General features: G+C 47.7%; 6 protein-coding genes across 10 annotated transcripts in view; 3 read left to right on the top strand and 3 right to left on the bottom strand.

The window, feature by feature from the left end:
* The window catches only part of LOC124099556 (major vault protein-like), an 18,967-nt gene extending 17,109 nt beyond the window's left edge, over positions 1–1,858 (top strand). For both annotated transcript variants that reach the window (XM_058582658.1, XM_058582659.1), the window contains 4 exons: positions 1–58; positions 216–342; positions 1,030–1,218; positions 1,607–1,858. The exon at positions 1–58 is cut by the window's left edge and continues 59 nt beyond it. In XM_058582658.1, the coding sequence (XP_058438641.1) occupies positions 1–58; positions 216–342; positions 1,030–1,218; positions 1,607–1,825 (593 nt within the window). In that variant the 3' untranslated portion in view covers positions 1,826–1,858. The remainder of the gene's footprint in view (positions 59–215; positions 343–1,029; positions 1,219–1,606) is intronic.
* A 6,547-nt stretch (positions 1,859–8,405) lies between these two features.
* On the bottom strand, positions 8,406–11,800 carry Cdipt (CDP-diacylglycerol--inositol 3-phosphatidyltransferase). The gene is made up of 6 exons (XM_046454701.2): positions 11,362–11,800; positions 11,132–11,266; positions 10,336–10,489; positions 9,725–9,806; positions 9,227–9,308; positions 8,406–9,076 (listed from the first exon to the last, which is right to left on the bottom strand). The coding sequence occupies exons 1-6, from the start codon at positions 11,402–11,404 to the stop codon at positions 8,931–8,933; spliced, it is 642 nt and encodes a 213-aa protein (XP_046310657.1). The 5' UTR covers positions 11,405–11,800; the 3' UTR covers positions 8,406–8,930.
* Positions 11,574–16,863, top strand: LOC124099544 (putative protein T-ENOL). The gene is made up of 6 exons (XM_058582687.1): positions 11,574–11,657; positions 12,911–12,955; positions 13,259–13,409; positions 13,687–13,720; positions 13,916–13,970; positions 15,920–16,863. Exons 1-6 carry the CDS (start codon positions 11,574–11,576, stop codon positions 15,983–15,985), a joined length of 435 nt encoding a protein of 144 aa, XP_058438670.1. The 3' UTR covers positions 15,986–16,863.
* Positions 16,864–18,827: 1,964 nt separating this feature from the next.
* On the bottom strand, positions 18,828–38,244 carry Sez6l2 (seizure related 6 homolog like 2). 3 transcript variants are annotated; one of them, XM_046454540.2, is made up of 18 exons: positions 37,664–38,243; positions 36,596–36,727; positions 35,580–35,879; positions 35,064–35,203; positions 34,574–34,775; positions 29,323–29,508; positions 28,454–28,622; positions 27,321–27,484; positions 25,095–25,295; positions 24,508–24,646; positions 23,511–23,707; positions 23,173–23,367; positions 20,899–21,090; positions 20,592–20,783; positions 20,068–20,106; positions 19,771–19,888; positions 19,556–19,652; positions 18,828–19,049 (listed from the first exon to the last, which is right to left on the bottom strand). In XM_046454540.2, exons 1-18 carry the CDS (start codon positions 37,740–37,742, stop codon positions 19,020–19,022), a joined length of 2,772 nt encoding a protein of 923 aa, XP_046310496.1. In that variant the 5' UTR covers positions 37,743–38,243; the 3' UTR covers positions 18,828–19,019. The 3 variants fall into 3 exon arrangements, with proteins under 3 accessions (XP_046310496.1, XP_058438640.1, XP_058438639.1); XM_058582657.1 differs by lacking the exon at positions 36,596–36,727 and having other exon boundaries at positions 37,664–38,244; XM_058582656.1 differs by lacking the exon at positions 20,068–20,106.
* A 1,021-nt stretch (positions 38,245–39,265) lies between these two features.
* Positions 39,266–43,418, top strand: Asphd1 (aspartate beta-hydroxylase domain containing 1). 2 transcript variants are annotated; one of them, XM_058582655.1, is made up of 4 exons: positions 39,266–39,425; positions 40,477–40,653; positions 42,301–42,414; positions 43,084–43,409. In XM_058582655.1, the coding sequence occupies exons 2-4, from the start codon at positions 40,548–40,550 to the stop codon at positions 43,191–43,193; spliced, it is 330 nt and encodes a 109-aa protein (XP_058438638.1). In that variant the 5' UTR covers positions 39,266–39,425; positions 40,477–40,547; the 3' UTR covers positions 43,194–43,409. The 2 variants fall into 2 exon arrangements, with proteins under 2 accessions (XP_058438638.1, XP_046310495.1); XM_046454539.2 differs by lacking the exon at positions 39,266–39,425 and having other exon boundaries at positions 39,509–40,653; positions 43,084–43,418.
* A 57-nt stretch (positions 43,419–43,475) lies between these two features.
* Positions 43,476–56,259, bottom strand: Kctd13 (potassium channel tetramerization domain containing 13). The gene is made up of 6 exons (XM_046454538.1): positions 55,831–56,259; positions 54,427–54,596; positions 46,911–47,000; positions 46,773–46,825; positions 45,922–46,117; positions 43,476–44,243 (listed from the first exon to the last, which is right to left on the bottom strand). Exons 1-6 carry the CDS (start codon positions 56,072–56,074, stop codon positions 44,007–44,009), a joined length of 990 nt encoding a protein of 329 aa, XP_046310494.1. The 5' UTR covers positions 56,075–56,259; the 3' UTR covers positions 43,476–44,006.
* Between the last annotated feature and the right edge of the window lie 11,310 nt (positions 56,260–67,569).

The following is a 67,569-nucleotide window of genomic DNA, read 5'->3' as shown; positions in this document are numbered from 1 at the left end:
TGGACCAATCAGAAGCTGAAAAAGCTCGCAAAGAACTCCTGGAGCTTGAAGCTTTGAGGTGGGTGGAGAACCAGAGGAGGATGGTCTTGGGAAATGGTGGGTGGGGGGCACCAGGGTGTGTGTGAGATGGAACAGCATGTTGCATGGCCTAAATCAAGGCCCCAAGTGGTCAGGGCCTTCTTTTGAGTTTTATGGGACTCTGCCTCCCCCTCCAGCACAGCGGTAAAGAGCACCGGGACTGCCAAGGCCGAAGCTGAGTCCCGTGCAGAGGCTGCGCGGATTGAGGGCGAAGGCTCCGTGCTGCAGGCCAAGCTGAAGGCACAGGCTTTGGCCATTGAGACGGTGAGTTGGGGACTGCTTGTGAAAGGGTGTGGCCTTGGAACCTGGAAGAGACCCATTCATTATGGTCCCTGAAGCCAAGCAGGATACCAAGCACCCTAATATAAAGCCCTCTTCAAGTACTTTGTGTTTTACAAAGACCTTTGCCCTATAGCAATGCATTTAATCCATTCCTTGAAAGTAAAGATTATTATACCCATTTTGCAGATGAGTACTCAAACACTGACACCTTTGTGCCAGTTATGTGAAGCATGTGCTTTACATTCATGTTCTTATTTTGTGCTTGAAATCCCCTTGAGGTAGGTCTTATCTTTTTTGTGTGTCTGTGTGGTACCAGAGATTGAACCCAGCGGTGTTTTACCACTGAGCTACATCCCAGCCCTTTTTTATTTTCATACAGGATCTTGTTATGTGGCCCCGGTTGGCCTCAAACTGGCAATCCTCCTGTGTCAGCCTCCTAAGTAGCTGGGATCACAGGCATGAGCACCACTGCACTGATGCTCAGATTAAGGAGCGCCTGTGCGTCACTAGCTAAGCAGTGGCATAGCGAGGATTCACACCCTGCTGACTAAAAGATTAGAGCGGTGTTCCCTCTGCCTCAGTTCCTTCAGGCTCGCTGGCTAGGGTGACTTTCTGGACAGTTCCCAGGGACCACATGATCTTAAGCCAGCCACGTTTCTTCCCTTGCAGGAGGCTGAGCTCCAGCGGGTCCAGAAAGTACGAGAGCTGGAACTGGTCTATGCCCGGGCTCAGCTGGAGCTGGAAGTGAGCAAGGCCCAGCAACTGGCTGAGGTGGAGGCAAAGAAGTTCAAGCAGATGACAGAGGCCCTGGGCCCCAGCACCATCAGGGACCTGGCTGTGGCCGGGCCAGAGATGCAGGTGAGGGTTAGGGGAGGTTGGTGAGGCGTGTTTGTCTTGGGACCAGCCTTGGAACTAAGAAGGCAGAAGAGAAATGACATCTAGAATGTCAGGGAGAGGGAGTGAGCAGACGTCCTTTTATCATTTGTCACTTGAGCACAGTGTCATGTGTGTCAACATCAGGCTCTGTATTAGACTCAGCAGAGAGCTGGAACTCTTGGGGGAGACAGTGAATACCTGGGGTGTCAGTCTGTGACCGATGCTTCCAAGGAAGGCTGGCCGGGTGATGGGATGAAGGGGAGCTGACACTTCAAATCAGTTGGTTTCAGGAGGGTCACTTGGAAGTGCAAGAAGTGACCAACTTCTAACCCTGTCTTCTTTCCTTCCCCCTCCTCCTCTTCACCTCCAGGTCAAACTGCTCCAGTCCCTTGGTCTGAAATCCACCTTGATCACTGATGGCTCCTCTCCCATCAACCTCTTCAACACAGCCTTTGGGCTGCTGGGGCTAGGGTCTGATGGTCAGCCCCAGGCCCAAAAGTCGGCTGGTGGGCTCAGCCCCCAGGATGGTTTACATATTCAGGGTCCTCCCGCCCCTCAGACTGCTGGAGGCAACCAAATTGTGCCTTAGCTCTTACTCACAACTGAACAATAAAGTGGACATTTCCGGGCCTTAAAGAAAGAATTTAATCTCAAGCCTGGGTTATGAGGGAGCTTACTGGTGGAGGGAAGTGTACCCCTGACATCTGGAAGATAATTACTAGAGACTATGCACATCTGTAAGGTGGAGAGGAAACGGAGTCAGAGATGAGCCAAAAGTTGCCCTGATCACTATGGGATCCCCAAAGCCTTAGCAAGCTGTCTGTCCTTTAAGGAGTCAACTTTCCTAGATCCCAGGTCAGGAAGATGATGTCACCTGTGGGAGAAGGCAGTCTGCCTGCCAAGCCCTCTGGGATGGCTGGGACTGGCAACCTCTCCGTCCATTCATGCCTCTAAGAACCCAGGGTGGCCTGGCAGTTCTGGAATCTACCCCCAGCCACCATGGAGCCCACCCCCCCAGCCTATTTAGGCAACTCCCCTTTGGCGCCACCTGCTGGTCATACCAGCAGTCCACAGCACCCATAGGTGTGCCAGGCCAGTACCAGCACCTGTATACTTTTCCCTTCTCAGATGGGGATGTTGCACTGAGGAAGAGGACTATGCCCAAGGGTTGTAGGAACTATTTTCTGGTCTGGGATAATCAGGAGCACCAAGGGTACCCTTTTCCCAACCTCCCCCACAACCAGTAAGGGCCCATTATTTGGGAGGATCCAGGCACAGTCAGTCTAAGCACACCAGCTCTTTGGGGCGGGCTTGGCACCTACAGCTCGACCTGCCACATCTTCACTGAGGAAGTTAAAAGATCCTAGGGATGGAGAGGAAAGCTTGGGCTGTGTGGCTGGAGTAGGCTGCACAACCTCTCTATTCTCTTCCCATCTGTGCAGTGGGCCAGCAAATCCCCCACTGAAAAGGGGTTGACGCAAATATAAGAATGATTCCTTTTCAAGGTCTTCTTCCTATTTCCTCTCTGTGGCCTGACCCCCTGAGCCTCATTTCTTTCCAAGTTGAGTTGTGTTTGTAGGGTCAGTGGCTCCACTCAAGTCTGAGGTGCTGAGTCCAAGGGAGTACATCCTCGGCTCACAGCAAGGTGAAGCTGGCTATGTCTGTGGAATAGGGAAGTGACTCAGCACCCCCCCCCCACTCTCACTTCTTCCCTCAAGGAATAATTAAGGTTCTTCATCTGGTACCTGGCACGTATTAGGTGCTGCTGTGTTAGGGCTGTACATTACCAAGGGCCTCTGGGGAGAAGTGACAGAAGCAAATAAGATTATACATGGTGGGTATGTTCCTTTCTGCATGGCCACTTTGACCATGGACACCCCTCTACCTTGCTTAACATTGCTAGCAACAGCACCACCTCTGGAACCTCCACTTAAAGCTTCAGTGACCTTGACTCCAACCACTTTTTTTTTTTAATATTTATTTTTCAGTTTTCGGTGGACACAACATCTTTATTTTTATGTGGTGCGGAGGATAGAACCCAGGGCCTCGCACATGCTAGGCGAGCGCTCTACCTCTGCGCCACAACCCCAGCCCCTCCAACCACTTTTTGAGCCCTCATCCCTTCTCATTTCTGTTGTACCCAGCTTAGCATCTGTGATCTGTCCAAGTAACTCACTCATGTGAAACCTCCCCTAACTCTTTGTCTCCAGTTCCATCCTTTCTTAACCCCCCTGGCTTCCTTTGCCAGCCCCAGACCAGCTGCTTATTGTTGGAGGAGGGACACCCCACAGAGCCTGCTGGTCTCATTTTAAACTCATGGCCCAAACTTCAGGGGAGGCCTCCCTCTTCTAATTGTGTTTCTCTATCTAGAATGAGATGCCCTTCAAAACAACCATTCACACCTCCTCTGTTCTCAACTCCCACACTCCTGCCCACTTTTTCTCACCTCTTGGAGAAAATAGAAGCCAATTGGGCAGGAAGCCTCTCCCTTCCCAGTAGCAAATCAACACAGTGTGGGCATCTGGACTCTGTCTTCCCTCCTGTTCCCAGCAAGGATTCCTCCCCTTGGACCCTAGATCTCACCTATCATGTCCTCCAGAGCTATACCTCTACCCCCAACACCCTTCCGTCCTTGGCCACTGTCATCTGTATAGAAAAACACCCTACTTTTTCTGCCACATAAAACAGGTAAATGATCCCTTAGCGCCCCACCTTCTCCAACTCCTGTCTCTCCTTTTTCCTTTAGAGACAAATTTCTCCAGAGTTCTCCAGTCTGTTTCCATTCCTCAACTCTTGTTATGGTTTTGATCTGGAATGTCCACCAAAGTCTCATTTGTACAGAGGTGGGCTTTGAATCAGGAGGGCTCTGACCTCATCAGTGGATTAATCCACTGCATGGATTAATCCATTAACAGCTGATTGGACTACTGGGAGATAGGACCTCATTGGAGGAAGTAGGTCACTGGAGTATGCCCTGAAAGGGTTTATTTTCTCCCAGTCCTTCCCTCTGTCTTTCTCTCTCTCTCCTTCCTGGCTGACAGCTTCCCTCTGCCATGATGTTCTTCTTCACCTCATGCCCAGAGCAATGGAGATGGCCAACCATGAACTGAATCTTCTGAAACTGTGAGGATTTCAGACGGAAAAATACATTTTTCCTTTTTTAAAGTTGTTTCTGTTGGGTATTTTGGTGACAGTGACAAAAAGCTGACTGAGCCTCTTCAAACCACTCCAATTAGCTTGTCTCCACCCCTTGCTTTTTGGAAACTGCTTTAATAGGCATCCGCAGTGACATTCTGTTACTAAATCCAGGAGGTAGGTCACCTTTTGTTCAGCCTTGCCTGTCACTGGGCACAGGTGGCCGCCCTTCCTCCCACACTGGGCTCCAGGACATCACTACTTTCCTTTCTGCCTTTTGGGCTGCACCTCCTGTTTCCGTGGCTGACCTCACCCTCCCTGCTCAGTCTCTGAACAGTCCCCCAGGTTTCTTCTTCCTACTGACATTTTCAGACGGTCTCATGACATCAGATCATGTCTATACACTCCTGACTTCAAAATTCATTGCTCCAGCCTTAACCTCACTCCTGCACTCTGGACACGTTTCCAATTGATGATTGATTTCTCCACATGAATGTTCAGTGGTCATCAGACTTGCTCATGTGACTTGCTGTAACCAATGAAATGTAAGAATGACATAATCGCTAAACTCCCTCTTCCCTTTTCCAAAAGAGGGTGATCAGTAATGTTCTACCTAGAAATGACTCCATCAGCCTGGATCCCAGGGAGAAAACAGCAAATATAGCCACAAGTGACCCACAATAGGTATGTAGCAGGAGCAAGAAATGTTTGCCACGTGAAGCAATAGATTTTGGGGGTTTTGTTAACCAGAGCACACCATAGCCTATCCTGACTATTACATGTACTTCTTGAGGTTGTGTGATCCAATAAGCAACAGGGAGACTGCTCCAAATCATATTCATGAAGATGAGCCCAGCATGAATCGTACCATGAGGGAGACAGGTATACCTTAGTGTTAGGGAAATAAACCTTAGCCAGGTACAGTGGTGCACACCTGTAATCCCAGCAGCTTGGGAGGCCGAAGCAGGATCATGAGTTCAAAGCCAGCCTCAGCAAAAGCGAGGAGCTAAGCAACTCAGTGAGGCCCTGTCTCTAAATAAAATACAAAATAGGGCTGGGGATGTGGCTCAGTGGTGAAGTGCCCCTGAGTTCAAATCCCCAGTTCCCCTCTCCCCACAAGAAAAGGAAAATGAACCTTGCTGGAAATAGAGCAGAGCCCCCATATCAGAGGCCAATTCCAAGTTGGTTCCAATTTTACCCTTAAATTGCCCATAATATATAGAACAGTGTGGTGTGATGTCTGATGATCAACAGAGCGTGTTTTCCTCCAGCACTGGAACAAATAGTTTTTCTTTGGTTGAACACCTGATAAAGTAAATGATTTGTTAAGAGAGCCTTCTGTAAGAAAAATCTGTCTTTGAACAGCAAACACATCCAGTACGGCAAAATGCTTTCTACCATATCAATTTTCTTCTTCCTCTTAAGACCACAACTAACCTCTATTTCCCAACATCCCTTGCATGTAGACGTGGCCATGGGACTGGGCTGTAACCAGTGGATGCAAGTGGAGCAATATGTGCTAATATACCCAGCCTTCCCCAGAAAGCTTGCTCTAGGCAGTCTTCTTAAGTAGAAGCACACACACTCTCCTCCCCAGCTCCCCCTCTTTTAAGATCACATTACAGCTGGATTGGCATGGAGGCTTCTGGTGGCACTGTAAATGGTTAAGCATCAAAGAGCCCAGGAGCCAGTCAGGGCTGTGGGAGTCAGAAAGGTGGAGGATTCCCTGCTCCAGGTTTGGTCCAATGCTCAGAGGACCCATCTGGCTGAAGGGACAGTTAATTCTGGAAGGATGAGGGGAAAGGGGGGGTTCTGCTGCAGGAGCTGGGAGGACACCTTATCTGGTCTCCTCTTACACCGGAAGCAGGCCAGGCAGGGCGAGGCTTGTGCATCCGAACCACAACTCGGTTTTGGGCAGTCCCTATACCTTCCTTAAGCACAGATCTGCCCCTTCCCTGAGTAAAGCCCTTCAATACTCATGCCACAAGTGTTTCCAGGAAGAAGTGTGAGAGGATTTGCCACAGCATCATTCACGGTGGCTGGACCTGGTTAAATCGATAATCGCTGGCATTCTATGCAAACATTAAGAAGTCTGCTGACTTGGGACTGATGTCGGTGATCAATGCTAAGAGGACAGGATCCAGGGCCAAACTGGCCTCCTCTCAGGGCCTCTATTCCCCTCTGGAAAATGAGCACATTAATAGGATTGTCTACTGCAGAGAACACAGTGGAATTCAGTTAAGATGATTAAGACAATGCACATAAAAAGCACAGTTAGCAGTGACACAGCCCACATACAGAATGAAATTTAAAATATGGACAATAAAGTCCTAATGTCCTACTGAGTTCCTTCAGCCACTCCAGCTGGCTGCTTCTGCCTCATCTCTCTCCAGCTCCCCAAACACCCCCAGCACTTGGTGTTCTAGCCACATCAATTGAGGTCTATCAATGCCATCATTGCCTGGGTGCTCTCTGGTTCCCCTGCCTTTGCAGGCTGTTCCCCCCACCCACACACACACACCCTTCCCCAGTCCCCACCAGCTTTCTACTTAAGATACCCACCCTCTTCACCAAAACCTAAGGGAGGTGCTGAGGTCTTCTACTCCTATCCCCCATGAGCACCTCCCTGATTATTGCTACCTCCTCCAGCCCTGCCCACCCATGATCTTAAGCCAGTTGCCCAATTCCCATGGAATCTCCTGGGCATAGGAGTTTAAACCCAATACACAGCTGATGAACTTTACTTTAAAAATTTATTTTATATACGTGTGTGTGTGTGTGTGTATTGGAGGGATACGCAGAATTGAACCTGGGGATGCTTAACGACTAAGCCACATCCCCAGTCCTTTTTATATTTTATTTAGAGACAGGGTCTTGGCGAGTTGTGTGGGGCCTAAGTTGCTGAGGCTGGTTTTGGACTTGCAATCCTCCTGCCTCAAGCTGCTGGGATTACAGATATGTACCACCACGCCCAGCTCTGATGAATTTTAGTTCCCCTGGATGTGAAGGCCTTTGGGGCCACCTGCTAAGCTATTTTTTTTTTTTTAGAGAGAGAATTTTTTAATATTTATTTTTTTTTAGTTCTCGGCGGACACAACATCTTTGTTTGTATGTGGTGCTGAGGATCGAACCCTGGCCGCACGCATGCCAGGCGAGCGCGCTACCACTTGAGCCACATCCCCAGCCCCCTGCTAAGCTATTATGAAGATGAAATGAGTAAGATTTGCCAAGAACCCAGCACAGGGTTCCAATAGAGTTCAAAAAAGAAAGCTGGCATTAGAGAGCAGGAGAGCTAATGATAGTAGTAGCTGTTAGGGACAGAGGCCCAGAATAATGCCCAGCATATGGTATATAACAGGTGTCCCAAAATTGTTTAAGAACAGTGATTCTCAACATTGGGAGGAAGAATCAAGTGGAGTTTATTAAAATTGCAGACTTCTGGGCTCATCTCTGGAGACTTGATTTCTTTTTAAATTTCTTAGTTGTAGTTGGACACAATACCTTTATTTCACTTACCTATCTTTTATGTGGTGTTGAGGATTGAACCCAGGGCCCCGCACATGTGAGGCGAGCGCTCTACCTCTGAGCCACAACCCCAGCCCCAAGAGACTGATTGATTCTGAAGGTCCAAGAGGTTGCATTCTGAGAATAACCTATAAGTGGTCTAAGGGCCACATTCTGAGAAACCAACTAATCTTTTCTGGAATATTTATTAAGTAACTATTCATTTCAGATTAAGGTAAATATCCATCTAACCATAGAGAAAGGAACAGGAAGTCTGTGCACTCAGGGAGTTTACACTCTAGTGGGGGTAGAAATATCAAGAATATGAGTCAAAGCAGACCATCAGGGACATAAAGAAGGTGGGTTGAGAAGATGTGGCATGAGCGTGGGAGGTCGGAAGGACTTTTCTGTCATTCTGGAATGACAGGAGCCAGCCGCAAACTGGGAGAAAACATCCAGGTAGATCTTCCTTTTTCCCAATCTCCCCTTAATCCAGGGCCTGATCCAAAAATGTCTAAAAGGAAACCAAGTCCAGAAGAGAGAAGCTGTTGCCTTTATTATCAAGGCTTTCAAGGTCAGGGTAGACCGGACGGTAGACTGCCATAGGAAGGATCTAGACGGCCCTTTCCTCCTGGGCACGGTGCCCCAGGCTTCCTGTGGCAGGGGGCAGAGATCTGACTCACCTGCCTTTTGGGAAACATGGCTCCTGCACCATCTCTCTCAAGTGTCCCTAAAACCTCAGGCCAAGCCAGAAGCCAGGGCTGAGCCAACCTCATGTGTGGCGATGCGTAATCCTCAAATAGGCTGCCTGAAAACACAGGGGCATCCTGAACATCCTTTTTGATTTGTAGACCAGGTCTTTGGGGATCACAAGGGTGGGCCTAATCTTCAGGGTTACAGAGATCGTGACAACACCAAAGAGAGGCTGACCCCCATCCCTGCAGGTTGGAGAACACATTAGGAAGACATGAGAATGGGCCTCCTGGGAGGGGGAGGGAAGCCATGTGGCACAATAAGATGACCAATCAGGTGGGAGGTTCCAGGAGTTGTCAGGGTCACTTCTTCTTGGCACGGTCTGCCGCATCCAGGGCAGCCATGTTTCGGGCAGCTGTGATCAGGTGGATGACACTGATGAGGGACTTGAGCAAGGCGATGGGGGCGGTGACCCAGAGACCCATTCGGAAAAGCCCCACAGAGCCAACTGCAGAGAGGCAGCAGGGGAAGGGGGTGTGGAGAGAGAAAATAAATATGGGAATAGGAAATTGATGTGCCCAGATGTCTGAGGCCTTTATCTCCCACTCGCAGGGGCAGGACCCCTCTCCCACCTGCCTCCCAGCCCATCCTCTCCTACCTAACGGTCCCTCGGAGAAATTGAACAGGTAAAGGAGGCAGTAGAAGAGCTCATTTCCAGCACACAGGGTGAACAGAGCAGGCTGCACACACAAAGAACACTTAAGTAGCCAGCAGGGTCTCACGCACCCCACACCCCACAAGGCTCTCTACCACGGAGGGGGCAGTGCATTTCAGCAAATCACTTCTCTTTACAAAACTTCTGGTTCACAGATTTTAAAAGTCCATGCTCAGCCTGACCCCCCAACCATGCCCCACCCTATTTCCCTCCCTCCTCTCCCTCCAGCCAGTTACTCCCAATGGGTGCACAGAGGCCTCATTCCCAATGCAGTCAGGAGGATCCACTCAAGCCTTCCCCGCCAATCCTGCTCCGTCATGCCTCAGCCTAGAGGTCCCTCCTTCCCAGAGGGTCTTCGCTGTCCCTCCCTATCACTGTGCCCTCTCTTGACCCTGCACCAAAGTTCCTTCACCCAGAAGCTGAGGGGCAAGGAATGCTCACCCTGGAGGTGTAGTAGATCCGAAGCACTGGATTCCCAGACAGGTCGATCATCTTGTGACTCTCACTACCCCGGACCACAGAACTTGGAGAGAAAATAGGAGGAATCCATGAACATTCATTTCCTTTAATGTCTATCTAACCCTCACATCAACCCAATGTGGAAGATGCTATGTAGAGCTGAGGAGCTGAAAACCAGGACCTTTCCCAAAGTTACACAATTACAAATTGTGTGTGTGTGTGTGGGGGGGAGGTGGCAATCAAAACTCAAATGCCTCATTGAAAGCTTCCATGCCCCTTCCTAGTTACTGAGGTTGGCCTCAAATTTGTGATCCTCCCCAGCAGCTGGGGTTATAGGTATGCATCACCGTGCCCAGGTGCGCATTTGGAATCCTACAATAGCAAGCCAAAAGTGCCTTAAGGAATTGCTTAATTCCAACTGTAAATAAGACTGAAACTAATTCAGAGAGAGAGACACACACACATGGTTTGCCCAGGGTCCTTCAACAGAGCAGAGTTTACAAGGAGACCTCCTGAAAAGCCTGAGGCCATCCAGAGACACCCTCCCCACTGTAGTGTTTTCAAGTGGTCAACACCCTAGAACTGAAGCAGACCTGTGGAGGTGCAGCCAGTGACTGGCCACATCCAAGCTCATGCTGAGCTGGAAGAGAAGGGTAGCTCGAGGGTACAGCAGGGCCAGGTTGACCAACAGACACATGGTAGAGCAGCGGTCCGTCAGCATGTCCAACATGGCCCCAAACCGGGTTCCTGAAAAATGGGGACTGTTAGGTAGGAAGGGAGCAGTGGACCCATGCTAGGTGCCCATATCTGGTATATTACTCTGATGCAGAGTCTAAAAGGGTGGAAAATATCTACTGCCTAGGGAGGAAAACTGCTGCTAGTGGTGGGGTGTGAGACAAGTGTGCAAAGGTCACCATGGCATGAAATGAGCTGGAAGAAAACAGTGTTGGGGGGAGGGGAAGCTATATCTTTAACTCATCAGCCCTAGAATCCAGGCTCCAGGGCAAAACAGGAGTTTAAGGTGGGTCTTAGGGTGGGTCTGGAGAGCAGATTAATTACCCTCCAGAAGCCACACCCTTCTCTCCCCATCCCCCACCTCAAATTGAACTCCCTATTGCATGCGCCTAGCACACAGTAGGCCCCCAGTAAACACTTGTTGAATGGAAATTTATTCAGGGAGATCTCTAGCAGTATCAGAGCCAAGCCCAGGCTTGCCCTTTATCCAACCCTCATAGCAGGGAATTCTCAAGAGCTAGCTTAAATCCCTTCTGCTATGAAACCAGGCCGTTCTATTCTGCTTTCTAGAGAGAAAGGAATGACAGAGCCCTCGGTGAGGTCCTAGGAGACAGGGAAAGGGGACAAGGCTGGCAGGTAGGGGGTGCCTCTCACCTTGATTGAGGGCCCGAGCAGCATGTCCATCAAAAGCGTCCAGAAGTCCGCTGAGCAGATAGAAGGAGGAGGCCGTGAAGGGGCAGCAGGGCATGAAGTAGAAAGCGATGATGGCGAAGACAATCCGGGCATAACCTTGGAAAGGGAAGTGGGTGAACAGCGAGGGATCAGGGAACCTGTCCGAGGCCCCTCGCCCTCCCGTTCTTCCCGGGGCCGCAGGCAGCACTCACCGATAAGGTTAGGCACGAAAAGGAAGATATTTTCGCTTGGCATCGCGGCGTTCCACTTGCCGCCCCGGACCAGCTCCGGAGGTGCTAACGCTGTCCCAGCCCCACCCGCGCGGCCTCACCCTCCGGCCCGGCACATCGGCCGCCTCTCCTGCGCCCTGGACCCCGCTGCCTGCGCCCGGCCCCAGATGTTAAAGATCGCAACCGGCGGGAGCATGGGCCAACCAGATGTGCTCTGGGCGCAGGGGGCGCGAGCAACCCGCCCTTCCGATGGGCAGAGCCTCGCCTCCGCCCACCCCGTAGGCGCAGCCGACCCAGCAGAGATCCCGGCTGCTCCAGCTGTGCTCGGCTTCCGGAAACCTACTCTTCTGGGCTCCTCCTTGCAAAATTGGAGATCAGAGAAAGGAGGAAGAAGCTTTAAAAAATGGCTGCGGCCCCTTTAAGACCTGCCCGTTTCCTTTTCCTTTTCCTCTCTCCGCCCCTTTGCATCGGGTCGTACCAAAGCACAGAGGGAGAAGAGGGAGCAAAGAACCATCGGCGCCGAGCCAAAGAAGGAACTGAAGAGGAAAAGGGCAAAAGAAAGGCAGCCTAAGTGAATATCTCTTCTTTTTCCTTTTTACGAAGGATATGACTTCCTGACGACAAAGATAAAGGGTTAAGATTCCGCCCTCCTGAGTCTTCGCCTCCCCTAGAAACAAGGCTAGTTGGTACAGTCCACATTCTCGTTCCCCGCCCCCTAACTCCCTGGCCTCATTTGCTCTCGCCGGCTCCAGGAGGAGAGAGGCTAGAGAGGCTTCAGAGCGGCCCAGGACTGGCTTGCTTCTGGCTTCTAGGGACACCCTAGTGGTGGGAGGATCGGTCCCACCCTACGTTATCCTCCCAAACTTAAGCCTCTAGTGCTGGGGTCACCCCCCTCCAGTGAGGGACCTGGAGGACGCTGGAGGGGAGGTCGAGGAACGAACTTTGCATGCTAAAAAAATGTCCTCATCTTTGGTTCTAGAATCCCTAATCTCCTAGCAACGGGGCTGTAGAATCTTCACAGACATTAAGGTTTTTATAGCAACGGGTTGCGGCGCCTCCCGGGCTCCCCCTCTTTCCACTTTCCCCTTCCCATCTCCTCCCCTTCCCCCTTGATCCATAATAGGGGCCCCCTTAGACCTCTCCGTCTCCCCCTCCTGCTGAATACCCCAAGATTTCAACCTATCTGCCAGGTCTGGGGCGGCGAGTAGGCTGCCTTGGCTTGGGAAGGGCCTTGGGAGGAAAGATGGAGGAAGAGGCTGTCTGGGCTTGTAGTTTTGTGAGAGTCATCTCCCCCCAAAAAAGCTTAGGGCTGAGATTACATATATACCTATACCCTCTCCCACCCAGAGAGAGAGGAGAAAATTGAGACCGTGGTATGTTTCTTCCAAGAGCATTGATTAAACCTTGGCTCTGGGAATGGAGGTCGGCTGAGTTCTTGGGAAAGCAGGCTGGCTTCTCAGCCTAACACAGGCTTTGACTGTTCACAGGGGATGGCATCCACTCCTACCAGGAATGACAAAAAAAAAAAAAGAGCAGCTGGCTGTCTCAAACTGCATCCTCCTTGAGTGGAGGGCAGGTGAGCACCTAAGGGGAGCTCCCAAGGGGAGCTCTGGAGGTGGGAGTGTAATGAGGTGAGGAGCACCCAGGCAGAGGCAGCTGGTCTGAGCTGCAAGCCCTGGGACACTAACCTCCATCCTGAGCCCTGAGCCTCCCTCAGACTGCTCCTCACAGGTCTAGGGCCTTCTAGTCAAATCTCAAGGTTCAACCCTCCAAAACAGACTCTTCAGCCCCAGAGCCTCCAGCTGGGAAGCCCCCAGACCCAGCATTCTGAGGCTGTACAGAAGTTTTCACACTCAGATCTTCTGACTTCCTTTCCCAGAAGGTTTCAATATCTTGTTCTGAGGAATTCCTGACTCGGATCAGCAATGAACTTACAGAGGAGGCCTTGTTTATAGCTGGCTGCCACATGAATCCTGTGCCCACCGAGGAAAAGCAGACAAAAGACCAAGGGACTCAGATATCCAGTCACGGTGACCTCCACCTCAGGACTGCTGTGTCTAGAGGCCCTCCCATATGCCTGGTTCCAGTCCCTGACCCTCTCCTGACCATAAATGACCTCTCCAGGAAGCTATGCCTGAGTGGCCTGTTTCAGAGCTGGTTCTAGGCACAGTGCCCCATAAACCCTAACCCAGTACCCACTCCTCACTGCTGGCCAGAAATTCCCTTGGCCCTTTCTTCCCTAGCCATATCTCTTGCTGCCCTTGGGTTGGGCATAGTCATTTCTCTAACTGGGGCCTCTGCTTCCAGTGCTCTTCACCATGACTGGAGGCACAGACACCTGGTGAGTGAGGCTTCATGGAGATGTACTTGGTCCAGGGAAAAAGATAAGGAACATATAGGAGAGAGAGCAAGGGTTTGGCAAACATTCCAGCGGGGTAGAGGGATTTTTGAACCATGCAGCTCTATTTTATTCTGCTCTGATCCTCAAATTCAGAGTTCTCATTCAACCTTCTCCTTTCTCTTCTGCCATCTCCAGCTCTGACAGAGACCATATCCACACCAAGGCACACCGGCTATCCCTTCGTGATAAGGTATCTATGAGGCTGTTCAGTATTAACAAAACATTTAGAGTTTGCACTATGTGCCAGTACTTGCTTTAGGAACTTGGGACATAGAAATAAATAATAGAGTCTCAGCCTTTGAATTATTTACAGTTTAATGTGAGGACAGACAAATAAATGGCCAATTACAATATAGTATGGACACATACGTGTAAGAGAAATGGAAACAATGAGAAGAATACTTCTATCCCAACTTAAATTAGGACAGGAAGGAAAGGAATCATGGAGCTTCCTGGAGACACCTAATGAATTTTCCAGGAGAACACTGGGCATGGTAGCACAATGCTTGCAATCCTTTTTTTTAAAAAAATATATATATATTTATTTTTTAGTTTTCGGCCGACACAACATCTTTGTTTGTATGTGGTGCTGAGGATCGAACCCGGGCCGCACGCATGCCAGGCGAGCACACTACCGCTTGAGCCACATCCCCAGCCCCAATGCTTGCAATCCTAGTGGCTTGGGAGGCTGAGGCAGGAGGATTGCAAGTTCAAAGCCAGCTTCAGCAACTTAGTGAGGCCCTAAGCAAATTAGCAAGACTTTGTCTCAAAATAAAAATTAAAAAGGGCTGGGGGTCTGGCTCAGTGAACCCCCTGGGTTCAATCCCTGGTACAAAAAAAAAATTGCAAGAAAACAAGGGCTGGTAGGAGTACTCCAAGTAGTAGAGATTCCATGAGTAAAGGCATGAAGGGTCTTAGAAGGGTGAGTGTAAGCAGATGCATGTGCACTGAGGGTGGAGGATAGGGCCTGAAGCAGCTTAACCCCTGGAATATGCAGGCAAGGTAGACAGGGACTAACCAAGAGGCCTATGTGTGCCTTGTTAAGATCATAGACATTTTTCTATAGGTAAGAAACCATTGAAGAGCTGGAGTAAGAAGTGGGAATTTTCTATCAGTCACTTTGATAGTCACTGGAGAGGGGGAAAGACTGAAGGCAGGGAGGCCAGTTAGGAATTATTGCAAAGAAACCAAATTAGAGATGATGGTCCTAACCTGGACAGTAATGGTAGAGATGGAAGGAGGAGCCCTGGTTAGAAATGGTAGAGGGGAAAAAGGGAATCAGATGACTGCCAAGTTTCTGACTTGGGCAACCTGAGTCTGATCATGTCATGTTTCCTCTTGGAACTCTATGGTAGCTTCCAATTTTCAAGTAAAAAGCCAGTGTCCTTCAGTGCTCACATGGCCCAGCATGAGCACTCCACATCTATTGTCTCTGTGATTTCATTGTCTGTAACTTCTCCACTTATTTCCCTGTCTCTGCACCTGGGCCTTCTCATTCTTTCTGGAACATGGCAAGCATGTTTCCGACTTTAGCCAGGAAATGTTTTTATTACTTTATTTAAGTGTGTTTATCGTGCTCATGGGGGACTCCAGGTGGAAATATTCTATAGACAGACAGTTGGAAATATGGATTCTACACTCAAAGGATAGATCTAGGTTAGTGATTGAGAGTTGACCCTGAGGTCATGAGGAGGGAGCTGGCAGTTGAAGGGAGAGTATGTGGTGGCCCTGTGAGGCTTTGGGTAGAGTAAGAAAGGAAAAGGTGCTGAGGGTGGAGCCCTGGAGAACTCCCTGTAATGGGTTGGCAGAAGAGGAAAGAAGGATTCAGGGAGAAGGAACTGAAGCCAACAGATGTTCATTGTGTATGATGTGCCAGGTTCATCAAGCCATGGGGACAAGTCATTTTTCTGACTTGGGCCACTACTTCAAGTATTAATCACCAAACTTGAGGCAAAATACAGCCGAGAATAAGCCAAATCTCTTGTCCTCAAGGAGCTGATTTTTTTAGTGCCTTTGGGACATTAGATCTCTCCTAACGGGGCTGGTATTAGAAATAGTTTGAATAATCAGAAAAGCCCCTGCCTTAATAATTTATCTGCTAACTTATGTAAGTTGCTTTCCTTCTTCCTCCATCCCAAGATGCTCTGTGAGGACCTGCCTATCCGTACAGTGGTTTCCCCTCCTTCCCAGATGACATTTGATTAAGGATTTCATCCTGAGCAAACATCTTTCCCTCATCCACCTGCCAGCCCCCCATGATTTCAGGAGACTTTTTCTTGCTTACCTTCAAAGAAGAACCTGGAAGCCTACACATCTTTGAATTGCTCTTTGAATTGTTGGCATTGTGGCTAATCAAAAATGTTAGGAGAGGGAATGGGTGAGTAGATGGGGAGGTAAGTAAATGGTGAATGGGTAAATGGATATATTCATTGAACATATATTAAGCACTTACTGTGTTCTAGTACTTCTCTAGAGGGTGAAGTATAGCAGTGAACAAAACAGAATCCCTACTGGTAAGGAGTTTAAAAGGGGCAGAGTGAGTGAGTAGATAAAAGAGAGGTGAGTGGGTGGCTGGATAGATGGGGGTAGATGGATGAGTGAGTGGAAAGGCAGATGGAGAATGATGGATAGATATCCAGATGGATGGGTGGAAGGAGAATGTGGGTGGGTGGGGAGATGGAGAGATGGATAGGAAATGGTGGATGAATAAATGGGTTTGATGGATGGGTAAAGGATGGAAAGATGGTAAGCCATAAGCTTTGGGTCTAAAGAGTCAAAAGCTGTCTTCCAGAGAGTTCTCTCCCACAGTTTGACATTCTATTAGCCCAACCTTTTTTGGTGCTGTTCTTGGTTTCTCATGCCCTCCCCCATTTTTCCCTCTAGAACATGCCTCAAAACTCCTCTTTCAAAACTTGTTAAATATTTCATTTGGGTGGGGGGATTCCTGGTCATGAGCAGTGCCACCCTGGAAGCCAAGGAAATGTTCTGGATGCATCGCACAGATCTCCATCTTCAGCCAACAAAGATACCACCAGGAAGAAAAGGCTTTAATAAAGTCATGGGGTTCTTCCCCTTCCCCCCAATTCAGGAAGTGCTCTGGTGTTGCTTCTCTGGGGTGGAAGCCAGATATGGTTGCTGGATATAAGCGTGCAGTTGGGATGGTTTTCATTTAGACGCTTCTCTGTCAGCCAGTTGGCAGAATTGATGTCATGGATGCCCACCCATCCTTACAGCTAGAATCTTAGTCTAGGGCTATGACATCTGGGAGGGTCCCCTCTTGCTTCCAAGGAGCAGCCTCAGCGACCTTTGGTGCTGAGGATCCTGATCCATGACCTTTCACTTGGACCCTAGGTCCTCACACCTATAGGAACATATCACCCACATTACTAGCCAGAAAGCTCTGCGGGCGGCTTTGTACATTTCACTCACAACTTGGCCACTTATTTGGGCCTCCTGAAGAAGTTGATTGACCATCCTGAACCTCAGTTTCCTTATCTAAAAAATAGGAATAAGTTGACCATTTTCACAGGATCTCATAAGAGTTAAAAAACATAATGAATGCAAAGTGCTTAGCACAGTGCCTGGCTGGCTCAACAGCCAACAGGCTATTATCAAGATCAGTTTGTCTCATTCACCTCCCTTTGAATATTTTAGCATCCTTTTAAGTGTCCTGAAAATGTTCAGTTGTACTGAGATATATAAATTTAATTAGTAAAAGTTAATTTGGAGAAAGGCCCTTTAGACAAATAGGCTATAAATTGGGCTGGGGAGCTGGGCATGTTGGCACATCTCTGTAATCTTAGCAACTCCCACTGGGTATGATGATGCATACCTGTAATCCCAGCAAATTAGGAGTCTGAGGCAGGAGGATCACAGGCTTGAGGCCAACCCCAGGAATTTACTGAGGCTATGAGTAATTTAGTGAGAACCCTGTCTTACAATAAAAAATTAAAAGAGCTTGGGAATGTCACTCAGTGGTAAAGTACCCCTGGGTTCAATCCCCGGTACCAAAAAAAAAAAAAATCCTAGCCACTCAGAAGGCCAAGGCAAGAAGATCACAAGTTCTAGGCCATCCTCCACAAAAAGACTTTAGGATATATATCAGTGGAATAGTCCCCCTGGGTTCAGCCTCCCTTACTACAATAAATAAAATTGGGCTGGGGGTGGTAGAGCGCATGCTTTGCATAGTAGAGCCCTTGAGTTTGTTTGCCAGCATAGAAACAAAAATGCTGTAAATTGCTTATAATATTCAAAAGTAGATTGGATATTATAGAAGAAAAGGATACCTATAAACTCAGGCTAAGTAGGCACGTCACAGCAGGAATTCTGCAAATGCAAAACACTAGGGGAGGTAATGGTTTACGTGAACTCTCAAGGGCACTGAAGTTGAGATAAATTGGTCATGAAGCAAACAGAGTTGTCTGCCTCCTGCCTTACAGTGAGCAGAGAGGGGTAGCGACTGTCACCTGTCCAGTAACCTCAAGGCCTGCTGGAGAGTCTAGAAGTCCCAGCCAGTCTTCCAGAGGCTGAGCCAAAAGTCAGGACTTTTTGAGGCCAGGCCAGTGCCTGTGACACTGACCTGCCAAGTTTTGATTTCTGTCTGTTTTCCAAATATTTCCCCTTCCCCAAGCCTCTCTCCAGAAAGATCACCATCACCATCTCTAATATTTTGTGGCCCACCTTCCCATACCCCTGACCAGCCCAGTTACAAGTGATGATTTTCCATTTATTGCTCAAAAACAAAAATCCAGAAGCAAAGGTGGAGAAATTGTGGGTTCGGGACACAGCAGGAACAGGGAGGGGCTTTGGCCCAGCTGTCCCCCTCATCCTTCCTCTTCTCACCCTCCAAGGCCCAGGAGTTAGGCATCTGGGAGGAGAGAAGCCTACAAGGCCAAGGGAACAGTAGAGCAGTTGGGGCAGTCCTTCAGGGGTGCCCTGGGTGGGAGGGGGTCCCAAGAGTTGCAAGGGCACTGAGTTCCCCTCCCAGGGTCCAAAAGCCAGTAGGGCAGGGGGCAGGCCCCTTGTTTGGCAACTGAGAAAAGGAGCCTTTGGGCGGCAGGATGCTGGTTTATTTACTGTAGGGTCTCCAGGGCCATCAAAACCCCCTTGTGGGACAGGGAGATTATTTACACAACAGGGAGGAGGGAAGCCAGGAGCCAGAGACCAGGTCCTGTGCTCCCCACTGCCCTGAATGAGGAGGGAACGGGTGTCCTGGGTCCTGCAGCCTTAGTCTTGGCATTCAGATGGAAACTTCATACTCCCGTGTATCCTGAAGACAGAGAGATCAGATCAGTTGTTGAAGTGAGATGGAAGTGGAAGGGGTGGAAAAATGGGAGGAGGCATGGACGAGGAGGGGGAAAGACCCTTGGTTTTTAAAGTAACATTGATCATAGGGGGCTGGGGGGTCACAAGGGGAGAATGAGGCTGAATCTGGACAATGGATTTATTTGGTTCATCCTTTCATGTCTTAAAAAAACAACATAAAAATCTGAATTTCTGATTTGTCTTGAATAGTTGGAGGATTTGGCAACTGGGCCTAAGTGTCCACTATGGGTTATAGCTGTAGCCTTTGGATGGGCACCATTTCTCCAGTTGGCCACAGTCCCCACCACTCCCTATTGTTCACACACAGCTTGCTTTGCTCATTGGCATGGCCTTTTGTAGGCAGCTGAGTTTAAAGTTCCCAAAAAGAGATCACAGAGATTTTAGAGAAGGTTATGAAGTCCTGGGGGGAGCTGAGAGATGTGGCACTGCAGGGGAAGGGGAGGGGCTCACCCCAGCTTCATACAGCGGGTTGCTGAAGTCTGACTCCACCGTGATGGGGCTGTAGGAGTGGGAGCCTGAGAAACCAAACAGGGATTTTCCCTGGAGCCTGGAAAAGGAGGGAACAGAGAGGGTTTTATCAGCAGGTGAGACCTTAAGCTCCTCTCACCTGGGCTTGCATGCATGACATTTGCCCCAGAGGGCAGTTCCTTGGGTAGGGTACTTACTTGGTGTAGTATATGTAAACGCCACTGCCAAGGACAATGACCAAGCCGAGGGGTAGCAGGATGGCCAAGGCGAGGTTCCCACCCTCCAGCTGCCGCGATGGGTCTGTAGTCTGGGTCACTGGGGGAGGAGGAGAGGCCAGTGAGCAGATGCTGGGCCCAGTCCTGGGCTCTCCCAGCCTCCTGCCCTGGGCCCTGAACCCTGGGCCTCACCCCTCCGGGGCCTGGCCTTCTACCCCCGGCCTCTGCCTTGCCCTCCCGACCTGGCCAGGCCTGGGCCTCCACCTTGCCCTCACTGACCTTCCAGTTTTCGGTTGTCCAGGAGCTCCTCATAGGCCACTGCAGGGAGAGGAGGGGGAGGGGGACGGGGTCTGAGCCAGGGAGGGAAGGAGGCTGGGTAAAGGGTCAGAGCCCAGTGGGGCTGGGCTGGACAGCCTGGTTCTCTGCCCTTTGCTCCCTTGGTGGGGGAGAGAGGACTGATCCCGGCAGGGCCGTCTTCCTTCTCCAGACCCCTGAGGTTCAAGGTTCCTGAACATTCTGAGCCAACCAGGTCTTTAGAATTCGTCAGCGATGGGGACACTGAGACCTATCTAGAGTGGGCAAAGGACTTCCAAACCAAGGCCCCCTCTACTACATTCCTTGAGATAATTCTGTGACCTCAGATTTCCTCAGCACTCTGGACATGCCTGTGAGGATGAGCCCACAGGAAGAGAAGAGGGAGCTCAGTGGGGTCACCCATTGGTCTTGAATTTTCTATCTAACTTTCCCAGCCCTGTCAGTCCCTGGACACTGACGTGCCCCTCCTGCTCTGTCTGCCCAGGCACCTTTGCAGAGCGGGGGCTGGCTGGTCCACTGTGAGGGGTGGCCCGGCACACAGGTGATGGTGACCTCGCCGATGAGCTCAAAGCCTTCATAGCAGAAGAAGCGCAGAGACTCGCCAGCCTGGTAGTGATGCTTGTACAAGGTCTGGTAGCCATTCTCTGGAACGCCGGGGTTCAGGCACGGCTCATACTTCACTGCAGGGAGCAGGCCAGTCAACATGCCAGTGGTGTTACTGCGCAGGCCCAGCAAGGGCCTGCAGACTGTTGCCAAAGTTACCCAGCCCCCTTCCTGGAGGTTCCCCAGACTCACAGGCACACTTGGGGACCCGGTCGCTCCACTTGGGTGTGCCTGTGTCTCGGCTATAGCAGGTAAGCACGGCTGCCCCCTCCAGGCTGTACCCTGGCAGACAGCGGTACTGGACATGGGAGCCAACAGGGAAGCCAGCGTCTGAGGCCGTCCGGTGCCCGTTGGTGATCTCACCAGGGTCAGCACAAGTCATGACTGGTGGCAGAAGAGCAAGATCAGGGGGAATGAGGGCCTTAAAAGATCTACCTGGAACTTAGGGCTGGGAGAGGCCTGCACGTCAGGCCATCTCCGCTAAACAACCCCCTCCCACCTCCTGTGAATTCCTCAGAAGGAAGAGGGCGTGAATTAGAAAAATTTAATTCCATATGTTTTGGGCTTTTTTGGAAAACAGGGTGATTGGGCAACCCAATCCTGGGGTAAAATTCAAAATATTTAATCACAACACCAGAGCATGCCAGCTAAATCCCAGCATTGTCAACCCAGCGTGGCAGATCACCAGGCAGGACAGCAGCCTATCTCTCAGTTTCTTTTTTTTTTTTCTTTTATGGTACTGAGGGTTAAATTGAGGGGCTCTACCACTGAGCTACACCCCCAAGACTTCTTTATTTTTTACTCTGCGATTCTGAGACAGTATCTCACTAAATTTCTTAGGGCCTTGCTAAGTTGCTAAGGCTGGCCTTGAACTTATGATCCTCCTGAGTTGCTTGGATTACAGGCTTGTACCACCACACCTGGCTCCCCACATTCTCATTATGCCCAGTGGCTTTGCTCACTTATACAGCTTGCATTTGAGTTTACAACCCTATTGTGTAAGATCATAATCATAGTCATTTATTGTACATAAAAACGCGTGCCAGGCACCCTGATAAGTATTTTACAAACATAATATTTAACCCTGATAATCCAAACAAGTCAATGTCACTGTCCTTTCTCTTGGGGCCCAGAACTTAGCACTCTAGCCAGAATCATCTGAGCTGGAATCTGCTCAGAGACACAGCCATGAAGCACTGGACAGAGATACAGAGATGTGGGTCTCAGCTTGAGACTCTCCTGAGTCTCAGCTGGGCCAGCCCACCTCAGCCTGTATGCCCAGCATTCCAGATCTGGGGTGCCACATCAACTAGACAGTTTTCCTTGTGTCCAGTCCACTGATCTCACCATCTCCACCGTCCCAGGGGCCATGTGGAAGACCAACAATCCTACATCTTTGCAGCAGGCTTCCCAAAATTTTGAAAAAGTGAGAAGATGCTACCCCTTACTGGGCACTGTGGCCCAAACCTGCAATCTCAGTGGCTGGGGAGGCTGAGGCAGGAGGATGGCAAGTTCAAAGCCAGCCTCAGCAACTTAGCAAGGCCCTGTCTGAAATTTAAAAAAAGGAAAAAGAAAAAAAAAAAAAAAGCCACCCCTTTCTGCTCTTCTAAAAGATGCACACTCCCAGCTTCTTTAAATGTCACCTCCTTTGAAATTGGCACCATCCCTGGGAGAATTAACCCACCACTCTTCCCACAAAGCTGCTTTATCCTTAAAGCCACTACTACTCACTCACAATTTACCCCACAGCCCCGTGTGAAAACCTGACCTCCACATGCTCTTCCCAACCCCACTCCCACCTCACCCATGAGGAAGCCAAGGCTCAGAGATGGTAAGTACCTTGACCGAGCCACCCTATGGCTACTACTTTATAATGTCCTGAGTTGTTTAGGTATCTGTCCCCCTCCCAGGCTGAGAGAATGGCCAGGGTAGGGAGGGACCAGAATCCCATAATCCTGACCCAGCAGAGGGCCTCAGTGACTGCATTGAAGTAAACCAGGTACTTGGACAAGCCTTGGTCTTAGCAATGGGACTTCCCACAATGTCATCTGTTTGGAACTGAGAGCCTGTGGCCAGCTTAGAACAGAACCAAGAGGGGATAGGATGGAGCCCAGGCAGAACCTGGGAGGGGTGGGACTCAGACTCGGCAGAGGTGGGATCAAGAGAGGAAGTGGGTGGGGCCGTGAAACAATACAGTCGACTCAGGAAACCCTGGCAGAGTCCTGGTCTGTGAAACAGAGAGATGCAGCCCAGAGAAAATAAAAGCAGGAACCAGAGGGGTCCTGAATGGAGGCGTTGGACCTGAACAGGGGCAGGGCCTGAAGAAGATTCAGGCAGGAGCCAAGGGTGGAACCCAGGCAGTACAGGGACCCCAAAAAGGAAAGGGAGGGAGCAGGGTCCAAGCCAAGGGGAGAAACCCAGAGGTTGGGATGGGGCCCACAGAGGACAGGGCAGGGTCTAGCTCACTCTTTTGGCAGGCAGGTGGAGCAGCGCTCCAGGACAGGTCCCACTGACAGGTGAGAATGTCAGAGCCCAGCAGCTCGTAGCCAGGCTCACACTGGTAAGTGAGCACGGTGCCTCGAATCAGGTCCCCGTGGGACGCTGTCCTCCAGCCCCACTCGGGAGGTGGCAGCTCAGGGCAAGTGTCGTTCCTCGGGACCTCTGCAGGGGAGAGATTGAGTTTGGGGGCTGCCCTTTGATTCAGGGTGCCCTTTCCAGCCTGGGTGGCTTGACTCCAGTGCCCTCACTTGGGACCTCTGACCTCCCGGAACTCTACCCATCTCGGGGTCCCTATCCCTGTGTACCTTTGAAGTGTAATACAAAGCCCTGGCCCAGGCCCGGATTTGGGGGCCCAGGAGGTGCCTGGAATTGGAGTGTGAGGTCGGGCCCAGAGGAGAGGAGGCGACGACGTGGTTGAGGTCCCCGCAACTGAGCCAGGACACGGGCGCTGGGACCATCCCCATCGAAAAGTGTCAACATGTCCCCTTCACGCACATTCAAGCTGCAGGGAATGGGATCAGATTATAAGACGGAGCAACAACTGGTCCCTCCCATCTGGTTCTGCCCAATCCCTAACTTTGTTCATTAGTAATCCACCTACTTTCCAGCCCTGCCGCATATTCCCCCCTCCCAGGTCTGGCACAGACTTAGTTTTGAGCAATCTTGAATTTCTTCTATGCTAGTCGCTCTAGGTCCCACCGGTTCTATGGCTTCTCCCATTTCCCTCTTCCAAATCCCCAGCCTTGCTCATTACTAGTTCCACCCACTCTCCAGTCCCTCCCCCACTCCCCAGTCCCTCCTCCATCACCTTGGGACTCCCAGCTACAGCTATGATGAATCATAGACCACACTCTTTGCTACCCCTCAATCCGCTTGGTGGGCTTAAGTACCTGCTTCGGGGGCCACGCCCACTTCTGGTTCTGTCCATTCACAAGACCACCTCATATCAAATCAGCTCACTGGATTCTCCCCGCACCCACACCCACCTTGGGTGCCGGTGATGATCCAACAGTCTGGGCCTGGGTCTCTGGAAATAGCTCCAGGGGCAGCCTCAGACACCTCCAGAGTGACAGACACCAGGCAGAGCCCTTGAGGAGGGCTGCATTACCCCTCTAGTTGTCCAAGGTCACCTGGCTAATAAGTGATTTGGCCCTAGGTTTCCCATCCCATCCTGAACCCTTAGTGGTCTCTTTCACAGGACCATAATCCATGTTGATATAGAAGAGCCAGCCAGGCTCAGGATGCTAGTGCCCCACTTAGGGAACCCACCCCCATCATACCCTCTTCAGGACCCAAACATACATCTCAACTTGGAGCAAGATGCGCTTCTCTTCCTGGACGTGCATGCCCCACACGCAGTCCTGGCCGGGGCTGTAGCTCTGGGGCCAGTCGGGAGAGAGGACCACACCAGCTGGCTCTGACAGCTCCCCTCCACACATGGCTTAGGGAAGAAGAGGTGTGAGGTTTAGGACCCACAAGGGCACACAGTCTCCATTTGCAAAGGTCCTCACCACTCCCAGGGGTGTGCACCACCAGATCACTCATGTTTCCCAGTATCAATGACCCACCTGTTTCTCGCCACATCTAGATCTTGTACCCAATCTTCAGCCTTGCTCTTAACCCTGCACACTCACAAACTTACACACCCAATCCATAACTCAGTCCAACTCTGGTTCCAGCTGCTGAAGACATCTGGATTTATGAGCTCTGAATTTGGTCACAAGCCTGTCAATTATTCAGCCTAGAAAACAGCCTCTGAGAGGACAGGAATTTCCTCAGGGCTTGGCTTTACTAGGTTTGAATATGCAGGTCTCCTTCCCAAATGGACTTCCTGGGGACCCTGGTTCAGCGGGTAGTCTGAAGGACCTTGTAGGGTGTGGAGGGCTCACCCTTGCAGGCTGGTTCTGTGTCATTCCAGTGAGGTTCTGTGGGATCCACACATTCAATGGCATTGGGGGGCCCTGGAGGCTCCAGAGCATATCCTGGGAGGCATGAGAAGGTGGCCAGTGCCCCTGGGCGGTACTCAGGGTCTGTGGTAGTAACGTTGCCATGTGCCAGGAAAGGGGCGAAGCAGCGATCCTCTTCAAAGGCTAGGGAGGAATCCATCACAAAAATTAAGCATTAAGAGTGAGTGGGCTGAAGATGTGGCTTAGGGGTAGAGCATTTGCCTAGCATGTGTGAGGACCTGGGTGCTGTCCCCAGCACCACAAGGAAAGGAAAGGAAAATAAAATAAATTTAAGCATTAGGATAGGTCTCAGACCTCGATCTGGGAACTGGGACTGAATTCAGGTGTTTGGCCACTCAGTGGGTTTTTTTTAAAAATGAACTGCTCTTGGGCTTAGCTTTCAGTCCCCAATGTCAAAACCCAGAGCATTCTTCACTCACACATTTATATTGCCTCAATGGCCTTTGGAGGGAAACCCCTAGACTAGTCAAATCCCAGCCACTATTCTACAGATGAGGAGGTCCACAGCCACACAGCCACACGCCCAAGGTCACTCAGCAGGTAATGGCAGCACCAAGTCTCCAACCCAGATGGTTTGGTTCCCAGCCACAGACACGTGGCTCTTGGAACTGCAAGTGGGTGGGGGTGGGGAACAGGCCTGCGTAGGTGTGTTCTCTTCTCAAAAATAACAGTTGGATTCTGATCATCCATGCTGTTGCTAGAATCCAAAATTGCAGCTAAGGCAAAAGCTGCTCAGTTTTTACTTTGGACTAAGTCAGCAAAAAGGAATATTTGTAGGACATTCTTGTTTCTGTCCACCTGACATCTTAGCTGCAAAACTACCTGTGAGGTATGACATCAGAGCCTTATGATACAGATGGGGGATCTGACTCTCACGGAGCAGCAGTGGTTCACATCTGTGGAGGCAGGCCTCACAGCTGGAGACTGTCACCAAAAGACAGAGATCTTTGCACTTCAGTACTTTCACAATCTATCCTGTATTTTTTTTTTTTTCCTGCAGATTCACTCTTTTATTTCAATGTTACTTGAACTGATAAGGAATCATGTCCAAATCTTACCGATCCATCAGGGCCGGTGCCAATTCCATTTCTCTCATGATTCATACTAGAAACTAGTCCCCCACATCTCTGAGCATTTCTCTTTATCTCTCTCCTGATACTGTTCAGAGAAATCTTCTGCTGCAGCCACCTCGAAATCCTGTTTCCCAAACATACCAAGCACTTCTCTACCCCCTCCCCTTTTCCCCCACTATTCCATTCACCTGAGCTGCTTTTTCCTCCAGCTTCTTCTAAATTACCTTCCATCCTTTAAGACCAAGATTAAATACCTCTTCTCCCATGGCCAGCCACTGACCTTGTTTCTACCTGTCCCTCCTTTTCTCTTAAAGTCACCTTTATTTTCATTTTGAAAAACATGCCTTCCAGCCCAAGCAGTTCAGTTGGAGCCAACCATAAATGGCCACATGAGGCTAAACTGTCAATCATAACACCATCTGCCCTTAGCCACAGTGATTGGCTCAGGCAAAGGCACAGGACCTTAACCAGGTCAATGAGAGCCTTTCCTGGCATTGTTACTGAAGCTCTCAGGAAAGATATGAGCTTCCACTTTCTCTGATGGAGTTACTAGGTAGGCAGTATGAAAGTCTGCAGCTAGGTCCATCACAGGGAACGCCTACCTGAGAATGAAGCCAATGCAAAATAGCAAAGAACTGAGAGACTGAGATAACTGGTTCCTTGGCTGTGTAACTGGATCCAGCCATACATGAAGCTTAATCAGAAAAGGCTACCTCGGGGAATGAGAAGGGATCCTTTTTTGGGGGGGTAGGGGTACTGGGGATTGAACTCAGGGGCACTCAACCACTGAGCCACATCTCTGTTTTATATTTTATTTAGAGATAGGGTCTCACTGAGGCTGGCTTTGAACTCATGATCCTCCTACCTCAGCCTCTCGAGCTGCTGGGATTACAGGTGTGTGCCACCGTGCCCAGTGAGAAGGGATTCTTATGAAGGGATCTTTGTCGTTTTGGGGTGGAAAGACAAGTCAGGTTTCAGGGATCTAACCACCGAGATGAGCAGGGAGGGAGTATGTGCTTATGCCAGAAAGAGAAGGTGCAGAAGTTAGAGTCCAGTGGGGAAGCGGGACTATTACCTTCAAATCGGAGGCTGAGCAGCAGGGGATTAGCAGGCGTCTCTGAGAGCAACTCCACATAGAGGGACTGGGCGTCACTGATGAGACCACGCTCTGGGACATCATCCATGTCAGAGTCATAGATCACAGGAGATAGGGGACTGCCCCCAGAGCGCACCATCAGCCTGGGGTGGACAAAAGGTGGCCAGGAACTTCAGCAGCTACCCCACCTCTTATCTGCTCTCCAAGCTTATCTTTACAGCCACTATTATCAAACATTAACCATATGCCATGCATTCTTCTAAGCCCTTATGCATTTTATCTTGTTTAATTTTCATAAGAACCCTTGAGTCAGATACCATTATTACCCTTCATTTTATAGACGAGGATATGGAGGCATACAAATTAAGTAACCTGCCTAAGAGCACAGAGCAAGTAGTGGCAGAGCTGGGATACCAGGATACTAGATAAAGAAAAATAATGAAGACCATGAGAGCAAACACTTTCATATTATAGTGCTTATTGTGTCCTAGGCACCACCATCCCAAGTTCTGACTGTCTGTCTGTCTGTCTCTCTCTAAATATATACATATGGTATGGGGATTGAACACAGGGGTGCTTAACCACTGAGCTAAATCCCCAGCCCCCACCATATATATATATATATATATATATATATATTTTTTTTTTTTTTTTTTTTTTTTTGCACAAGGGATTGAACCCACGGGCGCTGAACCACCAAGCCTCATCCCCAGCCCTTTTTATATTTTATTTAGAGACAGGGTCTTGCTGAGTTGCTTAGGGCCTCACTAAGTTGCTGAGGCTGGCTTTGAACTTGTGATCCTCCTACCTCAGCCTCCCAAGCCACTGGGATTACAGGTGTGTGCCACTGTGCCCAGCTACTTTGCATATCTTAATTAATTTATTAATTATGCCTGTAGAGTGATACCATCTTTATTCTACAGATAAAAAATTGAGTTACAGAAGTTAGCTGATTCATCCAAGGTTGCCCAGCTACATTCCCTAAGAAATGGTTAGGATTAAACTCTGTTTCATACATATTTCAACATGGATCCAGCTCAGATCTGACTCCCCACCGTAGCCTCCCTACTTCCCCTAGGTAGGGACCTCTGATTCAAGGCCCAGACCCTCACCGGTCATTGTCCTCATCCAGCGAGACCCTCTCAAAGTGCAAGTGCAGCCGGCGTCCCTCAGCTGCTTCAATGACCCAACGGCAGGTGAGGTTAGGCCCTGCGGCTCCCCCAGGCTCAGGAGACACGATGCGGCCCAGTGTAGCATTGTGGATGGTGCCACCACAGGATGCTGTGGGCAGAGGAGGGCAGGTTAAGACCAGCTTAAGGTGACTTGTCCTTCTCCTTGGGGCCTCAGCCTTTCTCAGGGCATCTTCAGAACTTTTGCATCTACATCTTTGGGTTGGGCCAGGGATGGTCTCTGCCCCATGAATGCACTCCAGGGGGCAGGACCTTCTCCAGGGCATCACTGAAGAGGGGAACCAGGCCTGAAATAGGACCCCTCCCCCATTGGATGGACTCTCCTTGGTTGGACAACCTCCAGAATGAAGAGTCTGCTAAAATGAAGATTCCCTGAACAGGGACACCCTGTAACTGTGAGTTATGGGAATCCCCCAAATTGAAACTCCCAGATGAGAGACGTTCAAGATGGGAATTCCCAGAATAAGGACTCCACAGGATGGGAGATCATAGGAGGAAGACTCTCCAGGAGAGAGAACCACCAGAGATGGACCCCAAGAATGGCTTCCTCCAGGATGAGGGCTCTCCAAAGAAAGAAGAGCCATCCCAAGAGGGAGAATACCCAAGAATGGAGGTTCTAAGGATAGAATCCTCAGTGGGAAGAACTCCCGAGGGATGCCAAAGGAGAGGGACTCTTCAGAAAAGAAACCCCTTCAGGATGAGTTTTTCCTAAAGACAGAGACTTCTACAAACGGACTCTCCCAATGAGGTTCCCAGAAAAGAAGCCCCCAACTCTTATGGCAGAGACTCACCCATGCAGCTAGGGGGCTCTCCATTCCAGGCTGGCCGGGTGCCATTGAGGCAGATGAGAGTCTCCTCACCCTGCAGCTGGTAGCCGGAATCACAGTGGAAGGTGGCAGTGCCACCAGGGTGTAGATCTGTCACACTGACATCCCCATGGGCCGGCCGGGGAGGGAAGCCACAGCTCAGGAGGTAGGCTGAACCAGGAAGAACAGGGAGAAGGAGGATCCATTGTTCATGTCACCCTCTACAGCAGTCCCCCAGCACTTTCCCAGGAGACACAGTCAGGCTGTATAATGGGGTCCGCACTGAAGAATATGAGCTCCTTACACAGGTTCCCTGTCTCATGAAGAAGCCATTTCATCTCCTCTGATCTTTGTAATTTGCCCATTTTGGCCTCCATTTTATAGATGAGGTAACTGAGGCTCAAAGATGTTATTCTGAAGATGGACATCATTCCCTTAAGTACATGTATGAAGATATGAATGGTGTGAATATACTTTGTATACAACCAGAGATATGAAAAATTGTTCTCTATATGTGTAATATGAACTGTAATGCATTCTGCTGTCATATATAACAAATTGGAATAAAAAATAAAAGATTAAAAAAACAAAGATGTTATTCTGGACCCACTGGCTATGTGGCCTCAGGTAAATCAATTGACTATTTCAAACTCCATCCAGCTCTAAGAATAACAAACAATATTTGCAGAGCTAATTTAGCTTCCCAAGTAACTACGTGCAGTACTTTTGAGGTAGACAAGAGAAACTGTGTTACCCATTTTCCAGATGTAGAAATTGAGGCTCCAATTTACTAATTGACATGAAATTTCTTTAAGAATCTTGACTATTTGGTAATTAAAGATCTTTATATTCAGTGTTCCCTGAACACATTCTCTAATGAAAATGAAGTGCTATGGAAAGCTTTGCTTTCTTTGAAAATCTGGTTTTCCTTTCTTGTAGTAAGAACTGCATAACTTCCCTTTTTGCACTAGCTACTAGAAAGCTGGGAACAAGATTAAGGCTTGTCCTTAGCAACACTGACTTGTCAACTCACGTTTTTGTTCTGTTTTGTTTTTTTCCTGGTACTGAAGATTGAACCAAGGGATACTGTACCACTTAGCTACATTCCCAGCCCTTTTAAAAAATTATTTTCCTTTTGAGATAGGAACTTGCTAAGTTGCTAAGGCTGGCCTCAAACTTGGTGATCCTCTCCCCAGCTGCTGGGATTATAGAAATGTGCTAGCATCTGGCCCAATCCTTTTAATTTTTAATTTTGAGACAGGGTCTTGCTAAGTTGTTTAAGTTGGCCTTGAACCTGCCATCCTCTTGCCTCAGCCTCTGCAGTCACTTTGATTACAGGCATGTGTCACCATGCCTGGCCTATTTTTTTTTTTGTAACTCTAATAATCATTCTCTGATGCGGTTTACCCCTTACTTATTCTATATAATTGTATTGCTTGCATTCTTTTTGAAAGTCACTTGAAATTCTCACAGAAGCAAGAATAAAATAGAATTCAATAGAAAGTCAGTTGTTAGTCAATGATTCTGAATCTGATCCTGACAGGAACTTAGCAGAGATCATCAAGGAGGGCTTCCTGGAGGAAGTGAGCCAAAGCTGGAGGGGCAGTCTCTGGTGAGCAGGGGGCTTGGGAGATGCCCGTTTGCCTGCCTGAGCTCTTGCCCTTCTTTGCTCTCCAGCCCTCAGTGAGTCTGTAAGAGACCTACCTCTCCATATTTCAAAATTCAATAAGCTCTTTCTTGGCCAGGTTGTGGGGACAGAGAGGAGGAGAAAAAGATTCAGTCCTTGCCCTTCAGGAGTCTATAGTCTACTGAGATAGACAGTTATAAAAACCATCTTTTAGAATACAGGGGCTTTCATAGTTGTTAGCTTCTCCATGACCAACAGAATCAAGTCCGAATGCTTTGGATTGACATCCAAACCCCTTCCACGGCTGCATCCCGCTCAGCACTTTTGTGTCAGCACTTGAGACCCGGGTGTCCTATTCAACACCTTTGTGACTCTTTACTGTCCCACCACCATATTTTTGCTCACAATTGTGCCCCTACTACAAAGCCCATTCTGGGCTCTTATCTTTCAAAGAGTAACTCAAGTCAGGTGTGGTGGTGTATACCTATAATCCCAGTGGCTCAGGAGGCTGAAGCAGGAGGATCCCAAATTCAGTCAGCCTCAGCAAGTTAGTGAGGACCCCAGTAACTTAGTGAGTCCCTGTCTCAGACTAAAAAATAAAAAGGGTGGGGATGTGGCTCAGTGGTTAAGTGCCCCTGGGATCAATCTCTGTTACAAAAAAAAAAAAAAAAAGAAAAGAAAAAGAAAAACTAACTTAAGTACCACCCCTTCCAGGATTCCAGGAAGACTTCCTGACCCCTCTTGCCTCCAACATTTACTTTCTTTCTTGCCTATACACAATTTCATATTCGAATTTTACCATCATATTAGTCATTGTCTATTGTTACTATGAGACTGAGTCAAGTCTTTTTTTCTTATATTTTTTAGTTACACATGGACACAATATCTTTATTTTAGTTATTTTTATGTGGTGCTGAGTATCGAACCCAGTGCATCACATGTGCAAGGCAAGCGCTCTACTACTGAGCCACCACCCCAGCCTGAGTCAAGTCTTATTTATAGATACACATAAAAACCTAGTCTAACTGATCAACTTGGAGACTGGCTGACCTGGGTTCCAGTTCTAGCTCCACAGCTTATAGCTATATGACTGAGCAAGTGACTTCACCACCGGGGGCTTCTCACTCATTAATGGTAATAATTGTTAACAGTGAAGATTGGCTTGAAAATTAGATAAAAGAAACATGCAAATCCCCTGGCACTCAGAAAATGTTAGTCACCTCTCCCTTAGCCTCAATTAATGTATGATTGAGAGTCAAGAATTTAGAGATCTGATTGTTGACTCTGTGATGAACTTGCAGGTGGGTGACAAATTCATACAAACCTTCTTTCCTGAGAGACTGAACTGACAGTGTCAACTCCCAGGGTTGCTCTTAGGAGTAAATGAAACAATGGTAGGTAAAAGGGGTTTGTACTTAGCACATCTTTTTATGGGGGAGGGTACTGGGAAATGAACCCAGGGGTGCTTAACCCCTGAGCTACATCCCCAGCCCTTTTTATTTTTTTTATTTTGAGACAGGGTCTCACTAAGTTCCTTAGGGGCTTGCTAAATTGCTGAGGTTGGCCTTGAACTTCCTGCCTCAGCCTCCTGAGTTGCTGGGATTATAGCATGCACCACCATACCCAGCTACACAGAAAGTCTGACGGACTTGGATGAAGGGTGATAAAGCCTTTGACCCTTTTGGAATTGATAATGAGGCCACTCTGGACTACAGGCCCCAGTTAATGCAGTTAAGGAAGGACTTAAACAGGGCCTCATTCCCAGAGGTGCCTGGAGGAATTGCAAAGCAGGGAAGATGGAGGCAGGTAATGAAGGCCAATTTATGCAATAGCCCTGCTTCCCCAAATGTTCCATTTAGCCTAAAGAGTCCTATTTTCAAAGCTCCCGGGAAGTGGATGTTTAAAGGAGCCACTGGGGAGCCATTTTTGTAACATCTCAGGTGTGCTCTTGTTCCCCAATAACAGAATTCCTACCACCAAGTATGTGCCCTAGCTCCCTGATCTCTCCACAAATAGGCCTGGTGGTGGTGGATGCTTCTACCTTGCACAATGTGCCCTGGGGCAGGTCCTGTGCAGAGGACATAAGGAAGGGATATGGGTCGTGTCCTGTAAGATGTACAAAGTATCTGGGGTCAGCAAAGCTTATAAGGTGCGTATGGTACATGCAGCCAGGTAAAACCATGAAATGATATGATGGTGGAATTGGTCCAACAGACAGTTCTCTCTCTGTTCCTGAGGAGCACAGGGAGGGAACTTGAATAAGACAGCAGTGTTTGGAATGGGGACACTGGCTGAGCCCTTTGCCTGGTGCATGCATGTATGTTAGAACATACACTTGCACTGTGGGAAGATCCCTGTAGACACAGGTTAGCATGGATACACACATGTATAGAAGATCTGTGGATGGATGCTCAAGAATGCAGTCACACATGATATATTCTCTGTCTTTGCTCCCACAAATCAGATGGAACTTTCTAGATCACAAACATGAGACTGTCATTTCCCTGCTTAAAATGTTTCTAGTGTTTCCCTCTCACCTGCAGGTTAAAGTGGTCTCAATTCCTTATGAGCTGATAAGGCCCTTTATGATCTGAACCCAACCTGACTCCCAACCTGGTCTCTTAACCCATTTCTCCCTTTCCACTTTTTGTGCTTTGACTATAATAGTAATGAGTGATTTTTTTTTTTTTTTTTGTACTGGAGATTGAATGCAGGGGCATTTAACCACCGAGGCACATCCCCAGCCCTTTTTATTTTTTGAGACAGGGCCTCACTAAATTGCTTAGGGCCTTGCTAAATTGCTGAGGCTGACCTTGAACTTGAGTCCTCCTGCTTCAGCCTCCCAAATTGCTGGGATTACAGGAGTATGGCATTGCACCTGGAAATGACTGATGTTTTTGAGCTCTCACTATGTACCAGACACTGTTATAAAGTACTGTATCAACTCACTGGATCTTCCCAATAATATCGTGTGTTAAATTTTCTGATCCCTATCTTTCAGATGAGATCATGAATCACAGAATGTTTAAGTATATTGTCTCAGGTCAGACAGCTAGAACAATTCTATCTTCCATGTTAAATGACTTCATCTTCTCTAGAGGTCAATTTTCTCTCCTCTCTGAATCCTGGGGTGTACTTTTACATTCATCTATTTTCAAAGACAGTTGTCTCCCTCTTTTTCTTCCTTCACCTGTCCCCTTGCTAACTCATCCAGTGGGTCCTAGCTTAGTCATCCTGCTCTAGGTCTTTTGATATTTGCTTCTCCTATCTCATCATAACCCTTATTTCATTGAATCATAATCACTCTGATTACTTAACTATCTCTCTAGACAGATTCCGAGTTCCTTAAATTCAGATTTATACCTGATTCATTCATTCTTTCCCCTAAGTTGAATGGATCAATTGCTACTTGGATATGTGTACACCTAGGCACATATCTGTGAGTGTGTGAGATAAGTGTGCATGGGTCTTTCTGAGGACTCTGCCCACCTAGGGTCCTAGTCAAGAGGAAACCTCCTCCTCAATACTCTGTGCTTAGGAGGCCACCAGAGATGTCCCTTATACCCAATGTGGCCCCTGCCCTTCCACCAGCATCCCCAGACTCCTCACCCTGATAGTGGATTCTGAAGCCACCACCCCTTGGGACCCGTGGACTCTGGAAGTGCAGGAGCAGTCGATTGGTTGGGCTTCGAAGAACCTGTCCTTCTCCCATCATGGAGGAGTTAGCAAGGAGTCGGGGGGCCAGTCCTGGGGACCCCCCACCAGCCAGCACCAGGAGTTCCTCCTCCTGAGACAGGTTCAGTGTCTGCACCTAGAAAAGCCAGTCATAGGCCAGGGCAAGTCAGCCTGGGGAAAGTGGCTCCCTAAGCCCTCTCCCCTTGCCTTCCCTTTCCCAGTCCATAGCGACCCCACCCAGACCACAGGGATGTTGCCCATTTTGAAGAACTCTAGAAGGGTTTCTGAGATTATCTGAGTCAGAAAACAGGCCCATCTGAGTCAGAATACTGGTTTTCTGGCTTCCCAGCTAAAACGATGCACACCACTGAGCCCAGAGAAAAGGGATTGGAAGTTTCACAGTAATACGCTTAGGTCCAGTTACCTGGATTTCAATGCCGTAGCCAGGGTAGACATGGATGCTGTATGTGCAGTCTAGGAGCCCCAAGGTGCGGCTGGCAGTGCTCCCCAAATCTGGAGACTCCACGTACCCTTCACCCTCGGAGATGTTGTTATTACACAGAACTAAAGAGATATAAGTGGCTGGGATTGAGAGAGGCCCTGTGCTCTTGCCCTCCCAGCCAAACAACTCCACAGGTCCTCATCTGTCTTCTCCCCAGCATCCCTCACCATCTTTATTCAATGCTCTCTCTCCCACCTGTACTGAGAGCTCCTTTACCCAACTGTAATATAGACAGAAGACATAGAATGGCACCTGGCACATAGTAAGTGTATATAAATATTAGCTTTTGTCATTATTAAGCAGAAGCTCCTCTCCCATCTGGACCCAGAGCCCCTTCATCCACATGCTCCAGGCGACCTTTCCCCATCCATCCTGGCATCCTCCTCTCCCACATCCGTGCTCCTGGACAGTACCCCCATCCCCTTTCCATGGCCTCACCTGGGCTGGTGACTGTAGTGGTGACAGTTGTCGTGGTGATGATGGTAGTGGTGGTCTCCTCCTCTCCTCCCTCAGGCCCGAGGGGCGGGAATGGGGAGGCGGGGCCGGGAGGGGGTGGGGCCGTAGTTCCTGGGGGCGGGGTCAGTAGCTCCGGCGCGGTGGGGCCTGCCCCCCTGACCCCCTTAGGGGTTACAGCTGTTGTCAGAGGCCCTGTCCCCGGCTCTGTGGCCCGTGGCAGGAAGGGTGCTGCAAGTGTCTGGCCGGCTGGAGGGGTGGCTAGTGTGGGGTCTGGATCAGATCCTGGGACAGTGCAAGGGAAGTCAGGCACAGGAGCAGCAAATTGGCTGGCGGAAGGGTGAGGTGCTGTGGGGGGTGGGAGGATGTTGGGGGGTGGGCAGGAGCAAGGCTGAGGGAAACAGGGGTTCCCGTAATGAACCCTAAGGGACTCCACCACAAAGTAAAGCCCCCACCCTTAACCTTGCCCACCCAAACTCCCCACCTCTTCCCAAGTTTTCACAGCTGACCCTTCTTTCTCTCTCCACCCAGGCCCCGCCCCCTTAGTCTTCTAGCACTTCTCCCTGTCCCCCATTCAAATCTGGTTCTCTCGGTTACCCCTTTCTCTCTTCTCTGTTTTGCTTTCTCTGGAGCTCTTTATTTCTGATTAGTATTACTAATGTTCTCTGATTTTACGATCCTGGATCTACTGGAATCTGCTAGTTTTTGTATTTCCTCTTTCTGTTCTACCATTTCTCTAACTTCAGTTCTCTGAATTCCATCTATCTTTCTGTGTGTCTTTTTCCTGTCTCTTAGTCGTCCTGTTTCTATTTCTCTGGTTCTGTCAATGCCAAGTTTTGACTTTTTCTTCAACTGCCTGCCTCTGAGTTTCACTCATCTTTTGGGGGGGTCTCTGCAGTCTCTCTTTGTCTGCTTCTCTTTCTTGGTCCTGGCTCCCATCTTCCCAAGCCAATGTCTCTCACTTTGCCTTTATGTCATTTCTGCCCATTTGCAGGCCTCACCCGGCAAATAGCCCATCTCTGGGCCCCTTCTCAGCAGGGCCCCATGGATCAGCTCAGCCAGGGCCTCAGAGGCCACTGTGGGGGCCTCACTTCCAGGCTCTGGCAGCGCCTCCTCCTCCTTCAGGGGCAGACCTAGGAGGTGAAATTGTGTGAGCCTCTCCACTCCCCCACATCCCTTCCTTCTCCAGAGAGATCTTTTCCAGAGCTTCCTTGTCAGATGGGCCTGCACGGGCTCAGAGGGTCCCAGACTGGGCTGAGAGCCAAGATCAGGGGAGAAACTCCCAGCTGCCAGCTGCCCCTCACACTCTACACCTCCTCTCTCTCCACTGCCAGGGCTGTGTGGGCCTTCATGAGCATGTCAGCTCTTGTGAACCCTGGACAGCGCCTACAGGGCCAAGCAGGGGCTTTGAGGCTGCCTTTCTTACTTCTCAGTGGCGCTCTCCCCAACCCTGGGGCTCTCTGAAGGGTCTGGAGGCACCTTGCAGCCCTTGCTTCCGCAGTGCCCAGCTTTCTCTCTGGGTTTCTGTCTCTGCAGTGTAGCTGTCTTCTCTCTCTCTCTCTCTCTCTCTCTCTCTCTCTCTCTCTCTCTCTGCAGTCGCTGCCTCTTTCCCTAGAATCTGACTGGGGGTCAGAGCGAAGTAGGGGACTGAATATGAATATCTGGTCTCTCACTATGCCTCTCTGTTCATCTGTTTTTGTCCATATGTCCAAGAACATTTGTGTGTGCAGCAACTGGCGTCTCTCCCAGCCCCTCCATCTCCCACCCAGGTACCCTGCATGCTTCTGCCGCCTCCGCAGACATCCCCCCAACTTCCCCAGCCCTCCTTCCCGTGGTTAACCCCTAAGATGCTACTAAAAGCTTCCCTTGTTCATTTCCCCACCTTCTCAACATTGAGGGTTAAGGGACTAAAGGTACTAGCCGGAAAGCTCTGGCTTGCCCCTTCCCAATCAGTTGTGCCCCTCCCCTCCCCCCGCGAGCTCAGAAGACGCAAGATGTTAAGAGAAAGAAGGTGGAGGACTCTGCTGGGGACCTTCCCGGAGTCCACCCCCACCCCCTCTTGTCCTTACCCTGAATCCAGGGACAGCTCAGCAGAATTAGGAACAGCAGCTGGGGAGGCGGTGGGTGCTGGGCCTTGGGAGTCCCCATGGCGACTCACCCCAATTTCTCTCCTCTGTGCCTCTCCTAAATAATCTAGTTGCCACTTTTCCTCCGTGTCCTTTTATCTTTCTCCTTAATTTTGTTTTCCTGCTGGAGGTCAGCAATGGAAGACAATTTCTCTGCTCCTTGAGATGGAGGGACAGAATTGGGCTAGAGGTTGCCTGGAGTCCACCCCTTTTTGCTTAATCTCTGTCCTCTGCTCCTGGATCCGTGGTAGAGGGGGGCGCGGCTCCGGCTGGAGGGGGTGGGGCCGAGAGGGCCGAAGGTTACCCTCTTGTTCGGGCGCCTGGGTCCACCGGGCTGGCTGTATCCCAAGCGGGGGAGTGGGGAGGGGAAATACAGCTTCCGGGGGGTCTAGGGTGGGGTTGAGGATGGGGAGGGTCCCTAAGGGGCTCTAGCGGGGCTTGTCGGGGAGGGGAAGGGGTTGCGGAACCCGGAGAGCCGAAGCTCGGGCACTGAAGCTGCGGGAGGGAGAAGCTGAGAAAGGTGTCGAGCCCACGTCAGATCCTGGGGACGGGAGAAGGGAGGGGCCTGGGATTTATTTGCGGAGGAGGGAGGAGGAGGAAGTGCAGATGGTGGAAGGAGGGATCAGGAGCCAAGACCGTAATACTCACTCCCGCGGCCCCTAGGGGAGGCAAAGGAAACTCTTCAGTCCCAGCAGTAATTAGGCCCCCTCCCCCCGCCATTCCAGCACATCTGGAATCTGAATTTCCTCTTCCCAGGGCGCCAAGGAGCGGCACAGCTTGGTTCGCTCCTGTTTGGTCCTCCAATATGCCCTCTGTCCACTACCCGATCCCCCATTGGACTTTCCCCTTTGCATTTTACAGAAAAACTCAGATGAGATGGGCCTTCCCCTCCCGCAGGAAAACAGCGAGTTTCCATGTTTGTGAAACGTCTAAGGGGTGATCTGGAAAGGAGAGACCCTTTCTCTTACAACACAACCCCGGCCAGCTGCCAGGCAGCTTCAACTGGTCTCCCTCGCCACGCTTAGGGAGCGCCCTTTTCAGCACCACCAGCGCGCGGACAGCTCTTCTCGGCCCCGCCTGCGTCCGCCTGCCCTCGGCTTGGCGGGCATTGGCTGAAGCCGCTTTCACTAACGTTCGGGCTCCCGGCGTGGGCTGGCTCTTGTGAAGGCCAAGGGGGAGGAGGAGTCACAGGCTGACTACTCGAGGGACTCGCAGACCCACTGACTGGCGGTGGCCTCCCTGCCGGCAGTCCCTGAGCCCCGGCAGAGTCAGTCAGTCCCTGCTCTCGCTCCACCCCCTGGGTTAGCCCCGCCCCCATCCAGACCCCGCCCCTCCTTTTCGCATTGCGGGGCTGCGGGAGGTTGGCACAGTGCCCCCTGTGCCCCACGTGGCGCCAGGTCCGGGCTGTGGGGGGCAGGGAGGCAAATCCAGAGCTGAGTTACCCCTCCCCCAGAGCTGAGTCGCGTTGCCACTGGGAGGGGTCGGAGATAGCTAAGCTGGGAGGGCTGCGGGAAGGAGTGACGTCAGGGTGAGTGGGAGCCAAGGAAGGAGCGAGTAGGAGAGAGGGAACGAGAGAGAGGCAAGACCAGCGGGTCGGGTCGAGTGAGGAGCGAGGGCAAGAAGGAGAGAAGAGGGAGGAAGGAGAGAGAGAGGCCACCACGGAGGAAGACAGGCTGCGGGGTCCTGGGCTGCGGGTCCAGGCGGGGTAGGAACGGCTGGCTGTCCGGGGAAGCTAGAAGGGAAAGGGAGGGCGAGCTAAAGAAGGAGCGGGGGTGGAGGGAGAAGAAAAGAGGGGAGAGTGGAAGACTGAGGGTGGAGAGAGGCAGAGGGAGAGGAGACTGCCCGAGGAGAAGGAAGAGAGAGGGAGAGAAGGGCGATAGAGGAGAAAGGAGGAGAGCGATAGAGGGAGGGGAGACAACTGAATGGAGGAAGGAGAGGAGAGAGCGAGCTAGGAGGCTCCTAGCACCTGAAGGAGGGGAGAGAGAGGTGGAGGGGAGAGAGAGGTGCAAAGTAGAGAGGAGACATCAGAGAGGCCAAAGAACCAGGAGAGGGGATGTGGAAGGGAAACTGCCCAGGGGGGGACCAGGAAGCAGCCATTGAGGGGCCAGGTGGAGAGCTGGGGGGACCAGGAAACTGGGGTCTGGAAGATGCCCCAGACCTCTTGGCCAGGGCCTCCCTGCCTGTTATGCTTCCATGGCCTCTGCCCCTGGCCTCCTCGGCCCTTACCTTGCTCCTCGGAGCCCTCACTTCCCTGTTCCTCTGGTACTGCTACCGGCTGGGTTCCCAAGACATACAGGCTCTGGGGGCTGGGAGCCAGGCTGGAGGTGTTAGTGGTGGGCCTAGGGGATGCCCTGAGGTTGGCAGACCAGGCCCAAGGAGCCCTGGGGAGCCTGGAGAAGGACCCAGAGCAGAAGGCCTAGTGAGCCGTCGACTTCGGGCCTATGCCAGGCGCTACTCATGGGCTGGCATGGGTAGGGTGAGGCGGGCAGCTCAGGGTGGCCCAGGCCTCGGAGGAGGGCCAGGTATCCTGGGCATTCAGCGCCCAGGCCTGTTTTTTCTACCAGACCTGCCTTCAGCCCCCTTTGTGCCACGGGATGCCCAACGGCATGATGTGGAACTCTTAGAAAGCAGCTTCCCTGCCATTTTGCGGGACTTTGGGGCTGTGAGCTGGGACTTCTCAGGGACTACCCCTCTGCCTCGGGGCTGGTCCCCACCCCTAGCCCCTGGGTGCTACCAGCTCCTGCTGTACCAAGCAGGCCGGTGCCAACCCAGCAACTGCCGACGGTGCCCGGGAGCCTATAGGGCACTGAGAGGGCTGCGGAGCTTTATGAGTGCCAACACCTTCGGCAATGCTGGCTTTTCTGTCCTTCTACCTGGGGCCCGGCTCGAGGGCCGCTGTGGGCCCACCAACGCTCGGGTTAGATGCCATCTGGGTAAGTAAATCCTGCCTTTAGACAACTTCCTTGCTTCTACAGTGCCTCATCCAGACCTGCTTCTCAGCTGATGAACCTTTCTGCTATGAATTTTCCTCATGCCTTTCTTCTCAGAATCTTCTATTATTCATTATTGCCCACAGGGCACTTTACCACTGAACCACATTCCCAGTCCTTTTTTTTTTTGTATTTTATTTTGATATAGCGTCTTGTTAAATTGTTTAAGTTGCTGAGGTTGGCTTTGAACTTGCGATCCCCCAGCCTCAGCCTCCCCAGCTGCTGGGATTACAAGCATGCACTGTGGTGTCCGGCCACAGTAGCATTTTCTGAGCTTCACTTCTCTGCAAACCATCTTCATAACCTCTACCATAGTCATTTAGCCCCAGTATGATGTTTCTTCACATTGACTCTCCTGCCACCTTTGGTTTTAATTATTTAATGAAAAGCAATCTTTATAGAATTGTGATCATCAGTATTTCTTACTCTACATAGAAAGTACTCATAACATAAAATTTAAATTAAAAAAAAAAAGAGGGCTGGGGTTGTGGCTCAGTGCCTACCACGTGGGAGGCACCGGGTTCAATACTCAGCACCACATAAAAATAAAATATTGTGTCCACCTATAACTAAAATATAAATAAAGAAAAAAGAAAGCCTTAAACATTTTAGTTAAATACTCCAGTCACTCCAAGCCTGGGGCCTCTATTTTCTTCATCGAAAAGGTATCAATATTAGTAAGGTGTTAAAGCTCCAGGAGCACCAGCCTGAGATTTTTAATATATTTTTGTAGTTGTGGATGGATATAATACCTTTATTTTATTTATTTATCTTTATATGGTGCTGAGGATCAAACCCAGGCCTCACGCGTGCTAGGCAAGTGCTCTACCACTGAGCCACAACCCCAGCCTCTGAGACTTTCTTTTTGATGTTTTGAAGATTGAAAGAAAATGGAAATCAACTTCTGATTGTTACTGTATGCCATGACCTTGTTTCACCTAAAAGCATCTCCTTGCAGCCAGTTGGATGTGTCCTATACTTTGGGGCAGGCTGACCTCAGGACTAAGTCCAGATCCTTCCTCTCCTTCCTCCCACCATACTGTAAATCATGAAGGCTTTCTGGCTGATTCAGGCAGATGTCACATACTGTTGAACTTCTAACCTAGAAAGCGTTCCTCCTTATCATTGCCTAGAAGACTCCTACCCAGCCTTTGGGAGTATTTTCAAATCCTGGGCCTCCTCTGGGATGCCTGCCTATTGTCCATCATTTAAGTAGGTCTCATTTTTTTCCACCATGCCCAACTGTATGATCCTTGGGCCAGGATGGACTCCTTAGTTGTATCTTGTGAGGAGACTGTGCCTGCAGATAGTGGGTTCTTGAGGTGAATTGTCAGGAAACCAAGAAGGAGATGCCATTTGCTCCAGGAAGCTTTCTTTATTCTCTAAAAATGATAGATTATGCTTTCCACAGAAGCACTTCTGTGATCTCCTGGCACTTCTTCCATCTGGTGCTTTGTTGATTATACTCCAATCACCAACCAGAGAGCAAGGAGGGACCACCACAGAACCTGGCCTTTAGATCTGCTGACTGAGCAGAGTGGGCGCCTTGGGCAGAAGCAGAGGAGTTAAATGCCTGGTCTGTTCCCACAGGTGTGAAGATCCCCCCTGGCTGTGAGCTGGTGGTTGGGGGTGAGCCCCAGTGCTGGGCTGAGGGGCACTGTCTCCTGGTGGATGACTCCTTCCTGTACACAGTGGCTCATAATGGTAATGGGGCCTCCTCTCTACTGAGGGTGGGGGTGAGGATGAAAGAGTGAAGGAGACTTAGAGGGCTGCAGAATCAGGCCCAGCTGACTTCCTGTCCCAGCACCACCAATTCTCAACTGCATGATCTTGAGTGAGTCACATAACTCCAATCACCTATGTGGCAACTGCCCTTTTTTTTTTTTTCTCTTGGCACAGGGGATAGAATCCAGGGGCACTCTACCACTGATGGATATCTCAGCTCTTCCTTAAAATTTTGAGACGGGGTCTCACTAAGTTGTGGAGGCTGGCCTTCAAATTGTGATCCTCCTTTAGTCTCCCAAATTGCTGGGATTATAAACTGCCTTTTCATTTTTTAATAAAGCAATCACAGGTTAAATAAGTTAATGGAGGTACATACAAAATAGCTCACAGCACAGGACTTCAGGTCTGGATCACCTGGGCTTCTCTCCTCCCTCTACATTTTGGGGTCAGATATTGGGAAAATCATTTAAGCTTATTATACCTTAGTTGCTTTGTATAACCACGGAGCTACCTCATAATTTGTTTTGGTGATTAAGAGTTCATACATATAAAGGGCTAGAACAGAGGTTGGCACCTATATACTCTTTTGAGTCTCTAGTGAGTGCTTCATGTCAGCTGCTGTTCTGTTTCTATCCTCATGTGCCCTAGGTTCCCCTGAAGATGGGCCTAGAGTAGTCTTCATTGTGGACCTCTGGCACCCCAACGTGGCTGGGGCTGAACGTCAGGCACTCGATTTTGTCTTCGCACCAGACCCTTGAAGGAAGGTGTTCCCTTCAGACACCTGACTCGAGAGATGCTTTAGTGGCAGCCAGGACCACCTCCTCTGTGAGGGTTGGGAGGGGGCTGTGGATGGCCAGTAAGTGCTGAAATATAAATTTTGAACCCTTTCCTAACTCCTGTGTACTTCCTTCCCAGCTACCAGCCTCAGGGAGGGCTTGGGGCGGAACTCCTGCCTTCTGCCATACAACTAGCCAGGCATCACCTAACACAAGCCGTCTCCCCATTCCTCTCCCTGGGTGAACCAGCAGCAGGCTTTCAACTCAACTTTATTCCAATAATTTAATATAAAATTAAAATAATAAATAATATGAAACAGATCAAGAAGATAGCCAAGCTGGCAACAGCCCAGGCCAGCCTAGTACGAAGTTAAGGAGGTAGGGAAAATGGTGGGGAGGGAGGGAAGCAGAGTACCTTGCACAGTGGTGGGAGGTGGCTCAGAACATGGTGGATGTTGCTAAGGACTGGCTCAACACTTAGGTGTGTACACTGTACTAAAAAAAGAGAAAGGGGATTCTAAGTTCTTCTAAACCATCTGGTGAAGGAAAGATCGCAGGACAAGAATGGGGAGGAGGGGCCTTCTGAAGGGCTCTGCCTGAGGGGAGGGGCTGGAATGTACAACTGTTAGCAGTGAGTGAACATGAACGGAAAAGGGTGCAAGTGAACTGTACTATGCAACGAAGGGACAGAAGACCCACGACTTGGCCAGCAGAGCCGGGGCAAAGGTCTGGGGACGGGAGAAAAATAAGAGGTATGGATGGGTCCCAGGAGGAAGGCAGGGGAAGGGTCAAAAGTCAGTCCTTGAAAACAATCTGTTGGCCATGAGGACGCTCATCGTGGGTGATATGGCGCCTGACGTGGATCCTGCGGACACGGTGCTCTCGGTTCTCTTCATCTTCCCCTCGGCCTGCCCCACCACCTCCAGATGCACCCCCTGTGGCCTCAAGGAGGGCTGGGTCTGGGTCCCGGGGAGTCTCATATATGAGGATGTTCAGGGTCTCCTCGAAGATCCGGGCCTCTGGGAATTCCACCTGCAAAAAGCCATCAATCTCCCCACTCCTACCCTCTGGTCCAGTCCCATAGTCCCTGTCCCCCACAGCTCCTGCACTCATGTGCCTCCCAGCCTCTGCAGTCAGGTTCTCGGGCCTGGACTGTCCCCTCTGCAACTTCTTTACCTGGCAAACTCATACTCCAAGCTCTGAAGCCTAATGAGTGACTGCACTACGCTAGGTATTGTTATAGGAATGGGGAATATGACAGCGAACAGAACACAAAAGTTCCTGCCCTTGGCATGTCTCCATTCTAGGAGGAGGACTCAGACATACGCTCAAAACATAACCTAAGTCAGATGATGACAAATGTTATGCAAAAACACATCAAGAAAAGGGAAGGAGATTGGCCATGGCCAGTGTGACATCTTTCAAGAGGGAGTTTAGGGATATCACTGAAGGGTATATCTAACCAAAGCATGGGAGGGAGGCAGACCAGGGACAGCTAGAGAAAGCAGGCTGGGGAGTGGCAATGGCACCCAGGTCAGTGGTATGCCTAGTGGATTATTCAAAGATCAACAAGGAGGCCAATGCCATTGAGGCAGAGTGATGAACGGAAGTACACAGAAACAAAGTCAAGAAGTTGTTGGGGTACTCCACTCGTGTGGCCTTGGAAGGATATAATGTACGTAGCTCTGAACAAGTTGTATTCTAATTATTGGTTTATCTTCCTTTCTTCCCAATTGCAGAAGAAACCTTCAAAAAGCTGAGTCATTCATTCACTCATGCATTCCATCAATGTTTCCTACCTGTGTAACAAGGGCCAGGCTAGTGTTGGGGACACAGGAAAGAAAAAGGCAAAGAATTGCCTGGCCACTGAAGCAGCCCCCATTTCCACACCCATACACTATCATAAATGCTATCTCCAGCTAAGAAGGGAGTGTGACCAACTTTGAGATGGTTGGATTCAAAATTCATGAGCAAAGGTGTCCCAAGGAAAATGATGCTTGGCTTGGGTCTTAATGGTTAGGTACAGGTTCATTAAGTAGAAAGGGACAGGGAAAAAAAAATTCCAAAAAGAATGTGTGCAGAGGTAGGAGGTGTGAAGTGGCTTTGGGGAGTACCCAGGGCATAGCCTCATATTAAGTTCAGAAGGAACAGGTGAAGAAGGGCTTGCTCATTACTCAGCTTATCCTCCTCTGCGGTTCCGAGTCTGGTGCAGTGTTTAGTGCAGAGCAGGTGCTTGAGAAACATTTGCTGATGACTGTCATGTTCATGACTCAGAATCTACAAACTCAGATGTGTTCCATGTGAGACCATGTGGTCCTCAGGTTTTAAGAAACTTTTGTGGATAATAGATCCTTCTGAAATTCTAAAGACAACCATGGACCTTCTAGACAGAAAAATGTACACACCTCCAAACCTGCAAACTATTGCCGGGGATGCAGAGGTTAAGAACCCTGCTCTATGAGATGCCCTGAGTTCAATCCTCAGCACAGAAGACAACCCTGCTCTAAACCAACACCTTCATTTTACAGAGAAAGAAAGAGACCACTGAAGTAAGATGACCTGCCCAAGTTACACAGCCAAGGCCCCAGAACTCTGGCCCCTGACTCCAACTGAAGGACTCTCCCTGCCCCATCAGCTAAGCTGCCTCTGTCCAGAGTCCTGGTTCTACCCACCCTCATGCCTCCCTGACCAGTCCTGGAACCCCTCTGACCTTGGTTTGCTTCTTCTCCGTGGCATAGACAATGGAGGTGCAACACACCTCGGCGATTTTGCGACCCTGCCCGTAGAAAGACCAGCAGCAGATCTCATCCCCCAGGACATCCTTGAGGAAGAGCAGTCGCCCGTGGAAACGCAGGGCCAATTTGTCAAACAGTTCGATGTTCTTAAGTAGGTTGTCATCTGAAGTGCTGAGGACCAGGTGGGGGGGGGCAGCAAGGCCTCAGCATGACTGGCTTCCCCTTCCTGCTCCGCCCCCACTCCTGAAGGCACTCTGGTTCTGCCCTGCAGGATCTTCCAGACAAACAGGCCTCAAAAGGGAAATAGCATTTGCTGGGTAAATCCCAGCAAGCACAGCCGTTCAGCTCCCCATGTAGGCTCTTGAGCCAGGCTGCTTCACCAAGCTGCCACATCAGGCACCCCAGCTCTGCCACTTTTTAACGGACTGACACCAGGCAAGTTACTTAACACCTCTTGGTGCCTCAATCTCCTCATCTGTCAATGGAGTTCACAACACCTACCTCAAAACAGGGGGAGAGTTGTCTAAGTTAACAGAGCACTTAGAGAAATCTGGTTTGAAAATCAGCACTTAGTCCATGACAGCCATCATTTAGTCCTCATCTAAACCTCTGTGTACTGAGGATACAACTGAAGCTCTGAATGGGAGATGATCTGCTCAAAGTACCCAGTGGGCAAGTGGCAGAGCTGGTATGTGCACTGAGGCAGGCGTCCTTATTGCCCTGTGTGGCCACAGCCTTCCCTTTGGACCCGCAGCAGGGCTGTGCACCCCAGATTTTGCCTGGTTTGCACATGAACACACACACCCTGCCCAACCATAGCAGTCACCTGGTATAGGAGTACTTGTTGTTACTGCGGTTGTGCAGGAGCTTCACCACGGGCTGTTGGGGGAGAGGAGGAGAAGGATGGGATCAGGCTGCAGGGAGAGGCCCTAAGCCTCCACCCCACAGAGCTCAGGGGCCTCACCTTAGAGGTGCTGGCCAGGAGCTGCTGCTCCTCCCGGGGAGATGTCACCGTGGGGATGAGGCACAGCGGGCACAGGTTCTCCCTTCTTTGCTGGGGAAGAAGTGGAAGGTGGTTAACAATATAACCAGAGGTCATTCGCTCCTTCACTTAAAGGCCTTCAAAAGCTGCTTGTGTGGGCTGGGGATATAGTTCAGTTGGTAGAGTGCTTGCTTGCCTTGCATGTGCAAGGCCTTGGGTTCAATCCCCAGCACCAAAAATAGACAGACAGACAGATAGATAAATAAATAAATGCTGCTTGTGGCCCTGGGCAGGAGAAAAATCCAGACTCAGTGGTCCACCAGGCTGTGCAGGATCCCATCTCTGCTGGCTCTGCTGCCTGCCTTGCTCCTTCATGCTTCCAGCTGTGTCCATCCTGGCCCTGGGTTTCCACTCTGCTGTCTACACTGTTGGCTGCTTTGTACTATTCAGATCTTGGCTCAAAGGTGCCTCTTCACATTGCCAGCCCTGCTCACTAAGGGCCCTGGCTAAAGCAGCCTCCTGTTTGCTTAACCACTGAGCCACGTCCCTAGCGCTTTGTATCCTTTGAGACAGAGTCTTGATAAGTTGCTTTAGGGACTAAGTTGCTGAGGCTGGCCTTAAACTTGTAATCCTGCCTCAGCCTCCTGAGTCACAGGGACTAGAGGCGTGCGCCATGGTGCTCAGCCAATTTTCCTATTTTTTTCCCCTAAGGCTTCTTCAAAATTAATATGGAAGGCTGGTGGAGTAGCATATGCTGTAGCCCCAGTAACTTGGGAGACTGAGGCAGGAGACCAGGAGTTCAAGACCAGCCTGGGCAACATGACAAGACCCCACCTCAAAATAAGTAAGTGAATTAATAAATAAAACAAAATGTAAATGAAATAAAAGTCTAAAACTAGAGTCAAATTTTTTTCAGGGAGTGGGGGAAGTACTGGGGATCAAACCCAGAGCACTTTATCACTAAACACCCTTCCCCTTTTATTTTTTGAAACACTGGTCATTGCTAAATTGCTAAGGTTGGCCTTGAAATTGTGATCCTCCCTTTCTCAGCTCCCAAGTTGCTGGGATTAAAGCATGTACCATGTCACCTGCCTCAGAGTTAGTTTTTTAAAAGAGCCAAGTGGAGACACTATGTACACTACAAAACCATAATAAATACAGTGTAGTTCTGGCGCAGAAGTAAAAAACAACTTGGACACAATAGACAGCTCAGAAACACACTGGTGTGTATGAGAACTGATATTTGAAAAAGGACACCACAGATGAGCGGGGGTAAGTATGGAGAGTATGTTAGTTACTTATTGCTGAACAAACTGCCCGCGAACTTAGCAGCCTCAATTAACAAAATGTATTCATTATTTCAGTTTGCATAAGTCAGGAATTCAGAAGTGGCTTCACCAGACCATTCTGGCATGAGTTATCTCACATGGTTGTGATCAGCAGGAGTTATTGGCATCTGAAGATGATTCCCTCTAGAGCATCCATTTCTGAGGAAGCTTTCTTGTACGGCTGGTAACAGTTGTTGGCAGGAAACACCCAACCCCTGCCTTATGGACCTCTCTACTGGTTTGCTTGAGAATCCTCGTAACATAGCAGCTGGCTTCTCTAGAGCAAATAATCCAAGCAAGAGCAAGGTGGAAGCCTCATTGTCCTCTGATACAGATTCATGAGCCCTACTCAAGGTGCAAGGAGGTGACACTAGGAATGACTACTTGAGGATAAGAATCACTGGGGCTGCCCTGGAGGTTGGCTGCAAAGTCCACCCTCTGATGATTCACATGCAAAACCCATTCACCCCTTCCCAACATCCCTCAAAGTCTCATCCCATTACAGCATCAACTCAAAGTACAGAATGCTGACATCTCAATCAGGCCGGGTGGGGATGAGGCTACTTGGGTATAATTCCCTAAATATAGCTCCTGAAGGACTTTCCCTAAAGACCTGGGAATAAGAAACAAATTGTCTCCTCCACATACTCAATATGCAATGGCCAAACAGGCACAGGATGACCACGGGGGACACTCTTGTTCAAAATGGGGCAGGGGAAACAGAGGCACAGAGAAATTCCTGGTCCTAGAGATTCTGTGATTCCTTTGGCCACAGGCTGGGAATTCTTTAATGCCTACCCTTGTTCAGAAACAATTCTCTAGGCTCCTATGCTGAGTCAGCCTTCCTTTTCATGAAAGATGTTTGCAGCTCCATAGTTTCCTCAGCCTGCTTCCTGCCTGTGGAAGTTTGGGAGTCCAAAGGCCTCTTCTTTTGCTGTCTCTGTCCCTTTTGATCCAAGCTAGTAGTGTTTCTGTCAATATAATTATATTTAATACTTATCATCTTAAAAGTCTTGGGGTTTGCTTCCCAAGAAAAAAGCCATACTCACAAATCTGTAAGATATGCCCTTCTCTACTTTAGGCTTGTGCTCAGACTCCTGAGGGACAACATCCTAAGCATTTCTTAGAAGTGTTATTATTTATCAAATGATTCTCCGAGGCATCTTCTTGGATATTTCTGAGAACTTTATAATCAAAGGACTTTATAAGCCCATTCCCGGTTCATCTTTAGACCATGTTTTCCTGAGAACACCCTGTTTTTAATCTTTGCCTGGCAGTCACTTGTTAAATTGAACATATTTGGGCTGGGGATGTGGCTCAAGCGGTAGCACGCTAGCCTGGCATGTGTGCGGCCCGGGTTCGATCCTCAGCACCACATACAAAGATGTTATGTCCGCCAATAACTAAAAAATAAATATTAAAAATTCTCTCTCTCTCTCCTCTCTCTTTAAAAAAAAAAATAAATAAAAATAAATTGAACATATTTATTATTTGGAAGGCTGTGAATTTCTAAATCGAACAATTTCTGGCTTTTTTTTGGTTCCACTGCTTTTTCTTTAGGTTTTCTCTCCTCTTCTGTTTTACCATAAGCAATAAGAAACTAGGTGGTACCTTTAGCATTCTATCTGGGAGCCTCCGTAACTAGATAACCAAGTTCATTAGGTATATTTTCTACTTTTTAAATTACCAGAGACAAGGTTGCTAAGCTTTCTGGCAGTATATAACTAGTACATAACTTTCCATCAGTTTCCAAGAACATTTTCCTAACTGTTAAGCCCTCACTGCTGCCGCCTCACCGTCATCAATCTTCTATTAACAAACTCTTCAAAGCTCTTTAGGTTTTTGCTAACATTATCCTCAGTCCTTTGAATTCCTCCCTACTTCTTAGTTCTAAAGCTACTTCCACATTTGAAGTTTTTCTTATAGCAGATGCCCCACTCCAGGAACCAAAATCTGTATCTCTTGCTGGGTAACAAATTACTACAAACTTAGAAGCTTAAAATAAACATTTATTAACCCATATACTTTCTATGGATCAGGAATTTAAGATTGGCCTAGGTGGGTGGTCCTGGTTCAGGGTCTTTCATGAAGTTATAGTTTAGATGTTGGCTAGGGTATGTCATCTGAAGACTTGACCGGGCCTGGAGTATCTGCTTCCGAGATAGTTCATCCAGATGGCTGAAGGTTTGTGCTGGTGGTTGGCAAGAAGCGTCAGTTCCTTACCAAATGGATCTCCTGAAGGCTGCTTGAGTGTCTTCACAAAATGGCTGGCTCCCAGAATAAATGATCCAAGAGAGGCGCAGAAGAAGTAGTAATGCCTTTTATGTCCTAGCTTCAAAAGTCACACCATATCCCTTCAACAATCTATTTGGTACATATTAGCCCTACTCAGTATGGGAGAGGAAAACTAGCTTACTCTATGGAAGATTAAAAAAAAAAAAAGAGTCACATCCCTTCATAATTCACATTTTAAAAACTGAGTACACTACCAAGAGTAAAAGGTCCATACATGAAACTATAAAAACAGAATTACACAAGCTAATAAAAAATGTAGAACAGGAAAAAACTTCTTATATCTTAAATAAGTAAAATATACTACTAAGCAAAAAAAAAAAAAAAAAGATAATTTGTCTACATTAATGTCAAGAATGTCTCAGTTGACAATGGAAGACAACTTGGTAAGAAATCCCCATGGAATAATGTTGAAGAAATGATAGAATTATAACTATTCTACAACCATAATAAAAATATTGATTCAGGCAAGGATTATCAAATGGTCTACTGTTGATAGGTAATTGCTATTAAATGCCCAAATAATACCATACAGATGGCTTTACAGTTGGCAACAAGGAAAGTAAACATAATAAAAGAATCAAACCAATACCCAAATCCAGGGACCAATTGTGAGCAATATTAATGAGGGCTCATATTAGCAATGTTATGGATCTTTTGATGTAGCCAAATATGAAATATATAACATACCTATAAGGTATTCTAACCAAAATGCTTAGTATCAAGCCTTAAAATTTATGGTTCAATTTACAGGAAATTCAAAACAGGGCTGGGTAACACAACAATGATATCAGGAGAAAATAACCAGGCAGGTTTGATAAGCAGGTCCATTGTATAGGACAACTGGCAGTCTCTAGTAAGTCAGCATCATGAGAAAAAAGGACTGTTTTGGATTAGACAAGACTTACAGAACATGATAACATGATGCAATGTGAGGATCTAGACTGGATTCTGGTTTGGATGAACCAGGTATAAAAACATTTCTGGAACAACTGGAGAAACTGGAATATGCCCTGGATGTTACATAAAAACTTTATTGATACAGAAAGATGGCAATTATTAATAATAATTTTAAAAAGCAGATTATAAAACAGTACACACAGCACGATCTTATTGTGGCAGAGACACACATTTTGCATGCACACAACACACACACACACACACACACCCCAAAAGACCTGGAAAAAAACTGTTGCTCATATTTTTTTGGTTATCTGTGTTTACTAAAGTTCTACAATTGATATTACAAATTCTGCTTTAAATATAATGAGTGGTTATTTGTAATTTTTTAAAAAAATCAACACCAGATGCTACAGACAGGTGACATTCTAAGAGAAAATACTGACAATATCTAAAATTGACTACAAATTATTATCTAGATGGGGTTTCTTAAGTAAATCTCAAAACCTGGAAAATAATTTGTGTTATTTTCTGAATCCTCTCAAGCATGATAGAAAAATAGTACTATCCTAGATGCTTGGAAGAAAAGTCAATTTATTATCTATAACATGCCTTAGAGCATGTATAATACATGCCATTACATAATAGGGCTTAATTTTCCCTAGGAGCTAAACTAAAATATGCAAGGATCTCCTGCTAAGCAACAAGAGAAAGACAGGAAACTCGCTAGAAAATTTGGTAAAGAATATGAATAAGCAATTTACAGAAGAGTGACACCAAAAAAGCTATCGTGAGTATGTATATGAAAGGATGCTCAATCTCATTAGTAATCAAGAGGCATGCAAAGTGGAATGAGATCACTCTATATCCATCAGACTGGCAAAATTAGAAAGGAGGATGCCACGTGTTGAGAATTTGAACAAATGGGATTTCTTATGCACTGAAGATCATGAGAATAAAGCACTAGAACCATTTGGGAGAGCAATCTGACAATATTTACTGAAATTCAGATTGCATATGTTCCATGTCCCAGTAATTCTTTCAGCTACAATCACAAGAAACTCTGGCACAGGAGCGAAAGGGAACATGTACAAGGATACTCACAGTGGCACTATTTGTGGGGACAATCTAGGTCTCCAACCTCAGGGGAATGTATAAATAAAAGATAGCAAGCGAACACCACAGATTCCTGTGCAGCTGTTAGAAGCAAAGAACTAGATGTACATGCAACAGCATGAATAGATTTAAAAAAACAGGTGTTGAATGAAAAACTATGAAACAACACAAACCACTACTCAATGCCATTTATGAAAATTTAAAATGTATATACCAATAATGCTTTAGCTTTTCCAGGGTACAAATATAATCCAAGCGTATGTTATCAAAACATCAGAAATGGATGGATACCCCTGAGGAAAAGGGAAGTGAGTAGGTGATTGGGAATGATGAGGAAAAACTAAAAAGAGAAAAGATTTGCAGAGACCAATGATTACTGTGTGCCATACCCTGAGGAGTGTGCTGAGCTGTGGGGGGTGGAGCTGAGAGGGGTCCTCAGGAAACCTAGAAAGGAGGCAGATGGAGCATGAAGGAAAAGCATTTGGGAATCAGACAACCCGGGGGTGAATCTGAGCTCTGCTGCTTACTGGCTCATTGACCTTGGTTGCTCATTGACCTCATGTTTCTCTTATGTCAACCAAGGGTACAAAATGTACACACAACCAGATAGCAAAATCCTTCCCAATGCATAGTGGGTATACAATAACATTAGCTCAGTTTAAAATTATAGAGCAGGAATGTATTTCTAAGATCTAGTTTAATGTTTTTCCAACTGCCAAGTGATAACTCATTAATGGGTCATGAAATAAGTTTAATGTGTCTCAAACTGTATTAAAGAAGAAAGAAGGAATAAGGAAGAAGAAAGGAAGGAAGAGCGGAAAGAAACAATATATCCAAGTACATTTCACTAAAAGTATCCTTTCATAACACTCTTATTTCAGTTACATGAATGAGTATAAAGTATTTTTTTTTCCTATGGGCTACAGTCAAAAAGTTTGAAAACCATGGATATTGTTCAAAGGGATTTTATACCTTTGAATTTCAAGAAGCAGTAAATATTCCCTGAGATAAGAGAAAGTTATTCACTACTTTTTAATCTATAAAGGGCATAAAAGAGAAACTCTTATAATCTCCTATTATTATTGTATCATAAAAGATAAGACATTTTAACATTGTTAAAACGGAACAGAATAAAAGGCTTTATATAAAACTCATTACACTGTACTTATTTTTCCTGACTATCTTTTGGGACACAGAGACAGAGTACCAGCAGTAGGAACTGACTTGCTCAAGGTTGCTCAGTTAGCTGCGGCAGAGGTGACAAGGACCCCTCTGGGTCCTGACTGTGCTTTCCAAGCCCTGTTCTCAGATCCCTAAGGGATCCACAGAAATGGAGCCCAGAAGATGCAGCTCTGCAGCTTCCGTGAGATTTAATTTGACAAAAGAATTTCACTCAAACAAAAACAACCCTAGGGAGATGGGAGACATGGGAAAATCTGCCTCCCAGGATAGGACCAGATCATGGAGGTTATTATATTCCAATTTAAATTTATATATTTTCCCCAGGGGCACAGGGAACTATGGAGAACTTCTGAGCAAGGAGGAAAATAGACGGGGGTTGTGTTCAAGGATAAATTACTTAGGTGGTTAAATAGCTGGATTGTCTGGGAAGGACCAGCAAGAAGTAGAGAGCAGGTATTTATCATTGCAACAGTCCTGCCATGAGGTGGTAAGGGGGCTGTGCTTGAGGAAGCAGGGATGAAGAGGATCACACCCCCATATTTTCTGGGGTTATTGCCAGCCAGAGCCAGGCTCTCCAGGGCAGACCCTATATCTCCATTTTCCTGCCTAACAGCCAAATGCCTGGGCAACTCTCAGAGGTACATGGACATAGGAACTGAGGAGTAGGGGAAGACCCTCACCTGTAGTGCCAGCTGGCAGTCCTCAATCAGGCCTTGTACCAGGTAGTAGCGGGCTTCTCCTAGTAACTCCCCCAGTTCTCTGGTACTCTCAGGAAGTGGCACAGACCCATCCCGCAGGTAGTTGAGGATCGTACCAAAGTGGCGGCCGCTCCGGTCAATCAACACCCAACCTAGTGGGGTGGGCAGACACAGGAAAAAGGATGGCTTTGCTGGGGTCCCTAGAGCTAACAAATCTTTCTGAAGGCTTTCATCATGACAAAGTTCTCATCAATAACCCCTGGTGTTGATTCTGATCATTTTATTTAATTAAAATATCTACCCCTACCCTCTACTTCCCTTCACTAACATTTTAAACTTTAAATTATTCATAGGACTTATTAACTGTGAATATATACATATATTTTATTGTTTATTTGCTTATTGGACTCTCCCTACCCCCTCCCCAAAAAGCAAACTCCAGGGGCTGGGATTGTGTCTCAGCTGTGGAACACTCGCCTAGCACAGGTGGGGCCTGGTTGGATCCTCAGCACCACATAAAAATAAAGGCCTTGTGTTGTGTCCATCTACACCTAAAAAATAAATATTAAAAAAAAAAAAAGCAAACTCCATAAGACTGATCTTGTCAGATTCCTTTACCAAAGGGTCTCCAGGAGTAACTGGTACTTTGCAAATACTTACTGAATAAATGAATTCTTCACTTTTAGTAGTTAAAGGCTGAACTCCTCCCAAATTTTTATTTTCCTGCAAACTTCAAGGTTCTACTAAGGGCATATGGGTCTCAAACTTAAATGCAACACTCCAAGAAGATAAAGTTCACATGCCAAGACTGTCCACCCTACACTCTGCTGTCCTGGACAAACTCAAAGCAGCTTTCTCCTTCTACAGTGCATTTACAGATGACTCCTCCGTGTACAGGAACTTGCGTTAGGGGAACAGAGAGGCGGCCAAGATCTCCCACTTCTCCAGGCTGGCTGTTAGCAGTTCGGAAGAAGAGAAGGGAACAAAACACTAAGCAAGTTGGAAGAAACTGATGGAGGTTGCCTGAAGGGGTACTGCTGGCAGATGGTTGGTCCCCAAGTCTTTTGAGGGATGAAGGGTAGAAGAATCGATAACAATGACTAGGAAGGGACATGTTGAATCACTGACCACAGCGCCTGGCAGGGTTAGGGATTCCATAAAAGTTGGTTATTGCTAGGGATAAAGGACTGGGGCAGGAGGAATATTTTGAATGAGAAAAGAGAAATACGACGGGAAGCGGGGACTGGAGGGAGATGAGAAAGAACTGACTGGACTACAGTGAGGCTAGAGAACGGACATGACGAGATTTGGCCATGAAAACTGGGAGAAAGGGATTTGGGAATCTGGGGGATGGCAGGGGGGCAAGTGAAAGGGTGGCGCGCATACCTCCGGCGTCTGTGAGCACCTCCACGCGGCCGCTGAACATGGCCTTGAGCATGGTGTCTTGTCCCGTGAGGGTGCGCAGCGTGGTGTAGTGCAGCGAGCCACCCACGTTCAGCTTCACGTACTTGCTGTTCGGGGTCAGGGGCTTCAAACCGTAGGCGGCGGAGCCAGGCTCCAGACCCGAGGGCTTAGGGACGTCTAGGGATGGGGCCTCGGCTGCCGCCGGGCCAGAGGCCTCGGCCGACATGCCAGGTGGCGGTGGCGGTGGCGGTGGCGGAAATCCCAGGCCCTCTCCGCCCGCTGTCTCTAGCTTCTGAAGACCCGGGACCCTAGCCCCCTGGTCGGAGCTCTTGGCAAACACGCCCACTCTAAGCCGCTACCCTGCAACACTGGCCCTCCGCCTCTTCGCGCTCCAGCCACCCGGAAGCCGAGCAGCTGCGCAGGCGCGCATAGGCCCCGCCCCCTGGCGCAGGGCGGGGCCACAAGTGCAGAAGACGCGCAGTTGGGGGCGTTGGCCCGTCACGTGCTGACAGAGGCTGGCCTGGCAGTGCCAGGGGCGCTCTGACCGCGCGTCCCGGAGTCTAGACGGAGGGGGCGCCTGGCTTCTGCACGCTGTGGATGTTGAAGGCGAATTCCCACGACCCATGATTGGGTCTCTGCTCACTGAAGCCCAGAGTGGGCAGGGCATTGGGCAAGGTTTCCCGTCTGCAGCCCGATGCCTTTGGCCGATTGTGAGAACAGCCAATAGAAATTCAAGGGAAGCTCTCAAAGGAGGCCAAGGGCTGGGAGATCCCAGAGGAGGTAGCAGTGGTACTATGCGCCAAGGATGGAAGGTTGGCTGAGCAGGTGATGCTGTTAGTGTTAGCTGAGGAGAAGTAGCCGGGTGGAAATGAGAGGGAAGAGAGTCCAGGCAGAGAGAAGATTAAATACAGTGATTACGCCTGGTGAATTGGAGGAGCAGAGAGAATGTCAGGGGTGGCTGGAGCAACTGAGCAAAGATCTTAAAATCCCAGAAAGAAGCAGTAAGATAGGAATCCACTGTAGATAAAATGGTGAGAAGTGTTTTTAAATGACCGGTTTAGAGGCTGATACCTCAGAGGCTTAACAGTCTACCTTAATGTATAGCAAAGGGTTTTGCTGGAGGGAAATCCACAGTCCTACCAATTCACTGGGAGATCCTAGGCCAGTCATTTCTCTCTGGGCTTAATTGGTTCTTTTCCCATTGAGTGAGGGGTGCAAATTTAAACGTTTTCAGTAGACAAGAGTGGAAACGAGTGAAGTGGATCATTGATAGGGTATTGGAGAGAGATGGCATGTTGTAACATGGAGAGCTCATGTTCTGCCAAAAGGGGTTGTCAATTCTGGCTTTTCAAGTGTTAACAGTAAAAAGAAAAACAAAAACAAAAACAGCTCCTAACAGCTGAGAGCTGGCTTTCACTTCCCCTCCACAAGCCTTGGTGTTGCTAGGAGCTGGCCTGGCACCAACCGTGAAGCTGTGGTGTTGTCCGGTTGAGCAGAATTTCACAAAACACCAGCATCAGACAAGGTCACATTCTGACTGATAGATCAAGAAAAAGAAAATTTCATAATGTGTGTGAACCGAAAACATAAATATTGTCCAAATCACAAAAATGACCAAACACAACTCCCTCTCTCACAATGTGACTGCTTTTGCTTTACCTAGTATGATGTTAACTCTGGTTCATTCTTCCCGTCTTACAGATAAGAATTATCGAGATAAGAAAAAATAATTATCCTTGCCACCTGACAGCATCCAGCCTAATCCCTCATTTCTTGAACCCACCTATGAAGTCACCTAACATGAGCCCAAATCCTATAATAATTCTCCTGAAACATGTTCTTGTTGAGATGTCCAGCAAGGGGTACCCCAGTGGTTCCCCAGCATTTGAAGCCTTCCTTGTTCAACTATGGGTGCATTCCTGGTAGCCTGTGGCTGGAGGGTGTTGTCAGAAATAGAAGGTTCACCTTAATTCTACTCAAGCCCTCATTGCCTTGGACTGGAATCCTCAATTCTAATAATTTTGTGTGAAATACAATTGACTGCACAAGATTGTGGGGAGCCATTCCAAATGCACGCCCCTTTAAGTCTGATGCACCACGGGGATCTGAAAGATCGCTCAGTAGTGCCATGACTTATGACTTGGGCTTTTCCCTGGCTTGGATAACAAGGAGTGGCCCCAGGAGTAGGTGGCACCCAGAGAGTTGAGCTACACTCACCTGTTTCTTTGTAATCCTACCCCTTGCCTCATTTGAATGGCTTCTCCCCTCCAAAAAAGGGTTCAGCATGTGCTCCTCTCTCTCCTTCCACGGACCCCTAAGGTTAGAGGATCCATCACAGGACCCAAAGAGAAAGGTATTTCTCTGTCTCTGTGTGATTATTTCGTGCCAGCCCACTTCACCTGGAGTGACCTGAGGTGTTTAGTTATGGAGCACAGCACAAGATCTTGCACAGCTGAAACCTCATGTGTTTCTGTTTGAGGCACCATTCTGCTCATGGCTTAGAGGTGAATCTTGCTGAATTGAGTTCTGATATTTGGTTGGGATCCTTTAGCATTGGGTTTATTTTGTTTCTGTTTTTCTCCCTTGGAGTAAGTTCTCTCTGGACTTTTTTGGTTATCAGATTTTTACTTTCCCTTGGTGAAACTCTTCTGGGCTTCTATACCTGTTCTTATAGTTTATCTGCTTGTCTAGTGTTTTAAATGTTGTTCATCTATAAGAGGAAAAGTCTAAACTGAATGGACAAGTGTGTGGCCCTGGATGTCTAAGGGCATTACAAATGTTCAATCTCTGGTGATCAAACACTATTTGTCTCTACAAGAAGCTGGGGATTGTTAGGAAGAACTTGACAGAGGCAACATCATTTTGAAACATATCCTCCATCTTAGAATGAAAATCACTTCATGGTCCTCTGACTCAGCCTGATCTAAACCCAAAACAATTGTAATCTAGGACTGAAATTCTGAAAAACACCTGGTTCCCTATGACAGCCAACACCACAAGGAGTCAGTCCCCCAGCAATGGGCAAAAAGTCCCCCTTCATTCACTCCCCTATATCTACGGTAAGACTGTAAGTGGAAAATGGGTCTCAGTCTCCATTGGGCCCCCATCTGCAGATTTGTCCTGAATAAACCTGTATTCCCATTGAGCCCCCTCTCTTCTTTCTTTATTTCCTTCATTCAGTTTGTTTCTTGCAGGGATGTTAACTGCTCCAGGATTGGGCAACTTATTAGCATCTCACAGTCTGATTTGTTTTCAGAATTAACGGAGAAATCTCTCCATCAACCAAAGGTCAATAAGACTGTCCTGCAACCAGCCCCAGTTCAAAAAGTATCCTCACACTAGTAGTGTCCTTTGGATAAATTATTCCAAGATTGCTCTTCCAAGGTTTTGAAAACTAAGAAAAATCTTAGTTCTTAGTTTTGTCTGTGTCGCTGCAAACTGCTTTGTTTCATTTCTTCTATCAAAAATCGGGAAGTTTCTCTGGCCATGATCAGTGATAATCAGTCTTTGACCATATCCTGGAGACCCACAGTTGCATGAGCACTGTCCTTATGGGTCTTTGTCTCAACTAGCACTAGGCCAAAGATCTTCTCCCTGCCTATTTTCTGATTACTACACTAATTTGTACCCTTAAAATTTCACCAGGAACAATTTGGAACTGCAGTGGCTTTGGGGGGGAACTTTTGGTAAGAACAAGATTGTTGATTTGGGAGGTATCTTAAAATCAGAAGGGAAGAAATGCTCATGAGGAGATTGTTTTGTTTGTCAAAAATCAGGATACAGCCAGATGTGGTAGCATATGCCTATAATCCCAACAGCTAAGGCAGGAGGATTGAAATTGGAGGTTAATTTAGTGAGACCCTCAGCAACTTACTGAGACCTTATCTAAAAAAGTAAAAAGGACATGGGTTGTAGTTTAGTGGTAGAACATCCCTTGGCTCATTTGTTCCACAGTATACGATTTAAAAAAAAGAAAATCAGTCAGGCACAGGGACACATGCTTGTAATTCCAGTGATTTGAGAGGCTGAGGCAGAAGGATTGCAAGTTTGAGACCAGCCTCAGCAATTTAACAAGACCCTATCTCAAAATAAAAAATAAAAAGGCCTGGGAATGTTGCTTAGTGATAAATTATTGTATAATTATTGAAGTTTATCAAAACTCTCAGAAATCCAAACTTTCGCCACTGACCTTGATGGCAATAAGATCAATTCCCTCTGAGACTCACAAGTTATCTCCTTCTGAGTTAATTACAGATTGCCCCATGAATTTATAAATTCCTTCCAATCCTTGTTCAATGCTGTTATAAATTTATATGAGTAATTACTTCAGGGCACTACCACAAAACCTCCAGAATTATCACCAATAAGTACCAGCTGCATTTCCAAAACACCCACTTAAGCAGCTCTGTGTGATCTGAAACCTGGAGGTTTGGTCTTTTGGAAAATAATTGGGGAAAAAAACTGCCCTTGAACCACTAGAAAAAGTACCTTAACAGACAACTGACACAACAATAAAACTCCATGTTTTATTGGATTTGTGTTTTCCAACTGAGAAAACATACATAACTTTCTCCCACTGAAAACAGCGGAACCTTTTTCTTTTCCTTGTTCTATTACTTATATTGCCTAGTATATATTTAATGCCTTAATTAAATTTTTTAAAAGTATGATTTTCCTTATCACCAATCAGCATCCTGTTACTCTTCTTCCTTCCTTCCTTCCTTCCTTTCTTTTTTTTTCTTTCTTGTATCAAGGATTGAACCCAGGGGTACTTAACCACTGAACTACATTCCAGCTCTTTTTATTTTTTATTTAGAGTCAGTGTCTTCCTAAGTTGCTTATGGCCTCACTAAATTGCTGAGGCTAGTTTTGAACTTCCTATCCTCCTGCCTCAGCCTCCCAAGCTGCAGGGATTACAGGCCTGCACCACCATGCCCAACTATTCGGTTAATTTTGACTCCTGTGGTCTTTTGCTATTCAAGACCAAGAAATAAAAAAATATAAAAACACTGGTGTGTATTTTTCAGATCTTTTTATTTCTCAGAATTCAACTGAATGTTGGATCTGTTGCCCCTACCCCATGATCTAATCCTACTGACAACAGTCTTGCAGCTTTAAACACTTCAGGGTGTAGATTTCCTTCTACAGATATTTTCTCATCTTAAATTTTCTTTACATAATTAATTCCAAACTTTCATCTTATAAAAATTGGACCTGAACAAAATGTTTCTTTCTGTTGTGGTCATTAATAATCTATTGGTAAAAACTAGTCCATCAGGAATGGGGACTAAATTTGGGGGCTATCCTCACTACAATAGTTTGTTCTCTTCTGAGAAACTCCAACCTACTTTGTAGGAACTGTGAGGCTTTACTCTAGAAATCTGTCCATCTCAAAAACTGAAAATCAGGCAACTCCTTTTGTCAATAGTGATGCTTAGACTCCCAATTCAAACTATGCCCCAAAAGAAGAAAAAAAAAAAACTACTCAAAAAAATTTCAGGAGGGATAGTTGAGTCCCTTTATCATGCATATTATCTGTACTGTGTTTCTCAGAGTAGAGATAACACAATTAGAAAAGGTGATCCCGAACTTGTCTCTAACCCCAGCAGACATCATAAGTGATACAACTTTAGCCTGATAACTAAATTCAAATTGAAATTCATTAACCAAGGGGAAATTCATTAACCAAGTAAATATTCCTTGTCGAATCTATTTAAATACTACAGATCAGGTAGAATGGTCTGTGCTAAAAGAAAAAGTTACTTGAATCTCTAAAAAAGATGAGCTGGATTTGTTTAGACATGTTCTCATTGCCTGGGTTTGATAATGGGTCTCTTGCAAGGATCCATAACCATTTGAGGGATGTGATACTAGGGATTGAACCCAGGGGTACTCTCCCACTGAGCTACATCCCCAGTCCTTTTTAGTTTTTTTATTTTGAGACAAGTTAAGTTGCTGAAGCTGGCCTCAAGCTTGCAATTCTCTTGCCTCAGCCTCCAAGAGTTGCTGGAATTAACAGGCATGTGTCAGTGTTCCTGGATCATAACCATTTTTGTTTCTCATCATTGCCCGTGATGGAGTTGGTTGATATATTCTGTCCAGAGTCTTAAATGCTACTGTGAAATCATTCTCATGTCAGAGGATTCAAGAACTCATCCTGCAATAAAAGGAGAAGGAGACACTAAACTTAATCCAACTAAAGATGTTTTCTTTCCAATCTCCTGGTAAGCAAAGCCTTGTCAATGGTAAAGAGCTGGATAATAAAGTCCTGAAGCCTCAATCCATTTGCCTTGGCCAAGTGGGGAGAATGAGCAAGAGAAAGCAGACCCTGGGAGCCCAGAGCTGGCCTGGCACTATCATCCAGGCCTTGGTGTTGAAGGTACTACAACGACACTAGGTTGTTGTTTTCTCTTATTGAACATAAACGATTTTATGGGATACCAGTATCACATAGACAAGGTCATGCTGTGACTGCCATGATTCAAGACAATTCTGTACTCAAGTCTGAATGCAGACAAAACCAAGAACCTTATCCAAACTATTTAGTCTTGCTCTTTTCCTCCCACCTTTTAGATAGAAATTATTCAGATAACCGATCATAGAATTATCTCAGCTTCCCAACAGCATTCTAAGCAGAGCAAAGGCCCTTCTCTTGAAGTCTTCCCAGAAACTTAACACAACATAAATCCTATTGTAAGTCATTTTCAGCACCCTCTTATGGAGTCACCTCACAGTTTCTCAGATTGTTTGGTTTCCCTCGTTGTAATAAATGAATAAACCCAATTTTATTTAGTTTTAGGTGTGTTCTTGGTGGCCTTTGACAACAGGGTATTAATACTGGAAATTGGATTTTTCAGCTGGGAGTGGTGGCACATGCTCATAATCCCAGTGGCTCAGGAGGCTGAGGGAGGAGGATCATGAGTTCCAAGCCAGCCTCAGCAACTTAGTGAGAACCTGTCTCAAACTTTAAAAAAAAAAAAAAAAAAAAAGAGTGGGGGCGCTGGGGATGTGATTCAGTGGGTAAGAACTGGATTTTTTTTTTCAGTGAAAGTTATATATTCAAAATGAGTTTTAAACACTCTGGGCAAAACAGGTCTATGGGTTGGATTTAGCTTGAGAGCTACCAGTTGGCAACTTTTTGATTGGATGGCCTCCCTTCTGGATATAAAAATGTATACTGTTATGAACAATCAGAGGCAATTAAGCACCCAGGTTGAGCCAGGGATAGAATACATACTTCTACATGTACTATTTATTTAATGTTCTTTCCTTCTAAGTCATTCAAAAGTCTCTCTAAACTCTGTTCATGCTGTGCCATTTGCAAGGTTTCCTGCTGCAAATTTGATTGTAAATGAGGTCAAAACCCCCATTTTACAGGAGATGCTGATGTATACCCATTCCCTTCTCACTGTGAGCCTGTAGCCATGGGAACTGTGATCAAGTACACAATAACTCCTCCATGAGCAAATCCTCAGGGAACAAAGTTCATTTGAATGCTGCTGGCCTGACCATAGAGGAATCTGGGGGACTCTCTGAGCTTCTCAGCACTGGGCCACCCCCTGGCTTTAAGCTGGCTCCGGAGGAGGAGAAAGTGGAACCCTCTCAGGTATGGGCTTCTTACTGGGAGCTGGGATTTTGGCCAGGCAAAGGAAAGCTGTGGAGAAAATCCCCTTAGGATTGTTTCCCTGAGATGAAAGCAGGAGAGAGGCCTTGGGTAGCCGGTCTCTGAAGGCTTCACTAGTTCTGTGAGGGTGTGACTCAAACCTAGAATATAGAATGAATTCCAGTATGCTTGGCTAGAATATCCTTAGGGACCCTTGCAGCCCCAGAATCAGGAGCAAGGGACCCAATTGGATGATGGCTGCTTTGGCCTGTGAAGATAGGAGGGAACAGGAAAAGCTTTAGACTCCCCTCTAACTCATCTCCTTTTCTGCATCCCTGACACTTCCCACACAATATGTCTTTCACTCTGTTCTCCCAAAAGCCACACCCTGGGAACTTTGCCTTCCTCTGACTGCCTCAGTTGAGTCTTGGGAAACCTGAGGCCCATACACCCCTGCCTTTCCCCTTTCCTCTGTTCTGTGAGCCAAGATGCCTCCCTTACTTTCCCAACCTGACAATACAGTGTCCCTGGGACTGGAGCTAGTTCTGACCCTTGCTATCCTAAAGTCCTCTGGCTAAATGCTAGCCCACCGTTTTCCTGTGCTCATGGAATCTATGCCAGGCTTTGTTGTAGAAGAAACTGATTACTTAGAGCTATCCAGGGATTCTCTGACTGCCTCTGACATACTATGTGGATCTTTTTTTGGAGTCGTGGGCAGTGCCAGGTATTGAACTCTGGGGCTCTCAACCACGGAGCCCCATCCCCAGCCCTATTTTGTATTTTATTTAGAGACAGAGTCTCACTGAGTTGCTTAGAGCCTTACTTTTGCTGAGGCTGGCTTTGAACTCACAATCCTCCTGCCTCAGCCTCCCCAGCTGCTGGGATTACAGGTGTGTGCCACCATGCCGGGCTTATATTAATCTTAACAACAGCCTTTCTTAAGCTGCTTTGGACACAGCCCTATAGGCCATGGCCACATGTGTCATGGAGTGAATCAGATTCAAAGTCTGGGCCTCTAGTCTCAGACATGTCCCCTTTCCCACCTAACCATACTCCTGAGATCCCGCATGCCTCTCTGGCCAAGCTGCCCATTTAGAAAGTAATGGCCAAAAAAAGAGATAGAAAGATGAGAGACAGACAGGGAGAGGGACAGGGAGACAAAAAACACAGAGGCTGCTACAGATTTGACATTTTTCTAACAGTCAGTCCTCTAAATCATAATGGAGTGCTGAATCTCTTTTTTTCGATTCCTGTCCAATAAGCTATTTTTTTAAATTATTTTTTAGAAGTAGCTGGACACAATACCTTTATTTTGTTTATTTATTTTTATGTGGTGCTGAGGATCGAACCCAGGGCCTTGCACATGCCAGACGAGAGCTCTACCACTAAGCCACGATCCCAGCCCCCAATAAGCTCTTTTTTGTTGTTGTTGTTGTTGTTGTTGTCGTCATTGTTTTTGGTACTGGAGATAAAACCCAGAGATGCTTTGCCACTGAGTCACATCCCCTGCCATTCTTATTTTTTGAGACCAGACCTCGCTAAGTTGTGAGGCCAGCTTTGAACTTGCCTGTGCCACTGGGATTATAGGCGTAAACCTCCACACCCAGATCACTTGTTATTTCTTTAAAATTTTAAATTATTATTGAAAGGTAATACAGGTTTAAAACAAAACAAAGCAAAACAAAACTCAAGCAGTGTACAATAAAGTTTTCCCCCACCTTGGACACTGACGCTCCAATTCTCCCCTCCAGAAGCAACCACTGTTCAGAATTTCTTGTTTATCTTTTCAAAACATCCTATGCACATAGAAGCATGTATGTATTTAATCCCTTTGTAAAACACAAATAGCAGCATACTTTGTTTCCCTACATTATATTGTTTCCACTTGATATATCTTTGATCTTATTTGTACATCTAGATATGTCTCATCCTATTTTGCAGTTGTATAGTATTCTCTTATGGATATGTCATAATTTGTTTAAAACCCCAGTGGCAAGATGATTACGTTGTTTCTGGTCTGTATTGTCAGCTTTTTGTCACTGTGAACAAAATACCTACAGAACAACTTGGAGGAGGAGAAGTTTATTTTGAGCTCAGAGTTTTAGAGGTTTAGTCCATGGTTGGCTGATTCCATAGCTCTGAGCCTGAGGTCAGGCGGAGCATCATGGCAGAAGAGCATAGAAAAAGAAAGCAGCTTACCTCATGGTAGCCAGAAAAAATGGGGGTATCCAGGGTGCCAAGATAAGAGCATGTCCCCAGTGATCCACCTCCTCCAGCCACACCCCATCTGCCTACAGTTACCAACCCGTTGGTCTGTTCAAACTAGGATGGACTGATTAGGTCACAGCTCTCAAAATCTAATCATTTGACCTCTGAACATTCCTGCATTAACACAGGAGCTTCAGGGGGAGGGAGACACTTCATATCCAAACCATAACATGGTCTAGGATAAACAAGGCTGCAATTAATATCTTTGTAATACTTCTTGGAACACATAAAGAAGTTTGTCAGATAAATACATAGAAGTAGAATTGCTGGGTCAAAGATTATGTTCCACTAGATAGTTATTTTTACTTTGTCCTTCACTGAGCTGAGATCATTTTATGCTCCCATAGACACTTATGAGTGGGCCTGTTTTCCCATATCCTCCCCAATAAGTATTATTTCCAGACTTTTAATCTTGGTGTCACTTAGATTATTCATCGAACTCATTGTACTTGTGTTAAGAAATGCAGAAATGAATCAGACAGGTCTGACTTTGCTCTTGTAATAATAATAATAAAAAGTCACAGATTTCTGGATATATTTTCAAGGTATAGCTATAAAAATGGAAGAGGGATGAAAGAGGAAGAGAGGAATTAAGAGTAACCTCAAGAATTCCTGCTTCTGAGCTTCTGATAAAACGGAGTTATCAGTATTGAGAAAGAAATACTGAAGAAATGGGAATTTTTAGGGGGACAGATCAAGAATTCAGTTTTGGATCTGTTAAGTTTCAGAGGTATATTAGACATCTAAAGTGGAGGTGTCAAGTAGCTAGTGAAATATAGGAATCTGGTGTTTGAAACTAGAGGTATAAATTCAGCATGTGGATGATGAGTAGGAGTTTGTCAGGGTGGGGAGCAACCCAGGTGAAGGGAGCCGTTGAGCACAGGCACAGGAATTGAAAACAGCAGCTTGTCTTTGGGGAACATAAGTGTCCGGCTCTCGTTGGAGCTTCAAGTGCAAGAAGGGTCATAGCAATGTGGCTGCTGCTGCAGAGGTAAGTAAGCAGGAGTAGGACCTCTGGGGGCCTCATGGAGCAAACCAGGATACCAGCCTGACCTTGAAAGTGGTGGGCAATGAACGATCAAACTGATATTTTGGAATGATCATTCTGCCTCTGAGAGAAGCAATTCGGGGAAATAAATTTGGAGATAGTTTCAACAGTCCAAGCAACAGGCATGTTGGGGGCGCTGTGCAAAAGTAACGGCAGCAGAAAAAGAGAGAAAAGACTAGGCTGGGAATACCTGTATGGCAGGACAGATATTTCAGTGACAGATTGGGAACAAGGAGCTGAGGAATCAAGAGCGGTGAGGATGATTGCTAGGTTTTTATTTTGTTTTATTTTTGTACCTGGAATTGAACATATCACATAAACCACTAAGCCATATCCCCAGCCCTTTTTTGTATTTTATTTAGAGACAGGGTCTCGCTGAGCTATTTAGGGCCTTGCTAAGTTGCTGAGACTGGCTTTGAACTTGTGATCCTCTTGCCTCAGTCTCCTGAGTCACTGGGATTACAGGTGTATGCCACTGCACCCTATTGATTCCTAGGGTTTTTTTTTTTTAATACTGGAGATTCAACTTAGGGGTGCTTGACCACTGAGCCACATCCCCAGCCCTATTTTGTATTTTATTTAGAGACAGGATCTCACTGAGCTGCTTAGTGCCTAGCTTTTGCTGAGGCTGGCTTTGAACTGGCGATCCTCTTGCCTCAGCCTCCCAAGGCTGCTGGCATTACCTGCATGTGCCATGTGCCCAGCCTGATTCCTAGGTTTTTGGCTTTTGAGAGTCCAGATGATGCAGCTGTCCAACACAAGGGTCAGAGGATGCAGAAGGTGAGCTGTTGTAAGTTGGAGA

This window comes from Marmota monax, unplaced genomic scaffold (assembly GCF_021218885.2).
Source record: "Marmota monax isolate L192 unplaced genomic scaffold, Marmota_monax_Labrador192_F-V1.1 WCK01_AAM20220418_F8-fsc00086, whole genome shotgun sequence".
NCBI lineage: Eukaryota > Metazoa > Chordata > Mammalia > Rodentia > Sciuridae > Marmota > Marmota monax.
The sequence above is the reverse complement of the archived record's forward strand: the minus strand, read 5'-3'. Positions and strand labels throughout refer to the sequence as shown.

What these genes read in the sequence shown, in the direction of transcription:
- Cdipt (XM_046454701.2), bottom strand. Translation starts at nt 11,404, where the DNA reads ATGCCAAGCGAAAATATCTTCCTTTTCGTGCCTAACCTTATCG. An exon ending in TGCTCGGGCCCTCAATCAAG is followed by an intron (nt 10,490 to 11,131) that starts GTGAGAGGCACC and finishes CCCATTTTTCAG; the next exon opens with GAACCCGGTTTGGGGCCATG. An exon ending in CACTGGCTGCACCTCCACAG is followed by an intron (nt 9,807 to 10,335) that starts GTCTGCTTCAGT and finishes TTTCTCTCCAAG; the next exon opens with TTCTGTGGTCCGGGGTAGTG.
- LOC124099544 (XM_058582687.1), top strand. Translation starts at nt 11,574, where the DNA reads ATGGGCCAACCAGATGTGCTCTGGGCGCAGGGGGCGCGAGCAACCCGC. An exon ending in ACTGGAGGCACAGACACCTG is followed by an intron (nt 13,721 to 13,915) that starts GTGAGTGAGGCT and finishes TGCCATCTCCAG; the next exon opens with CTCTGACAGAGACCATATCC. An exon ending in GGCTATCCCTTCGTGATAAG is followed by an intron (nt 13,971 to 15,919) that starts GTATCTATGAGG and finishes CTCCATCCCAAG; the next exon opens with ATGCTCTGTGAGGACCTGCC.
- Sez6l2 (XM_046454540.2), bottom strand. Translation starts at nt 37,742, where the DNA reads ATGGGGACTCCCAAGGCCCAGCACCCACCGCCTCCCCAGCTGCTGTTC. An exon ending in CCGGGTCCCCAAGTGTGCCT is followed by an intron (nt 20,784 to 20,898) that starts GTGAGTCTGGGG and finishes TGCTCCCTGCAG; the next exon opens with TGAAGTATGAGCCGTGCCTG. An exon ending in CCAGCCCCCGCTCTGCAAAG is followed by an intron (nt 20,107 to 20,591) that starts GTGCCTGGGCAG and finishes CTCTCCCTGCAG; the next exon opens with TGGCCTATGAGGAGCTCCTG.
- Asphd1 (XM_046454539.2), top strand. Translation starts at nt 39,774, where the DNA reads ATGTGGAAGGGAAACTGCCCAGGGGGGGACCAGGAAGCAGCCATTGAG. An exon ending in TCGGGTTAGATGCCATCTGG is followed by an intron (nt 40,654 to 42,300) that starts GTAAGTAAATCC and finishes CTGTTCCCACAG; the next exon opens with GTGTGAAGATCCCCCCTGGC. An exon ending in GTACACAGTGGCTCATAATG is followed by an intron (nt 42,415 to 43,083) that starts GTAATGGGGCCT and finishes CATGTGCCCTAG; the next exon opens with GTTCCCCTGAAGATGGGCCT.
- Kctd13 (XM_046454538.1), bottom strand. Translation starts at nt 56,074, where the DNA reads ATGTCGGCCGAGGCCTCTGGCCCGGCGGCAGCCGAGGCCCCATCCCTA. An exon ending in ACTGCCAGCTGGCACTACAG is followed by an intron (nt 47,001 to 54,426) that starts GTGAGGGTCTTC and finishes CTTCTTCCCCAG; the next exon opens with CAAAGAAGGGAGAACCTGTG. An exon ending in CGGAGAAGAAGCAAACCAAG is followed by an intron (nt 44,244 to 45,921) that starts GTCAGAGGGGTT and finishes GGCTTTTTGCAG; the next exon opens with GTGGAATTCCCAGAGGCCCG.